Here is a 69,322-nt window from a genome sequence, read left to right as displayed (position 1 = left end):
AAAAAGTTTGGGTATAGCTGACATTTTAGCTATCCCCCTATAGTTCTCAACAGATGATCTAACTCCACTTTTATGCAAAGGTAATATAAAAGAGTTTTTCCACATTGACGGAAAAATACCTTGTTTAAGAGATAGGTTAAAAAGCTTAGTTAAGGGCAGATAGATATATTTTGCGCAATTTTTAAGAAAGCTTGAGGGAATCATATCAGGGCCATATTTAAACGAATTTTTTAACGTAACTAAATAATTTAAGACATCTGTTTCAGAAATAATTGGTGTATTAATTACAGTACTCGGACATAACACTTGATGATATGGCACATTCATAGGGTAGTTTGAACAATAATTGGATTTGAAGAATTCTGCAAACATATTAGAAATAATATAATTGTCACATGATATTGTTGATTTATATTTCATCGCGGACGGAAAATTTGAAATCCTGCGTTTGGAGTTAACGAAACCATAAAACAATTTCGGATTACGAATAATATTATTTTTTACTTTGATTATGTAGCTTTTATAACATTTATTGTTAAGTTCCTCAAACTGACGACGCAATTTAGAATATTTTAAATAGTCAACAAGAGCTCCAGTTCTTTTATAAAGTGTAAAAGCACGAGCTTTTTTATTTTTTAATTTACATAGCTCATTCGAATACCACAAATTTGAACTTTTTCTTTTGATAATAAAACATTTCGGAACAAATCTTTCAAAAATATTATAAATTGTTTCATTAAAATGTGATACATTTAATTCAATATTACCACTATAATCAGGCCAAGTCAATTTAGAAAGTTCACAATTAATCTTTTTGAAGTTAGCTTTCGCAAAGTTCAACCGAGAACAAAGGTCCTGTTTGTTGCATACAAGTAATTCGTCTATGATTTCGATATTAATTTCCAAGGCAGGGTGATAAGAGTCCTCTGGCAAAACTAAAGGATCAGATCGGACCACAGAAACTGTTGAAGTATTATCAACATAGACCAAATCTAAGAATTTACCAAACTTGTTCGGAATTAAGTTAATTTGGTTAAGACCCATCCCAGACATTTCTTCCAAAAACTCATTAAAGCTTAAACGAGTGCAAAAAGGGGTAATGCAATCGTCAACAGATTTCCAAGATACACACGGTAAATTGAAATCGCCTAGAACAATTATGTAATCAGTATTCTTAGCAATTGAAAAAACATTATCGCATTATCGCATTTAAAGATTTGAAATTCACTATTTAATATTTCGTTATCAAAGATATGAGGTTTAAGCCAAGTTTCAGTAAAAGCGATGACTTTAAAATTACAATTAGTGCTGTTCAAATACAATTCTTTTCATTTTGTATTTAAACCCCTTACATTTTGTGCTATTTTGAGAGGTGTTCTACGCGAAAAAAACTTTGGACACCCCAGTTTTGGCTCGACCAGGGTTATTTTTTTAAAGCGCGGCCGAAGGCCGCCAGTGCAGAAAGGAGTTCTACACTTCGGACATCCCTCGAAAGATTTTTATATACATCCTTGATGCAGAAGAGAGTTCTACAACAAAGAACTATGATATGCTAATACATAAATAAAACACAGTCATTAAAAAATATATCATCTATGGCTTCTAAGGTTTTCTGGAGACCCTCCTCTTTCACCCCATACCCCATTACCGATCGGAGTTGTCAAACCCCGACCGCCAAAGTAATCGGAATCGTGCCGAATTTCATAATTGCCCTAATGAGTGCATATATCGAAAATCATCTGTGTGAGCAATTAGTGTTCTCAAGTTTTAGTATCCGTACGGATTTATATGGTAAATATTAGCATTGACTGTCATTCACTTGGGAGTGGCCAGGAACGATTCTTTTGCATGTGAGTTGTCAAGCAGCTCACGACTTCCGGTCTTAGACCAAGTATCCTCTGGGTAGCCAACAGACATCCGTTTGGAGGCGAACTACAGTGAGAAGGCGAATCCCGCTTATGCGTTTGTGCGTAGGATTTGAATAAGAAGCAACAGCCTCGGATGAGACACCCCCCTTTTGACGACGACCACAGCAAACGTATAAAGGGCATCCACCTGGAATGTCCGGACCCTTAATTGGGAAGGTGCCTCTGCCCAGCTGGTTGATGTCTTCATACAACTAAAGGCTGACATCACTGCCATCCAAGAAGTGCGATGGACGGAAGAAGAGGGGTTCTTGTGACATCTACTACAGCGGCCATATAAAGGAGCGCAAATTCGGTGTGGGATTCGTGGTGCGAGATAGACTCCGTCGTCGAGTCCTGGCATTCACTCCGGTGGATGAAGGTCTAGCTACAATCCGCATCAAAGCGAGGTTCTTCAAAATCGTGCTTGACGATTTCAACGCTAGGGTGGGTAAAGAAGGTGTCTTTGGCACAGCAGTCGGAAAATTCAGCCTCCATGACGAAACATCGCCAAACGGTCTGAGGCTGATCGACTTCGCCGGGGCCCGAAATATGGTCGTCTGTAGCACTAGATTCCAGCATAAGAAAATTCATCAAGCTACTTGGCTGACCCCGAATCGAATCACTCGCAACCAGATCGATCATGTCGATGGACGACATACCTCCAGTGTTATTGATGTGCGTACGCTTCGTGGTCCCGACATCGACTCGGACCACTATCCTGTAGCAGCTAAAATACGCACCCCCTCTGTGTAGAAAAGCGCACACGTCAACAAACACAACGAAGGTTCGACATCGAGAAGCTGCAACCACAACCTACAGCCGAACGATTTTCTACTCGACTTGCACTCCTTCTCTCTGAGAGCACTCATCAGCAGGCATGGGCAAAGTCTTAGCAGGTGCTAAAAGAGCGTAAGTGATCGTATACGTACACACACCGATTGTCACTAACACGCACAAGCGAAGAGCGTAAAACGAGCACCTACGATGGGACAATACGATAAATAAACGACGATAAAATCAGTCTGCAATCAGCAGTTGACTGTGCAGGTCGATGCGGACGAAGTTGTATATTTTACGTATGAAATGAAAACAATTTTTACATTATAAAATAGCACTAAATTACTTTTTTAAATTATTATATTACCCAATTTTACTATAATTTATATTAAATATAAATTATTATTAATTTTTACATTCATTAGCAAGTGCACATATTCGCATTGTGCAACCGTGCGGCATAGACCTGCTCGCTCAACCTATGCAAGCAGACTGAATATTTTTGATTGCTGATTCGTTTGGTACCACAGTAAGCACACTAACACAATCTCATTTTGTGATGCTCGTTTGATTGTGGTGGTGCCCATCCCTGCTCATCAGCATCTCGGTATAAGGGAACTGTGGGATGGCATATCAAACTCCTTACGTACAGCAGCAACCGAAACCATTGGCTTTCGGAAAAGTCGAAAAAAATAGCTGGTATGTTCAGGATTGTTGTCTCGCAGTGGAGAGAAAACAGACTGCCTACCTCGCAATATTGCGATCGACCGTAACACGAGCGGGATGGGAAAGGTACCGAGAGCTGAAGAGGGAAGCGAGACGCATTTGCAGACAAAAAATGAAAGAGGTCGAAATGCGTGAGTATGAAGAGCTGGACAAGCTGGTCGACAGGGGTAAAAAAGTACGAAAAGATCCGGCGACTAACTTAAGGTTTCCAGATCGGAGCACACTTCTGTAGGACCCCCAGAGGTGATCTAGTTGTTGATGACCAGAGTATACTGTGTTTGTGGAGGGAACACTTCTCCAGCCTGCTGAATGGCAGTGAAAGTACAACCCCAGGAGATGGCGAACCCGATTCTCCAATCGACGACGATGGAGCAGATGTTCCATTGCCAGACCGTGCAGAAATTCGAACAGCAATTATCCGCTTGAAGAACAACAAGGCGGCGGGGGCCGATGGATTACCGGCCGAGCTATTCAAATACGGCGGCGAAGAGCTGATAAGTTGCATTCATCAGCTTCTTTGCGGAATATGGTCGGAAGAAAGCATGCCGGACGATTGGAATCTCAGTGTACTCTGCCCAATCCACAAAAAGAGAGACCCCACAATCTGCGCCAACTATCGTGGGATAAGCCTCCTTAACATCGCTTATAAGGTTCTATCGAACGTACTGTGTGAAAGACTAAAGCCCACCGTCAACGAACTGATTAGACCTTATCAGTGTGGCTTTAGACCTGGAAAATTAACAAATGACCAGATATTCACCATGCGCCAAATTTTGGAGAAGACCCGTTAAAAGAGGATCGACACACACCATCTATTTGTCGACTTTAAAGCTGCTTTCGACAGCACGGAGAGGAGCTGCCTTTATGCCGCGAGGTCTGAATTTGGTATCCCCGCAAAACTAATACCGCTGTGTAAGCTGATGTTGAGCAACACCAAAAGCTCCGTCAGGATCGGGAAGGACCTCTCCGAGCCGTGTGATACCAAACGAGGTTTCAGACAAGGTGACTCGCTATCGTGTGACTTCTTTAACCTGATGCTGGAAAAAATAGTTCGAGCCGCAGAGCTAAACAGAGAAGGTACAATTTTTTATAAGAGTGTACAGCTACTGGCGTACACCGATGATATCGATAGGGAAGCGAAGCGAATGGGTCTGGTGGTGAACGAGGACAAGACGACATGTCTCCTGTCATCAAACAAACAGTCAGCGCATTCTCGTCTTGGCTCCCACGTCACTGTTGACAACGTCCGGTGGGATTAACCACCTTGGTGGGGTTCGAGGCCTATCTAAAACCTCTGCCGTACTTTGGGTCCGGCACCCGGTTGCAATGCAACTCCACATTGAGTGACAAATATCACTCTCCCCGCATTCGGGTATTAAACCACAACCACCACGATACTCCCCGAGGGGCCAGTCCGCACGAGTAGGTTGGAGCGAACTCCAAGGCCTCCTACTCCCCGTGGTACCAGAATTAAGTCTCCGTCAGACCTCGTAGCCGAAACTACTACCAGTTGAGCTTCCATACAGCTCTGGACTGGTGACCAGGGATTGAATCCCATTCTCTCATCCAATTCATACACCTTTCATACCAGAAGCTATGGCTTTCGCCGCCTGAACAACACGCGCGCAAATCTTTCAAACGACCCTAACTGTTCGGCATTCCGACTAGTGGAGATCACATCACTAACATCTAACCGTCCATCAGTCCAACTAATCCCCATACCCCCAAGGTCCCTAATGTCTGAGTACATCGGGCATTCCGCTATAACATGCACCCAATCCTCAACACACGCCCCACACATACACTCTGGACTATCTGCAAGGTGCCTCTTATGCAAGAATGCATTAAGAGGCCCATGCCCCGTAAGCAGGAAACCCAGACTTAGACAGAATCTGAAGTCTGGGTTTCCTTCTACATACCTAACGTCCCGGATGTACTCATAAGTCACCCGACCATTGAGACTACTGTCCCAACGGTCTTGCCACCTACACCTGACCCTATCATCTAGAAGCCTCTTGCTCCCTAGATATCCCTCCCTCTCCACATCATCATCGGAAATCAAATCATTCCGCAGCAATGACACACTCAGACCCCTTCTTAACCTGAATGATACAGCACGCTGTATGACAACCAGGTCAAGAGGGGGCGCACCTAGTAACACCTGCAACGCATCCGTAGAAACGGTGCGACATACAGGCAGACAGGCGAGCATCATGCAACGCTGGACGGAGAGGAGCTGTCGGCGACCGAAGACCGTCGTGGCCGTTCGCCACCATACAGCAGCCCCATAAGTGGCACAAGCCACAAATAAGCCGCGATATATGGCGCGAACAGCACGACGTCCGAGGCCCCAATCACTCCGTAAAACGCGCATAACCTTACCTACGACTGCCTGCAGTCGCATCTTCACACTCACCAAGTGTGGAGTAAAACACATTCTTTCACTCATGGTCAACCCCAGGTACTTGACTTGCGTCACATACCTGATGCCGACCCCATTCACTCGGACAACCGGTGGACGCCCCGGTGACAGTCTGCCTTTTAAAAGCATTGTCACCGTTTTGTCCATCGAGATGTCTACACCCACACTTATCCCCCAGTTGTGGACAATTTCTAAAAATTGTCCTCCCACCCGATCCAACTCACGCCTTGAACGACCTTCAACAAGGAGAAGAAGGTCGTCCGCATACGCACAACACTTACAAAGTGGTTCGAGCTGCCCAAGCAGAGAGTCCATCATGAGGTTCCATATATATGGACCACAGATGGATCCTTGTGGACAGCCACGAGCCACTCCAATCTCCACACTCCCATTCATTCCAACGATAGAGGCTTCTCTGTCCGAAAAGTAGCTTCGCCAGAGACTAATTTCCGGACAGCCAAGTTCCTCTAACCGTTCTATCACTCGATCCCAGATCAGATAATCGAATGCCCCCTTGAAGTCAACAAATATGCCTAGGACATACTTGTTGACATTCTCCCTAACAACATTCTGCACATACATCCACGCATCTTCCACACTGCGTCCTTTCCTGAACCCATACTGCCTATCCGACCACATACCCCGTGTTAGCTCCTGAAGTAGTTCCACCATAGTCACTGTTGACAGTCATAACTTTAAAAAAAAAGTCATAACTTTTAATAAAAAGACAGCGGCTACGCTAGCTAGGTCATGTTGTTCGAATGGACAAAAGTGCCCCAGCTCTGAAAGTTTTCGATGCAGTACCCGCTGGTGGAAGCCGATGATGAGGGAGACCTCCACTCCGATGGAAGGACCAGGTGGAGAAGGACCTGTCTTCACTTGGTATTACCAATTGACGCCAAACTGCCAAAAGGAGAGATGGGTGGCGCGCTGTTGTGTACTCGGCTATAACCGCGTAAGCGGTGTCTACGCCAGTCAAGAAGAAGAAAAGCATTTGTTTGATTCCATAGTATGGGGATGTAGTTTGTTGAGTTCTTTATCATATTCAAAATAATTTTTATGTTCCCGAATTTGAAATGTACATTTTAGCTAACATTTTCGAATTCTCATTCATATACTTTCTCTATTTGAGCTTTTCCATCTTAATATCATATATCAAATTGTGTAAATGGTAAAAGATGTCGGCAATGTCCGACAGAGGTCACATGTTGAACATCTTTCAGCTACCAGGGGTCATCTAGTTGTATATTGTTTAAATTCAGAAGACGTTGAATACGTGACGAGAACGAAAACGTCGATTATACATCAGAGAACTGCAACGAGTAATAAATGTTTGTGTATACTTAAGTACTGTTACGTTACTCTGTCTGAAGTGCTGAACACATAGACGACGACAAGCGACGAGCGACATCTGTCAAATTGTCTTTCTGACATATTTACAACAAGCCGTTTTTCTACCAACTACGCAATGTAGCGTCGCGCAGCCGGACATCAATTTTTCGACACATCGAGCTTTACAGAGTCCAGTGTGGTTATTAGCCACATATTCTATATTCTACATTCTCTGCTTTTGGTTGAAATACTCTGCGTTGGCCGATGAAAAGGTTAGACTTCACAGCATCATTTCTGTAGACAGTGTTTATTTACTAATTAATTCGTCTTCTATATAATATTGACTTATTTGTAGTATTAGTACACAGTGAATAGTGATTCAAATGATTCAAACAAACACTAAAACAAGTAAGGAAGGGCTAAGTTCGGGTGTAACCGAATATTTTATACTCTCGCAATTTATATATTTAACTTTATTTATATTATATAATACACAATTTGACCCACATATTCGTCATATATATTGTATAAAGTCCATTAAAAGTTGGAAACCATAATATTAGGTTAGAAGCACCGAGGTCCTCGTGTTCGAGATATGGGGCCTTAAAAACCTATGGTTCGATTTCGGCGATTTTTAGAATGGGGCTACCACACTATTAACATAGTATTTGTGCAAAGTGTTGCAGCGATATCTTCACTAGTACTTACTTTATATATTAAGATTCAGATTGTCTTCAAAGTTCTGGTATATAGGAAGTAGGCGTGATTGTGAAGCGATTTGGCCTATTTTCACAATATATCATTGGGATGTAAGGAAACTATTAAACCAAGTTTCATTGATATCGATCGAGTAGTTCCTGAGATATGGTTTTTGACCCATAAGTGGGCGACGCCACGCCCATTTTCCATTTTGTAAAAAAAATCTAAGTGCAGCTTTCATCTGCCATTTCTTATGTGAAATTTAGTGTTTCTGACGTTTTTCTTTAATGAGTTAACCCACTTTTAGTAATTTTCAACCTAACTTTTGTATGGGAGGTGGGCGTGGTTATGATCCGATTTCTGTCATTTTTGGACTGCATTAGGAAGTGGCTAAACAAAATGACTGCAGAAAGTTTGGTTTATATAGCTCTATTGGTTTGCGAGATATGTAAAAAAAACTGTGTAGGTGGCGGGACCACGCCCACTTCCCCAAAAAAATTACATCCAAATATGCCCCTTCATAGTGCGATCCTTCATACCAAATTTTATTTCCATAGCTTTATTTATGGCTTAGTTATGGCACTTTATGTGTTTTCGGTTTTCGCCATTTTGTGGGCGTGGCAGTGGTCCGATTTTGCTCATTTTCGAAAGCAACCTTCCTATGGGGCCAAGAAATAAGTGTGCCAAGTTTCATCAAGATATCTTAATTTTTACTCAAGTTACAGCTTGCACAGACGGACGGACGGACGGACAGACAGACATTCGGATTTGAACTCCACTCTTCACCCTGATCACTTTGGTATATATATCCCTATATCTAACTCGTTTAGTTTTGGGTGTTACAAACAACCGTTATGTGAACAAAACTATAATACTCTCTTTAGCAACATTTGTTGCGAGAGTATAATAAGTGACAGTGATAATACATTATGTGATGGTAAGTTTCTCTTAAATATTTCAATTGTCCGTAAAAGATGCACCTTGTGCATTAAACTTGTGCTCTTGAAACTAATATCAATTGGATTGGCAAAATCTTTAATGGTTTGATTATAAATTGATTTTACAGCGGAAAAAGACAGTGCAGCCCGTGTTTCAAGAGAAGGGAAAAGAGCACAACATTATCGTGAATTCCGAGCACGAAAGAAAGCAGAGCTGCAAAAGGAGAAATTGGAAATGATAGCTGGCAGTCAATCGGGGAAGTGGAAAACAACTGCGGAATATCAGAGAGAGTACCGAGCGCTTAACAAATATTCAACGTCTGCTGTTCCGTCAATCTCTGCAGGAGCATCTATAACTACTATCGTCAATTCACCGATAACTGCTGGGCCTTCAACGCATGTTCATCGATTAATGACGGCTGGACCTCCGATCGATGTTGATTCATCAATGATTGGTGGACCTTCTACGTGCATTGATCCATCAACGATTGCTGGACCTTATTCGTGTGTTGATCCATCAATTACAGGACCCTCTACAAGTAGTGGTATACATTCAACATTGAAAAGCTCCACAAAGCTTATAATGCTTTCATGCCTTTCTATAAACCTTGTTTCACAAAGGCGAACAAGTCGTCTTTTTTTGCTTTCTGGTGCGTGCTTCTGTATAACGTCCTGGAAAGTTGTGTTTGCATTTGAATGGTTTCTAAATAAATTTGCTATTTCATTGACAATACCAAGGCAGTTCCGTATAGAAGGTAATGACATAGTATTAGAAAGCGCAAGGTTCAATCGGTGACTAGCGCAATGAACATATCGTGCTTTTGGATACAGTTGTCTTATCCTGGTTTGCACTCCACTTAAATGCCCTGACATGTTTGCTGCTGCGTCATATCCCTGTCCAACCAACTTCGCCATATCAAGATGGAGATCTGTACAACGCTTAAGTATGACTTTTGATAAGTTTTCAGAAGACTGATCGGTAATTGGAATAAAGCTCACAAAATCGTCACGTAGTGCTGGATATTTGGATGAGAAGTCTACATACCGTAGACATAACGAAAGTTGCTCTTTACCTGCAACATCCATTGTTTCATCACCAAGAATGCTAAAACACTTTGCGCTATTCACTTTATTAATTATTTTGTTTGTCACAATATTAGCGCCAGTCTCGAGAATCTCATTTTGAATATCTGGGCCTAAATATTTGGCATTCTTAGCACTATTTGCGATTTGAGCTCTCAAATTTTCATCATCTGCATCCAATCGGAAGCGTAATAGGGCTCTAAATTTTCCATCCTTCTGTTCAGGCCGAGTTAATGACAGCGCGCCGCTATCATGGTCGCCTCTTAAAGAAAGTTTTTGCTCTGCGCAAAAAAGGATTGTTTCAATAATAGGTTTGAGAGCATTTCTATTTTCTTCTACTTCCTTTGCGCGCTGCATATCCAATCGAGACCTTATCTCTTGTTTGCTAGATAGCACATTTAAGAATCAAGTGGCCTTTTGAACACATTCTAAATGGTATATGTTTTGCTTGTGTTTATTAAAATTCTCTTTTGCATTCTTCCATTTTCGATAGCCAGTCATAAAATGTCCAGGATTTTGATGCCCACCTTTTCCCACACCTTCGTGAAAAAATAACCAACAAGGCTTACAAAAAACGCTGTCTCCTCTTTTTTTGCCAAATATCAAGACTCTCTTCAGATTGGAATGCATCAACCATGTCTATTTCAGGAGTTTGATTTAAACTGTCATGCTGATCTAGATATGTATTAACAAAAAAATTTGAAAATCTTTAATTTATTATTTTGTTTGCATTCTTTTTTACCTTTCTCAGTGACATCAACTAAAGAACTTGAACTACACACATTTGTACTGCTTGGAATTTTCCAAAACAACATCTATGAATATTTTAACAAATATACAAAAAACAACATAGGAGAAAAACATAAAACATAATCACAACAAACACATGTATGAACTTAAACAGCGTAATTTGATTTACTACAAAAACTAGTTAAATTTGTCAACCCTTTTCTTAAGAATTTATGCACATACATTTATTATTATTTCTTATTGTTGTTATTATTATTTGTTATTTATATACATAAATAACATACTGGTAGTTTGTTTAAATCCAGTGACTTGGATTATGTTAGATTAACATAATCAATAATTTCTGCTGAAATCAACCATAATCACTCTTAATATGCATTGCCAAATTTAACTGGGTTTTTAGGAAGTAGATTTATATTATGTTCCCACAGACGCTAATCACCGAGGTTTAGGCTGTTGAGACGTTTAACTCACTAAACCGCTGGATTTAACAAGATTTCGCCATACAAAAATGACACTTCAGTGGTCCGATTTTGCTCATTTTCGAAAGCAACCTTCCTATGGGGCCAAGAAATAAGTGTGCCAAGTTTCATCAAGATATCTTAATTTTTACTCAAGTTACAGCTTGCACAGACGGACGGACGGACGGACATACAGACATTCGGATTTGAACTCCACTCTTCACCCTGATCACTTTGGTATATATAACCCTATATCTAACTCGTTTAGTTTTGGGTGTTACAAACAACCGTTATGTGAACAAAACTATAATACTCTCTTTAGCAACATTTGTTGCGAGAGTATAATAAGTGACAGTGATAATACATTATGTGATGGTAAGTTTCTCTTAAATATTTCAATTGTCCGTAAAAGATGCACCTTGTGCATTAAACTTGTGCTCTTGAAACTAATATCAATTGGATTGGCAAAATCTTTAATGGTTTGATTATAAATTGATTTTACAGCGGAAAAAGACAGTGCAGCCCGTGTTTCAAGAGAAGGGAAAAGAGCACAACATTATCGTGAATTCCGAGCACGAAAGAAAGCAGAGCTGCAAAAGGAGAAATTGGAAATGATAGCTGGCAGTCAATCGGGGAAGTGGAAAACAACTGCGGAATATCAGAGAGAGTACCGAGCGCTTAACAAATATTCAACGTCTGCTGTTCCGTCAATCTCTGCAGGAGCATCTATAACTACTATCGTCAATTCACCGATAACTGCTGGGCCTTCAACGCATGTTCATCGATTAATGACGGCTGGACCTCCGATCAATGTTGATTCATCAATGATTGGTGGACCTTCTACGTGCATTGATCCATCAACGATTGCTGGAGCTTATTCGTGTGTTGATCCATCAACGTTTACAGGACCCTCTACAAGTAGTGGTATACATTCAACATTAGAATATCAGCGAGAGTGTAGAGCACGGAAAAAAGCTCAGCGAAAATTAGCAAGGGTCGCACCATCACGGCAAAGAAACGAGAGTACAACCGAGGATACAGAGCAAAACACCAATAATTCCATCACTAAGAAGTATAACTTCATCCGCGCGTAGGGACTCCACGCTCTCTTTTTTCTTTTCTTCTTGTTTGCCATATCATTAATTACTTCATCTGGATCTATTTTAATATCCCAATGCACTGCAATAACAGCAAGTGCACTCAGCCGCAATACTTTGCATCGCAATGTTGAGTAATTTCAAGACTTCTATGGTTGGATCTATTGTTGATAAGCTGGCACACCACAATCGATACTCTGGTTTTAATGCTGTCATTGATATTTGCTCCTCGAAGTAAATAGTTAAATTTTTTAATTCTTCGGCATTATCAATTGCAGCAAAACGTGGGAGTAGAATTTGAAATGACGAGAGTATATCCTCATTCACTAATAAACGTTCTGTCATGTTTTGAATCAGAGCATCAACGCATGGAATAAATATTGTAACTCTGAAGTGGCTTTCAGGGGTTGTGCAAGGTGGATTAGCACGAGTAGTTTGACGCAAAGTCACTCTAGGCACTACAAGATCTGTGTCAAAAAGATCTTTAGACATTTGTGATGCTGTTTGGAAAATATCGTTGAAAAAACCATCCGCTGTTTCTCTTATCTGGTGCAGAGTTCTTATTAATTCTTTGACTCGGTTCATTGCTGATACAAAATCCATAGATTTTTCTTGGAGTTGCACAGACAGTGGCAGCGTTAAGCTGAACAATTGCTCACGAATAGGCTAAGCAAAAAATCGCTTTTCTCTACCGCTGCTAAGAAGGCTGATGCTTTAGACGAAATGGACCATGTCTTACTCGAAATTATTTCCAAACTTAGTACAATGAATTTGAAAAGCTCCACAAAGCTTATAATGCTTTCATGCCTTTCTATAAACCTTGTTTCACAAAGGCGAACAAGTCGTCTTTTTTTGCTTTCTGGTGCGTGCTTCTGTATAACGTCCTGGAAAGTTGTGTTTGCATTTGAATGGTTTCTAAATAAATTTGCTATTTCATTGACAATACCAAGGCAGTTCCGTATAGAAGGTAATGACATAGTATTAGAAAGCACAAGGTTCAATCGGTGACTAGCGCAATCCTGGTTTGCACTCCACTTAAATGCCCTGACATGTTTGCTGCTGCGTCATATCCCTGTCCAACCAACTTCGCCATATCAAGATGGAGATCTGTACAACGCTTAAGTATGACTTTTGATAAGTTTTCAGAAGACTGATCGGTAATTGGAATAAAGCTCACAAAATCGTCACGTAGTGCTGGATATTTGGATGAGAAGTCTACATACCGTAGACATAACGAAAGTTGCTCTTTACCTGCAACATCCATTGTTTCATCACCAAGAATGCTAAAACACTTTGCGCTATTCACTTTATTAATTATTTTGTTTGTCACAATATTAGCGCCAGTCTCGAGAATCTCATTTTGAATATCTGGGCCTAAATATTTGGCATTCTTAGCACTATTTGCGATTTGAGCTCTCAAATTTTCATCATCTGCATCCAATCTGAAGCGTAATAGGGCTCTAAATTTTACATCCTTCTGTTCAGGCCGAGTTAATGACAGCGCGCCGCTATCATGGTCGCCTCTTAAAGAAAGTTCTTGCTCTGCGCAAAAAAGGATTGTTTCAATAATAGGTTTGAGAGCATTTCTATTTTCTTCTACTTCCTTTGCGCGCTGCATATCCAATCGAGACCTTATCTCTTGTTTGCTAGATAGCACATTTAAGAATGAAGTGGCCTTTTGAACACATTCTAAATGGTATATGTTTTGCTTGTGTTTATTAAAATTCTCTTTTGCATTCTTCCATTTTCGATAGCCAGTCATAAAATGTCCAGGATTTTGATGCCCACCTTTTCCCACACCTTCGTGAAAAAATAACCAACAAGGCTTACAAAAAACGCTGTCTCCACTTTTAGAGTAGGCAAGCCAAGCGAAATCTCCATCTGTTATCCATTTCTTTTGAAAACATCTTTTTTTTGTTTCTGTAGCTGGAAATTCAAATGGTTCTTTTGGAAGCAATGTCGATGTGAGAATATTTTTTTTTGTTGTGTCGTCTAAAGACTTGCTATTTGCCTTAGCAATGTCAAACTGATCCGCTTGCCAAATATCAAGACTCTCTTCAGATTGGAATGCATCAACCATGTCTATTTCAGGAGTTTGATTTAAACTGTCATGCTGATCTAGATATGTATTAACAAAAAAATTTGAAAATCTTTAATTTATTATTTTGTTTGCATTCTTTTTTACCTTTCTCAGTGACATCAACTAAAAAACTTGAACTACACACATTTGTACTGCTTGGAATTTTCCAAAACAACATCTATAAATATTTTAACAAATAGACAAAAAACAACATAGAAGAAAAACATAAACCATAATCACAACAAACACATGTATGAACTTAAACAGCGTAATTTGATTTACTACAAAAACTAGTTAAATTTGTCAACACTTTTCTTAAGAATTTATGCACATACATTTATTATTATTTCTTATTGTTGTTATTATTATTTGTTATTTATATACATAAATAACATACTGGTAGTGACTTGGATTATGTTAGATTAACATAATCAATAATTTCTGCTGAAATCAACCATAATCACTCTTAATATGCATTGCCAAATTTAACTGGGTTTTTAGGAAGTAGATTTATATTATGTTCCCACAGACGCTAATCACCGAGGTTTAGGCTGTTGAGACTTTTAACTCACTAAACCGCTGGATTTAACAAGATTTCGCCATACAAAAATGACACTTCATAATCACTTTACCGAAGCGATTTGGAGCTGAACTACTCTAAATCACCCTATGCGACTCTGATTTTGCGCCATCTGTTGGTCACATTTGTTTAATCGCAGATGATTTTGACACTACAAACTGTCAAAGTGAAAAAAATAAACACACAATTTTAAAATAAGAGAAAGTAACAGACAAAACTTCAAAAAGTGCAAATAAATATAAATAAAATTATAAAATAAAACAAAATAATGGCAACATGCATAACAAGTAAGGAAGGGCTACGTTCGGGTGTAACCGAACATTTTATACTCTCGCAATTTATTTATTTAACTTTATTTATATTATATAATACACAATTTGACCCACATATTCGTCATATATATTGTATAAAGTCCATTGAAACCATAATATTAGGTTAGAAGCACCGAGGTCCTCGTGTTCGATATATGGGGCCTTAAAAACCTATGGTCCGATTTCGGCGATTTTTAGAATGGGGCTGCCACACTATTAACATAATATTTGTGCAAAGTTTTGCATCGATATCTTCACTAGTACTTACTTTATATGTATATTGTAAAGTAAACGATTCAGATTGTCTTCAAAGTTCTGGTATATAGGAAGTAGGCGTGGTTGTGAAGCGATTTGGCCTATTTTCACAACATATCATTGGGATGTAAGGAAACTATTACAAACCAAGTTTCATTGAAATCGGTCAAGTAGTTCCTGAGATATGGTTTTTGACCCATAAGTGGGCGACGCCACGCCCATTTTCCATTTTGTAAAAAAATCTGAGTGCAGCTTTCATCTGCCATTTCTTATGTGAAATTTGGTGTTTCTGACGTTTTTCGTTAGTGGGTTAACCCACTTTTAGTAATTTTCAACCTAACTTTTGTATGGGAGGTGGGCGTGGTTATGATCTGATTTCTTTCGTTTTTGGACTGTATTAGGAAGTGGCTAAAAAAAAACGACTGCAGAAAGTTTGGTTAATATAGCTCTATTGGTTTGCGAGATATGTACAAAAAAATTTAGTAGGGGGCGGGGCCACGCCCACTTTTCTAAAAAAATTACATCCAAATGTGCCCCTCCCTAATGGGATCCTATTTTCCAAATTTCATTTTTAATACCTTTATTTATGGCTTAGTTATGACACTGTATAGGTTTTCGGTTTCCACCATTTTGTGGGCGTGGCAGTGGACCGATTTTGCCCATTTTCGAAAGCAACCTCCTCAGGTTGCCAAGGAACATGTGTTCCAAGTTTCATTAAGATATCTTAATTTTTACTCAAGTTATCGCTTGCACGGACAGACGGACAGACGGACGGACAGACATCCGGATTTCAAATCCACTCGTCGTCCTGATCATTTATGTATATATAACCCCATATCTAACTCTTATATTTCTTGGTGACGCAAACAACCGTTATGTGAACAAAACTATGATACTCTGTGCAACAGGTTGCGAGAGTATAAAAAAGAAACGTGTGGAGTGAGGCTGCCGAGGCCGATTTAATTCAGCTGTGGCAAGAAAAAATGCCACAGCTTCGTTCTGCAAGGAAGAACAGCCACACATATGAGGAGATGTCCTGTGCCATGGTATATGTTGGCCATATATATACCGCGCAGGAAATAAAAATAAAATTACATAATTTTACAAACAAATACAGGTAGGTAATAAATTATGCAGTAAACGTATGTACATCATTGAGTATTATTTTTAATAATTTTAGGCAAGAGAAACAAAAAATTGGACCATCGGGTGGCTCCCCGAGTACATGGAAATTGTACGAATCGGTACACCAAGCGGTAGGCGGCTACAAGAGCTTTTGTTCCGCCGAGCTTGTGGAGGGCAGCATCGAGGGTAAGTTTTAAATGTATTGGAGGTTCCATAATTCGAAATGAAAAACGTTTATGGAATGTTTTTTATGCTTTTATTTGTTTGCAGAAAGTTTATAATATGTATGCATATTTTCAGGTGATATGGAGGCGATTTACCTGGAGGAAGAAGGGGAGTCGCCGCTCCCGAGCCCTGACGTTGGCCCTTCTACATCGGGTAGCTCGACTCGGTCATCGTCAAATGAGGCTAGTAGGAAGAAAAAAACGGCTGTGATGGTAATGGAGGAGATGCGGGACGATTTTCTAAAGGCGACTGAGGCGATGAAGGAAGCCGATGAAAAGCGTCTGGACATGTTACAAATATACCTACATATGTGAACGATGTCAGAGAAATGAAGGACGCTTTCATCGACTTCCTTCGTCGCCAAAATTAGATTTAAGTAGAAATTAAGTTTTAGTTTTAAGATATGTAAATAAAAAATGTAAATGAATTTAAAAAATTAATATAAATTTAAGTTTTAGTTTTAAGATATATAAATAAAAATGTAAATGAATTTAAAAAATTAATATAAATTTAAGTTTTAGTTTTAAGATATATAAATAAAAATGTAAATGAATTTAAAAAAATTAATATAAATTTAAGTTTTAGTTTTAAGATATGTAAATAAAAATGTAAATGAATTTAAAAATTAATATAAATTTAAGTTTTAGTTTTAAGATATGTAAATGAATTTAAAAAATGAAGATAAATTTAAGTTTTAGTTTTAAGATACATACATATGTAAATAAATGAAAATGAATTGAATAAATGAATATAATAAAAAGAATGTATGAATTGGAAAATATTAATATAAATAAACTTAAAAAATTTATATATTATATATATGTATATAAAATTTAGAAATATTGGTTTTTTGTAGTGAAATAAATAAATAAATAATTTCAAATAATTACTGACCGAAATATGAAACAAACGTTTGTCATATTTACTCTGCTCTTGGGTTAACATTTCCACAAACGTAAGAGACGTTTTCTGGCAACTGTCGAGTTTCGTTTTCGATTTGTTATGCTGCAATCCACTTTTCATTAATTTCATCAATTTCGTCATTTAAAAAGTTATGCAAAACGCAGCACGCTTTGATAACAGCTCTCGTGTTGACCATGTGGTTATCCAAGCCTTTGCCAACGCGTCTAAACCTTGCCTTTAAAAGACCGAAAGCATTCTCCACCACTCTTCGACATTTCGAGAGAACATAGTTAAATTTTTTTTTATCCGAAGGTTGGTTTACACAAAAAGGGTAGGGTTTCATCAAATGTTCATCTAGTTTGAACGCAGAGTCGCCCAATAAAACTACTGGAACATTAATTGACGAAATTTGTCTACTCATGTTTTTAAATAAACTAGATTGTGCCAACTGGCTTTTTAAAGATGAACTCTCAAATATTGAAGAGTCATTACAACGGCCTGGACTACCAACGTTGATGTATATAAAGCGGCATCTATAACATTAAAGAAATACATTAGGTGTTAAAAGAGCTTCATGAAAAAACTTACCTTGCATCTACCAAAGCCAAAAGAACTGTGGAATACCAGCCTTTGTAATTGTAGTAGTCAACAGCATCTTCTGCTGCTGGGCGAACTTCTATATGACAACCATCTAAAACTTAAAAATATATAAAAAGTCCATCGGTAAAAATTTAACCTATTACCTATAGCTCCTAACACTTGAGGGAAACCCAATGACTCAAAACCATTTATATACTCCCGCACTTGAAATTCGTTCATTGGGAATTTCTTCAAATACAATGGCCACAAACATCGCCAGACTTCATGGCAGCACTCAATTAGAATGGAGCAGACTGTGATTTTACCAATTCCGAACATATTTCCAATTGTTCCGTATTCTGCAGAAGAGCCAAGAGCATATAAAGCAATAGCAATGCGTTTTTCTAATTGAATTGTTTTCCAGTAGTTAGTGGTTTTCTTCTCCAAGCCTTTCAACATAATGCACAATTTATTGAATGATTTGCGCTTCATTCGGAAGTTGCTTTTAAAGAATGCATCTGAATTCACCTGGCAATCGACTTCCCAAAACATTTGGCCACGAGTCTGAATTATATACACATTATAATTAAACGAATTACATTATAATATGCACATATAATACCAATATTTATATACACATGTATGTACCTTCATCCAAATAGACCTTGCTGAATTTGCTCCATGTAGACTACCCATTTTGAGTATTATGTGTGCATGCAACAAACGTTTCATTGCTAGGCGGTTCAAATCAAACAATTCCTCAATTATTTCCATTGAGTGGAGAAAATTTATAAAAAAAAGACAATTTTTATAACAAAGTACGACATTATAGTACGAGAGCTAGCAACGTCAAAAAAAACAAGAATTTCAGGTAGGCCAGTTTTTAGATATGCTATCTCTCTCACTCTCCCGGACATCATACAGGCTGGCGATAGCGGTTGCGTTCATCAGTGTGCATCGTACCTATACAGGTAAAATATTATAATTTCAAATCATTTTAAGAAGTTTTGTTTTTATTTTAATATTTTTATTAAACAATTCTCAACAAAAACTTATTATTGCCAGATATTTTTGATGTTGTTAAAACGGTGCCAAACGCCTAGGTTAGGTTGAAAATTACTAAAAGTGGGTTAACTAACTAACGAAAAACGTCAGAAATACTAAATTTTGCAGAAGAAATAGCAGAAGGGAGCTGTACTCAGATTTTTTTACAAAATGGAAAATGAGCGTGGCCTCGCCCACTTATGGGTCAAAAACCATATCTCAGGAACTACTCGACCGATTCGAATGAAATTCGGTATATAATACTTTCTTGACACCCTGATAACACGGACAAAAAATGGGCGCAATCGGTTCACAACCACTACTACTTTCCTTATAACTCAATTTTGAATTCCATCTTATTCCTTAACTTTATAATGTAAACATAAGGAACCAATGAAGATAACGGAATAAAACTTTACACAAATAGTGCATATTATCTTTGGCTTCACTTGTGAAAAAAATGTCGAAAACGGACCATAACTTTTCAAGGCCCCAGATATCGAACATGTTGAACTCAGCGCCTAAGGATAAATTTTAACCGAAAATATGGGTAAATCTCTCAGATATCTCAATTTAATTCAGAGGAAATTGTTTGCTTCTAATAGTGTGTCTCTGTTCCAAAAATTATTAAAATCGGGTCATAACATTTCCATATACCTCATTGTAGGTTTTTCAAAAATACGGTGAGCTTTATTCCGCATATATGTATGTATTGGTTAAATTTCTTCAATAAATTGCGAGAGTATAAAATGTTCGGTTGCACCCGAACTTAGCCTTTCCTTACTTGTTTGAAATAATTTTTATTGACTACAAGCAGCTGTTGTCGTTTAATAAAAAATAGGCGTTTGGCACCGTTTAAACAACATCAAAAATATCTGGCAATAATAAGTTTTTGTTGAGAATTGTTTAATAAAAATATAAAAAAAAACTTCTTAAAATGATATTAAAACGATGCGCACTGATGAACGCAACCGCTACCGCCAGCCAGATAGCCTGTATGATGTCCGGGGGAGTAAGAGAGATAGCATATCTAAAAACTGGCCTACCTGAAACTCTTGCTCAAAAACGTTGCTAGCTCTTAGACTATTACAATATTTTCCTTTAATAAATATTTGGTGTTTATGCCTGAATATCAAAAACAGCTGATTCGTAAATCTCCAACGGCAGTGAGAACAGGGTAGTTTTGTTAAGCGTTAAAATGTAATCTAATTACTTCAATTTTTCTCTGGGAACATAATATAAATTATCCTATGCGACTCTGATTTTGCGCCATCTGTTGGTCACATTCGTTTAATCGCAGCTGATTTTGACACTACAAACTGTCAAAGTAAAAAAATAAACACGCAATTTGAAAATAACAGACAAAAGTTCAAATCAAAAAACAAAAAAGTGCAAATAAATATAAATAAAATTATAAAATAAAACTAAATAATGTCACAATGCATGAAAAAGAAACGTGTGGTTTGGAGTGAGGCTGCCGAGGCCGATTTAATTCAGCTGTGGCAAGAAAAAATGCCACAGCTTCGTTCTGCTAGGAAGAACAGCCACATATATGAAGAGATGTCCAGTGCCATGGTATATGTTGGCCATATGGGCATTTCCGCCAGAAGGTCTACCACAGACAAAATATTAAACATTATTAGAATTACAAAGTTTTTGCATATTTTCATAGGAAAATATTTAAATTTATTTATATTAAATTATTTTTAAATTAATTCATAACCAATTACGAGATATACCAAAGCCAAGTCGAACAGGAGCTACTTTTCTCATTTCGATTTTTCTACTACATTTGTTTTTTCGTCAAAATTGTTAAAGAAACCTATCATGTATTAATTTTTGCTTTGTGTAAAACCTTTATAAGGGTACAAAGAGCAAAATAAAATGCATTAGAAAGCATGCGATTGCAAATAACTGTAAGTTTTTGCTCTCTTATTATCCTATATTTTAATGTCCCGTGCGACATCAAAAAACAACACTTGTTCCCACTGCAAAGCAAATAAAAGCAGCAAGCTCGCCAAATTTTGGGTATAAACAATAAATTTGTATACAATAAAATAAAAAAAAACCTTTTTCAAAAACCAGAAGATTTGTGATTTTGGTAACTACTTAAAATTGGTCCCGTGCGACATCGTAGGTGTGGAATTTAAAAATTGGAAATTATTTTTTGTCTTATAAAGTTGACTTAAGTATGTTAATAGATACATTTACATTAATTATTTACATATGCGCACTTTAAATTCCACTGAAATAGCTATTCAATATATAGATTTTGGCGAAAATTATAGGCTTACAAATCAAAATAAGAGTGCTCATTTTAACAAGGTTGTCAGTAGAAAATCGTTTGCTTTTAAAAGTGACAAGTAAACGCCTGAAATATTATTTTCTTGATAAATCTCTTAACCAAAATTAAGAAATCCTTTAGTTGCTTTTCTAAAATATTTATATTTTTTTAAGGTAACTGCTCTCAGTTTAAAATCAAATTTATATTATCAAATCTGGTTGATTTTATAAAATAATTAACTCTTCATTAGTATATAATTTTTTTGCAAGGAACCGATGGACTGAGAGCAGTTATCAAAAGGAAAGTCTAGCAAATAACGAAATCCAAAAATGTTTATTCCCAAGGGCAGCATTTTCTGAAAAAATTGTATTTCACATTCATAATACTATTTTCATTCCATACTATGGAATTTTTGTTGTGTTTCTCTTTGGATGTTGGTTAAAATAAATAAATAAATACATTTACTACTTTTTTAAGCCATTTTATTGGACTTGTTGTTAAATAATTCCGTATTATAACAACAAAATCAACATAAATATTATGATGGAAAAAAATGTCCCGTGCGACATGTCCCGTGCGAATGTGGTTAATAATTAATTAAAAAAAATCTATAAATTATTTTTGGATGAAATTCATACCATTTGAATATTGCCTCACAATTCGCTGAAATCGCCGTTTGAATCGTTGTCCCCAAAAACGACTTCCATTTTTTGTCCCGTGCGAATGCCTTGGTTTTTTGCAATTATCTTGAAAATGAAAACCGTTCCAAAATCAACCTTAAATGTAGAGCTAATGAAGGGCTATTAAAAAATCCTACTGTCAAAATTTAGTTCATATTTTTTTTTAGTTGAAAGGCGTACGATTGTCCCGTTCGACATGGCGGAAATGCCCATATATATACCGCACAGGAAATAAAAATAAAACAAGTAAGGAAGAGCTAAGTTCGGGTGTAACCGAACATTTTATAATCTCGCAATTTATTTATTTAACTTTATTTATATTATATAATATACAATTTGACCCACATATTCATCATATATATTGTATAAAGTCCATTGAAAGTTGGAAACCATAATATTAGGTTAGAAGCACCGAGGTCCTCATATTCGATTAATGGGGCTTTGAAAACCTATGGTCCGATTTCGGCGATTTTTAGAATGGGGCTTCCACACTATAAACATAGTATTTGTGCAAAGCTCTGCACCGATATCTTCACTAGTGCTTACTTTATATATTGTAAAGTAAACTATTCAGATCGTCTTCAAAGTTCTGGTATATAGGAAGTAGGCGTGGTTGTGAAGCGATTTTTCCAATTTTCACAACATATCATTGGGATGTAAGAAACCTCTTACAAACCAAGTTTCATTGAAATCGGTCGAGTAGTTCCTGAGATATGGTTTTTGACCCATAAGTGGGGGATGCCACGCCCATTTTCCATTTTGTAAAAAAATCTGAGTGCAGCTTTCATCTGCCATTTCTTATGTGAAATTTAGTGTTTCTGACGATTTTCGTTAATGAGTTAACCCACTTTTAGTAATTTTCAACCTAACTTTTGTATGGGAGGTGGGCGTGGTTATGATCCGATTTCTGTCATTTTTGGACTGAATTAGGAAGTGGCTAAACAAAACGACTGCAGAAAGTTTGGTTTATATAGCTCTATTGGTTTGCGAGATATATACAAATAACCGATAAATTGGGGCGGGGCCACGCCCACTTTACCAACAAAATTACTTCCAAATATGCCCCTTCCTAGTGCGATCCTCTGCTTCAAATTTTACTTTTATAACTTTATTTATGGCTTAGTTATGACACTTTTTCTGTTTTCGGTTTTCGCCATTTTGTGGGCGTGGCAGTGGTCCGATTTTGCCCATTTTCGAAAGCAACCCTCTCACGGTCCCAAGGAACGTGTGTTCCAAGTTTCATCAAGATATCTCAATTTTTACTCAAGTTATCCGTTGCACGGACGGACGGACGGACGGACAGACGGACAGACAGACATTCGGATTTTGACTCGTCTCGTCACCCTGATCATTTTGATATATATAACTCTAACTCGTTTAGTTTTATGACTTACAAACAACCGTTGTGTGAACAAAACTATAATACTCTCTTAGCAACTTTTGTTGCGAGAGTATAATTACATAATTTTACAAACAAATACAGGTAGGTAATAAATTATGCAGTAAACGTATGTACATCATTGAGTATTATTTTTTATAATTTCATGCAAGAGAAACAAAAAATTGGACCATCGGGTGGCTCCCCGAGTACATGGAAATTGTACGAAGCGGTACACCAAGCGGTAGGCGGCTACAAGAGCTTTTGTTCCGCCGAGCTTGTGGAGGACAGCATCGAGGGTAAGTTTTAAGTGTATTGGAGGTTCCATAATTCGAAATGAAAAACGTTTATGGAATGTTTTTTATGCTTTTATTTGTTTGTAGAAAGTTTTTAATATGTATGCATATTTTCAGGTGATATGGAGGCGATTTACCTGGAGGAAGAAATAGAAGGGGAGTCGCCGCTCCCGAGCCCTGACGTTGGCCCTTCTACATCGGGTAGCTCGACTCGGTCATCGTCAAATGATGCTGGTAAGAAGAAAAAAACGGCTGTGATGGTAATGGAGGAGATGCGGGACGATTTTTTAAAGGCGACTGAGGCGATGAAGGAAGCCGATGAAAAGCGTCTGGACATGTTACAAATGTATGTGAACGATGTCAGACAAATGAAGGACGCTTCCATCGACTTCCTTCGTCGCAAAAACTAGATTTAAGTAGAAATTAAGTTTTAGTTTTAAGATATGTAAATAAAAAATGTAAATGAATTTAAAAAATTAAGATAAATTTAAGTTTTAGTTTTAAGATACATATGTAAATAAATGAAAATGAATTGTCAATGAATAAATGAATATAATAAAAAGAATGTATGAATGGGAAAATATTAATATAAATAAACTTAAAAATTCTATATATTATATATATATATAAAATACAGAAATATTGTTTTTTTGTAGTGGAATAAATAAATAAATAATTTCAAATAATTACTGACCGAAATATGAAACAAACGCTTGTCTTATTTCCTCTGCTCTTGGGTTAACATATCCACAAACGTAAGAGACGTTTTCTGGCAACTATCGAGTATCGTTTTCGATTTGTTGTGCTGCAATCCACTTTTCATTAATTTCATCATTTTCCTCATATAATAAGTTATGCAAAACGCAGCACGCTTTGATAACAGCTCTCGTGTTGACCATGTGGTTATCCAAGCCTTTGCCAACGCGTCTAAACCTTGCCTTTAAAAGACCGAAAGCATTCTCCACCACTCTTCGACATTTCGAGAGAACATAGTTACATTTTTTTTTATCCGAAGGTTGGTTTACACAAAAAGGGTAGGGTTTCATCAAATGTTCATCTAGTTTGAACGCAGAGTCGCCCAATAAAACTACTGGAACATTAATTGACGAAATTTGTCTACTCATGTTTTTAAATAAACTAGATTGTGCCAACTGTCTTTTTAAAGATGAACTCTCAAATATTGAAGAGTCATTACAACGGCCTGGACTACCAACGTTGATGTATATAAAGCGGCATCTATAACATTAAAGAAATACATTAGGTGTTAAAAGAGCTTCATGAAAAAACTTACCTTGCATCTACCAAAGCCAAAAGAACTGTGGAATACCAGCCTTTGTAATTGTAGTAGTCAACAGCATCTTCTGCTGCTGGGCGATCTTCTATATGACAACCATCTAAAACTTAAAAATATATAAAAAGTCCATCGGTAAAAATTTAACCTATTACCTATAGCTCCTAACACTTGAGGGAAACCCAATGACTCAAAACCATTTATATACTCCCGCACTTGAAATTCGTTCATTGGGAATTTCTTCAAATACAATGGCCACAAACATCGCCAGACTTCATGGCAGAACTCAATTAGAATGGAGCAGACTGTGATTTTACCAATTCCGAACATATTTCCAATTGTTCCGTATTCTGCAGAAGAGCCAAGAGCATATAAAGCAATAGCAATGCCTTTTTCTAATTGAATTGTTTTCCGGTAGTTAGTGGTTTTCTTCTCCAAGCCTTTCAACATAATGCACAATTTATTGAATGATTTGCGCTTCATTCGGAAGTTGCTTTTAAAGAATGCATCTGAATTCACCTGGCAATCGACTTCCCAAAACATTTGGCCACAAGTCTGAATTATACACACATTATAATTAAACGAATTACATTATAATATGCACATATAATACCAATATTTATATACACATGTATGTACCTTCATCCAAATAGACCTTGCTGAATTTGCTCCATGTAGACTACCCATTTTGAGTATTATGTGTGCATGCAACAAACGTTTCATTGCTAGGCGGTTCAAATCAAACAATTCCTCAATTATTTCCATTGAGTGGAGAAAATTTATAAAAAAAAGACAATTTTTATAACAAAGTACGACATTATAGTACGAGAGCTAGCAACGTCAAAAAAAACAAGAATTTCAGGTAGGCCAGTTTTTAGATATGCTATCTCTCTCACTCTCCCGGACATCATACAGGCTGGCGATAGCGGTTGCGTTCATCAGTGTGCATCGTACCTATACAGGTAAAATATTATAATTTCAAATCATTTTAAGAAGTTTTGTTTTTATTTTAATATTTTTATTAAACAATTCTCAACAAAAACTTATTATTGCCAGATATTTTTGATGTTGTTAAAACGGTGCCAAACGCCTAGGTTAGGTTGAAAATTACTAAAAGTGGGTTAACTAACTAACGAAAAACGTCAGAAATACTAAATTTTGCAGAAGAAATAGCAGAAGGGAGCTGTACTCAGATTTTTTTACAAAATGGAAAATGGGCGTGGTATCGCCCACTTATGGGTCAAAAACCATATCTCAGGAACTACTCGACCGATTCGAATGAAATTCGGTATATAATATTTTCTTGACACCCTGATAACACGGACAAAAAATGGGCGCAATCGGTTCACAACCACTACTACTTTCCTTATAACTCAATTTTGAATTCCATCTTATTCCTTAACTTTATAATGTAAACATAAGGAACCAATGAAGATAACGGAATAAAACTTTACACAAATAGTGCATATTATCTTTGGCTTCACTTGTGAAAAAATTGTCGAAAACGGACCATAACTTTTCAAGGCCCCAGATATCGAACATGTTGAACTCAGCGCCTAAGGATAAATTTTAACCGAAAATATGGGTAAATCTCTCAGATATCTCAATTTAATTCAGAGGAAATTGTTTTCTTCTAATAGTGTGTCTCTGTTCAAAAATTATTAAAATCGGGTCATAACATTTCCATATACCTCATTGTAGGTTTTTCAAAAATACGGTGAGCTTTATTCCGCATATATGTATGTATTGGTTAAATTTCTTCAATAAATTGCGAGAGTATAAAATGTTCGGTTGCACCCGAACTTAGCCTTTCCTTACTTGTTTGAAATAATTTTTATTGACTACAAGCAGCTGTTGTCGTTTAATAAAAAATAGGCGTTTGGCACCGTTTAAACAACATCAAAAATATCTGGCAATAATAAGTTTTTGTTGAGAATTGTTTAATAAAAATATAAAAAAAAACTTCTTAAAATGATATTAAAACGATGCGCACTGATGAACGCAACCGCTACCGCCAGCCGGATAGCCTGTATGATGTCCGGGGGAGTGAGAGAGATAGCATATCTAAAAACTGGCCTACCTGAAATTCTTGCTCAAAAACGTTGCTAGCTCTTAGACTATTACAATATTTTCCTTTAATAAATATTTGGTGTTTATGCCTGAATATCAAAAACAGCTGATTCGTAAATCTCCAACGGCAGTGAGAACAGGGTAGTTTTGTTAAGCGTTTAAATGTAATCTAATTACTTCAATTTTTCTCTGGGAACATAATATAAATCATCCTATGCGACTTTGATTTTGCGCCATCTGTTGGTCACATTCGTTTAATCGCAGCTGATTTTGACACTACAAACTGTCAAAGTAAAAAAATAAACACTCAATTTGAAAATAACAGACAAAAGTTCAAATCAAAAAACAAAAAAGTGCAAATAAATATAAATAAAATTATAAAATAAAACAAAATAATGTCACAATGCATGAAAAAGAAACGTGTGGTTTGGAGTGAGGCTGCCGAGGCCGATTTAATTCAGCTGTGGCAAGAAAAAATGCCACAGCTTCGTTCTGCTAGGAAGAACAGCCACATATATGAAGAGATGTCCAGTGCCATGGTATATGTTGGCTATATGGGCATTTCCGCCAGAAGGTCTACCACAGACAAAATATTAAACATTATTAGAATTACAAAGTTTTTGCATATTTTCATAGGAAAATATTTAAATTTATTTATATTAAATTATTTTTAAATTAATTCATAACCAATTACGAGATATACCAAAGCCAAGTCGAACAGGAGCTACTTTTCTCATTTCGATTTTTCTACTACATTTGTTTTTTCGTCAAAATTGTTAAAGAAACCTATCATGTATTAATTTTTGCTTTGTGTAAAACCTTTATAAGGGTACAAAGAGCAAAATAAAATGCATTAGAAAGCATGCGATTGCAAATAACTGTAAGTTTTTGCTCTCTTATTATCCTATATTTTAATGTCCCGTGCGACATCAAAAAACAACACTTGTTCCCACTGCATCGCAAATAAAAGCAGCAAGCTCGCCAAATTTTGGGTATAAACAATAAATTTGTATACAATTAAAATAAAAAAAAACCTTTTTCAAAAATCAGAAGATTTGTGGTTTTGGTAACTACTTAAAATTGGTCCCGTGCGACATCGTAGGTGTGGAATTTAAAAATTGGAAATTATTTTTTGTCTTATAAAGTTGACTTAAGTATGTTAATAGATACATTTACATTAATTATTTACATATGCGCACTTTAAACTCCACTGAAATAGCTATTCAATATATAGATTTTGGCGAAAATTATAGGCTTACAAATCAAAATAAGAGTGCTCATTTTAACAAGGTTGTCAGTAGAAAATCGTTTGCTTTTAAAAGTGACAAGTAAACGCCTGAAATATTATTTTCTTGATAAATCTCTTAACCAAAATTAAGAAATCCTTTAGTTGCTTTTCTAAAATATTTATATTTTTTTAAGGTAACTGCTCTCAGTTTAAAATCAAATTTATATTATCAAACCTGGTTGATTTTATAAAATAATTAACTCTTCATTAGTATATAATTTTTTTGCAAGGAACCGATGGACTGAGAGCAGTTATCAAAAGGAAAGTCTAGCAAATAACGAAATCCAAAAATGTTTATTCCCAAAGGCAGCATTTTCTGAAAAAATTGTATTTCATATTCATAATACTATTTTCATTCCATACTATGGAGTTTTTGTTGTGTTTCTCTTTGGATGTTGGTTAAAATAAATAAATAAATACATTTACTACTTTTTTAAGCCATTTTATTGGACTTGTTGTTAAATAATTCCGTATTATAACAACAAAATCAACATAAATATTATGATGGAAAAAATGTCCCGTGCGACATGTCCCGTGCGAATGTGGTTAATAATTAATTTAAAAAAATCTATAAATTATTTTTGGATGAAATTCATACCATCTTTAAAGGTCATCAATGCGCAACATTTTACAATCAAAAACATTTGAATATTGCCTCACAATTCGCTGAAATCGCCGTTTGAATCGTTGTCCCCAAAAACGACTTCCATTTTTTGTCCCGTGCGAATGCCTTGGTTTTTTGCAATTATCTTGAAAATGAAAACCGTTCCAAAATCAACCTTAAATGTAGAGCTAATGAAGGGCTATTAAAAAATCCTACTGTCAAAATTTAGTTCATATTTTTTTTTAGTTGAAAGGCGTACGATTGTCCCGTTCGACATGGCGGAAATGCCCATATATATACCGCACAGGAAATAAAAATAAAACAAGTAAGGAAGAGCTAAGTTCGGGTGTAACCGAACATTTTATAATCTCGCAATTTATTTATTTAACTTTATTTATATTATATAATATACAATTTGACCCACATATTCATCATATATATTGTATAAAGTCCATTGAAAGTTGGAAACCATAATATTAGGTTAGAAGCACCGAGGTCCTCATGTTCGATTAATGGGGCCTTGAAAACCTATGGTCCGATTTCGGCGATTTTTAGAATGGGGCTTCCACACTATAAACATAGTATTTGTGCAAAGCTCTGCACCGATATCTTCACTAGTGCTTACTTTATATATTGTAAAGTAAACTATTCAGATCGTCTTCAAAGTTCTGGTATATAGGAAGTAGGCGTGGTTGTGAAGCGATTTGGCCAATTTTCACAACATATCATTGGGATGTAAGAAACCTCTTACAAACCAAGTTTCATTGAAATCGGTCGAGTAGTTCCTGAGATATGGTTTTTGACCCATAAGTGGGCGATGCCACGCCCATTTTCCATTTTGTAAAAAAATCTGAGTGCAGCTTTCATCTGCCATTTCTTATGTGAAATTTAGTGTTTCTGACGATTTTCGTTAATGAGTTAACCCACTTTTAGTAATTTTCAACCTAACTTTTGTATGGGAGGTGGGCGTGGTTATGATCCGATTTCTGTCATTTTTGGACTGAATTAGGAAGTGGCTAAACAAAACGACTGCAGAAAGTTTGGTTTATATAGCTCTATTGGTTTGCGAGATATATACAAATAACCGATAAATTGGGGCGGGGCCACGCCCACTTTACCAACAAAATTACTTCCAAATATGCCCCTTCCTAGTGCGATCCTCTGTTTCAAATTTTACTTTTATAACTTTATTTATGGCTTAGTTATGACACTTTTTCTGTTTTCGGTTTTCGCCATTTTGTGAGCGTGGCAGTGGTCCGATTTTGCCCATTTTCGAAAGCAACCCTCTCACGGTCCCAAGGAACGTGTGTTCCAAGTTTCATCAAGATATCTCAATTTTTACTCAAGTTATCCGTTGCACGGACGGACGGACGGACGGACAGACGGACAGACAGACATTCGGATTTTGACTCGTCTCGTCACCCTGATCATTTTGATATATATAACCCTATATCTAACTCGTTTAGTTTTATGACTTACAAACAACCGTTGTGTGAACAAAACTATAATACTCTCTTAGCAACTTTTGTTGCGAGAGTATAATTACATAATTTTACAAACAAAAACAGATAGGTAATAAATTATGCAGTAAACGTATGTACATCATTGAGTATTATTTTTTATAATTTCATGCAAGAGAAACAAAAAATTGGACCATCGGGTGGCTCCCCGAGTACATGGAAATTGTACGAAGCGGTACACCAAGCGGTAGGCGGCTACAAGAGCTTTTGTTCCGCCGAGCTTGTGGAGGACAGCATCGAGGGTAAGTTTTAAGTGTATTGGAGGTTCCATAATTCGAAATGAAAAACGTTTATGGAATGTTTTTTATGCTTTTATTTGTTTGTAGAAAGTTTTTAATATGTATGCATATTTTCAGGTGATATGGAGGCGATTTACCTGGAGGAAGAAATAGAAGGGGAGTCGCCGCTCCCGAGCCCTGACGTTGGCCCTTCTACATCGGGTAGCTCGACTCGGTCATCGTCAAATGATGCTGGTAAGAAGAAAAAAACGGCTGTGATGGTAATGGAGGAGATGCGGGACGATTTTTTAAAGGCGACTGAGGCGATGAAGGAAGCCGATGAAAAGCGTCTGGACATGTTACAAATGTATGTGAACGATGTCAGACAAATGAAGGACGCTTCCATCGACTTCCTTCGTCGCAAAAACTAGATTTAAGTAGAAATTAAGTTTTAGTTTTAAGATATGTAAATAAAAAATGTAAATGAATTTAAAAAATTAAGATAAATTTAAGTTTTAGTTTTAAGATACATATGTAAATAAATGAAAATGAATTGTCAATGAATAAATGAATATAATAAAAAGAATGTATGAATGGGAAAATATTAATATAAATAAACTTAAAAAATGTATATATTATATATATATATATAAAATACAGAAATATTGTTTTTTTGTAGTGGAATAAATAATTTCAAATAATTACTGACCGAAATATGAAACAAACGCTTGTTTTATTTCCTCTGCTCTTGGGTTAACATATCCACAAACGTAAGAGACGTTTTCTGGCAACTACCGAGTTTCGTTTTCGATTTGTTGTGCTGCAATCCACTTTTCATTAATTTCATCATTTTCCTCATATAATAAGTTATGCAAAACGCAGCACGCTTTGATAACAGCTCTCGTGTTGACCATGTGGTTATCCAAGCCTTTGCCAACGCGTCTAAACCTTGCCTTTAAAAGACCGAAAGCATTCTCCACCACTCTTCGACATTTCGAGAGAACATAGTTAAATTTTTTTTTATCCGAAGGTTGGTTTACACAAAAAGGGTAGGGTTTCATCAAATGTTCATCTAGTTTGAACGCAGAGTCGCCCAATAAAACTACTGGAACATTAATTGACGAAATTTGTCTACTCATGTTTATAAATAAACTAGATTGTGCCAACTGGCTTTTTAAAGATGAACTCTCAAATATTGAAGAGTCATTACAACGGCCTGGACTACCAACGTTGATGTATATAAAGCGGCATCTATAACATTAAAGAAATACATTAGGTGTTAAAAGAGCTTCATGAAAAAACTTACCTTGCATCTACCAAAGCCAAAAGAACTGTGAAATACCAGCCTTTGTAATTGTAGTAGTCAACAGCATCTTCTGCTGCTGGGCGAACTTCTATATGACAACCATCTAAAACTTAAAAATATATAAAAAGTCCATCGGTAAAAATTTAAACTATTACCTATAGCTCCTAACACTTGAGGGAAACCCAATGACTCAAAACCATTTATATACTCCCGCACTTGAAATTCGTTCATTGGGAATTTCTTCAAATACAATGGCCACAAACATCGCCAGACTAGGCAGAACTCAATTAGAATGGAGCAGACTGTGATTTTACCAATTCGAACATATTTCCAATTGTTCCGTATTCTGCAGAAGAGCCAAGAGCATATAAAGCAATAGCAATGCGTTTTTCTAATTGAATTGTTTTCCGGTAGTTAGTGGTTTTCTTCTCCAAGCCTTTCAACATAATGCACAATTTATTGAATGATTTGCGCTTCATTCGGAAGTTGCTTTTAAAGAATGCATCTGAATTCACCTGGCAATCGACTTCCCAAAACATTTGGCCACGAGTCTGAATTATATACACATTATAATTAAACGAATTACATTATAATATGCACATATAATACCAATATTTATATACACATGTATGTACCTTCATCCAAATAGACCTTGCTGAATTTGCTCCATGTAGACTACCCATTTTGAGTATTATGTGTGCATGCAACAAACGTTTCATTGCTAGGCGGTTCAAATCAAACAATTCCTCAATTATTTCCATTGAGTGGAGAAAATTTATAAAAAAAAGACAATTTTTATAACAAAGTACGACATTATAGTACGAGAGCTAGCAACGTCAAAAAAACAAGAATTACAGGTAGGTCAGTTTTTAGATCTCTATCTCTCTCACTCCCCCGGACATCATACAGGCTGGCGATGGCGGTTGCGTTCATCAGTGCGCATCGTACCTATACAGGTAAAATATTATAATTTCAAATCATTTTAAGAAGTTTTGTTTTTTTTTTTTAATATTTTTATTAAACAATTCTCAACAAAAACTTATTATTGCCAGATATTTTTGATGTTGTTAAAACGGTGCCAAACGCCTAGGTTAGGTTGAAAATTACTAAAAGTGGGTTAACTAACTAACGAAAAACGTCAGAAATACTAAATTTTGCAGAAGAAATAGCAGAAGGGAGCTGTACTCAGATTTTTTACAAAATGGAAAATGGGCGTGGCATCGCCCACTTATGGGTCAAAAACCATATCTCAGGAACTACTCGACCGATTCGAATGAAATTCGGTATATAATACTTTCTTGACACCCTGATAGCACGGACAAAAAATGGGCGCAATCGGTTCACAACCACTACTACTTTCCTTATAACTCAATTTTGAATTCCATCTTATTCCTTAACTTTATAATGTAAACAAAAGGAACCAATGAAGATAACGGAATAAAACTTTACACAAATAGTGCATATTATCTTTGGCTTCACTTGTGAAAAAATTGTCGAAAACGGACCATAACTTTTCAAGGCCCCAGATATCGAACATGTTGAACTCAGCGCCTAAGGATAAATTTTAACCGAAAATATGGGTAAATCTCTCAGATATCTCAATTTAATTCAGAGGAAATTGTTTTCTTCTAATAGTGTGTCTCTGTTCCAAAAATTATTAAAATCGGGTCATAACATTTCCATATACCTCATTGTAGGTTTTTCAAAAATACGGTGAGCTTTATTCCGCATATATGTATGTATTGGTTAAATTTCTTCAATAAATTGCGAGAGTATGAAATGTTCGGTTGCACCCGAACTTAGCCTTTCCTTACTTGTTTGAAATAATTTTTATTGACTACAAGCAGCTGTTGTCGTTTAATAAAAAATAGGCGTTTGGCACCGTTTAAACAACATCAAAAATATATGGCAATAATAAGTTTTTGTTGAGAATTGTTTAATAAAAATATAAAAAAAAACTTCTTAAAATGATATTAAAACGATGCGCACTGATGAACGCAACCGCTACCGCCAGCCAGATAGCCTGTATGATGTCCGGGGGAGTGAGAGAGATAGCATATCTAAAAACTGGCCTACCTGAAATCGTTGCTAGCTCTTAGACTATTACAATATTTTCCTTTAATAAATATTTGGTGTTTATGCCTGAATATCAAAAACAGCTGATTCGTAAATCTCCAACGGCAGTGAGAACAGGGTAGTTTTGTTAAGCGTTTAAATGTAATCTAATTACTTCAATTTTTCTCTGGGAACATAATATAAATCACCCTATGCGACTCTGATTTTGCGCCATCTGTTGGTCACATTTGTTTAATCGCAGCTGATTTTGACACTACAAACTGTCAAAGTAAAAAAATAAACACACAATTTGATCTCTCTCACTCCCCCGGACATCATACAGGCTGGCGATGGCGGTTGCGTTCATCAGTGCGCATCGTACCTATACAGGTAAAATATTATAATTTCAAATCATTTTAAGAAGTTTTGTTTTTTTTTTTTAATATTTTTATTAAACAATTCTCAACAAAAACTTATTATTGCCAGATATTTTTGATGTTGTTAAAACGGTGCCAAACGCCTAGGTTAGGTTGAAAATTACTAAAAGTGGGTTAACTAACTAACGAAAAACGTCAGAAATACTAAATTTTGCAGAAGAAATAGCAGAAGGGAGCTGTACTCAGATTTTTTACAAAATGGAAAATGGGCGTGGCATCGCCCACTTATGGGTCAAAAACCATATCTCAGGAACTACTCGACCGATTCGAATGAAATTCGGTATATAATACTTTCTTGACACCCTGATAGCACGGACAAAAAATGGGCGCAATCGGTTCACAACCACTACTACTTTCCTTATAACTCAATTTTGAATTCCATCTTATTCCTTAACTTTATAATGTAAACAAAAGGAACCAATGAAGATAACGGAATAAAACTTTACACAAATAGTGCATATTATCTTTGGCTTCACTTGTGAAAAAATTGTCGAAAACGGACCATAACTTTTCAAGGCCCCAGATATCGAACATGTTGAACTCAGCGCCTAAGGATAAATTTTAACCGAAAATATGGGTAAATCTCTCAGATATCTCAATTTAATTCAGAGGAAATTGTTTTCTTCTAATAGTGTGTCTCTGTTCCAAAAATTATTAAAGTCGGGTCATAACATTTCCATATACCTCATTGTAGGTTTTTCAAAAATACGGTGAGCTTTATTCCGCATATATGTATGTATTGGTTAAATTTCTTCAATAAATTGCGAGAGTATGAAATGTTCGGTTGCACCCGAACTTAGCCTTTCCTTACTTGTTTGAAATAATTTTTATTGACTACAAGCAGCTGTTGTCGTTTAATAAAAAATAGGCGTTTGGCACCGTTTAAACAACATCAAAAATATCTGGCAATAATAAGTTTTTGTTGAGAATTGTTTAATAAAAATATAAAAAAAAACTTCTTAAAATGATATTAAAACGATGCGCACTGATGAACGCAACCGCTACCGCCAGCCAGATAGCCTGTATGATGTCCGGGGGAGTGAGAGAGATAGCATATCTAAAAACTGGCCTACCTGAAATCGTTGCTAGCTCTTAGACTATTACAATATTTTCCTTTAATAAATATTTGGTGTTTATGCCTGAATATCAAAAACAGCTGATTCGTAAATCTCCAACGGCAGTGAGAACAGGGTAGTTTTGTTAAGCGTTTAAATGTAATCTAATTACTTCAATTTTTCTCTGGGAACATAATATAAATCACCCTATGCGACTCTGATTTTGCGCCATCTGTTGGTCACATTCGTTTAATCGCAGCTGATTTTGACACTACAAACTGTCAAAGTAAAAAAATAAACACACAATTTGAAAATAACAGACAAAAGTTCAAATCAAAAAACAAAAAAGTGCAAATAAATATAAATAAAATTATAAAATAAAACAAAATAATGTCACAATGCATGAAAAAGAAACGTGTGGTTTGGAGTGAGGCTGCCGAGGCCGATTTAATTCAGCTGTGGCAAGAAAAAATGCCACAGCTTCGTTCTGCTAGGAAGAACAGCCACATATATGAAGAGATGTCCAGTGCCATGGTATATGTTGGCCATATGGGCATTTCCGCCAGAAGGTCTACCACAGACAAAATATTAAACATTATTAGAATTACAAAGTTTTTGCATATTTTCATAGGAAAATATTTAAATTTATTTATATTAAATTATTTTTAAATTAATTCATAACCAATTACGAGATATACCAAAGCCAAGTCGAACAGGAGCTACTTTTCTCATTTCGATTTTTCTACTACATTTGTTTTTTCGTCAAAATTGTTAAAGAAACCTATCATGTATTAATTTTTGCTTTGTGTAAAACCTTTATAAGGGTACAAAGAGCAAAATAAAATGCATTAGAAAGCATGCGATTGCAAATAACTGTAAGTTTTTGCTCTCTTATTATCCTATATTTTAATGTCCCGTGCGACATCAAAAAACAACACTTGTTCCCACTGCATCGCAAATAAAAGCAGCAAGCTCGCCAAATTTTGGGTATAAACAATAAATTTGTATACAATTAAAATAAAAAAAACCTTTTTCAAAAATCAGAAGATTTGTGGTTTTGGTAACTACTTAAAATTGGTCCCGTGCGACATCGTAGGTGTGGAATTTAAAAATTGGAAATTATTTTTTGTCTTATAAAGTTGACTTAAGTATGTTAATAGATACATTTACATTAATTATTTACATATGCGCACTTTAAATTCCACTGAAATAGCTATTCAATATATAGATTTTGGCGAAAATTATAGGCTTACAAATCAAAATAAGAGTGCTCATTTTAACAAGGTTGTCAGTAGAAAATCGTTTGCTTTTAAAAGTGACAAGTAAACGCCTGAAATATTATTTTCTTGATAAATCTCTTAACCAAAATTAAGAAATCCTTTAGTTGCTTTTCTAAAATATTTATATTTTTTTAAGGTAACTGCTCTCAGTTTAAAATCAAATTTATATTATCAAACCTGGTTGATTTTATAAAATAATTAACTCTTCATTAGTATATAATTTTTTTGCAAGGAACCGATGGACTGAGAGCAGTTATCAAAAGGAAAGTCTAGCAAATAACGAAATCCAAAAATGTTTATTCCCAAGGGCAGCATTTTCTGAAAAAATTGTATTTCACATTCATAATACTATTTTCATTCCATACTATGGAATTTTTGTTGTGTTTCTCTTTGGATGTTGGTTAAAATAAATAAATAAATACATTTACTACTTTTTTAAGCCATTTTATTGGACTTGTTGTTAAATAATTCCGTATTATAACAACAAAATCAACATAAATATTATGATGGAAAAAATGTCCCGTGCGACATGTCCCGTGCGAATGTGGTTAATAATTAATTTAAAAAAATCTATAAATTATTTTTGGATGAAATTCATACCATCTTTAAAGGTCATCAATGCGCAACATTTTACAATCAAAAACATTTGAATATTGCCTCACAATTCGCTGAAATCGCCGTTTGAATCGTTGTCCCCAAAAACGACTTCCATTTTTTGTCCCGTGCGAATGCCTTGGTTTTTTGCAATTATCTTGAAAATGAAAACCGTTCCAAAATCAACCTTAAATGTAGAGCTAATGAAGGGCTATTAAAAAATCCTACTGTCAAAATTTAGTTCATATTTTTTTTTAGTTGAAAGGCGTACGATTGTCCCGTTCGACATGGCGGAAATGCCCATATATATACCGCACAGGAAATAAAAATAAAACAAGTAAGGAAGAGCTAAGTTCGGGTGTAACCGAACATTTTATAATCTCGTAATTTATTTATTTAACTTTATTTATATTATATAATATACAATTTGACCCACATATTCATCATATATATTGTATAAAGTCCATTGAAAGTTGGAAACCATAATATTAGGTTAGAAGCACCGAGGTCCTCATGTTCGATTAATGGGGCCTTCCACACTATAAACATAGTATTTGTGCAAAGCTCTGCACCGATATCTTCACTAGTGCTTACTTTATATATTGTAAAGTAAACTATTCAGATCGTCTTCAAAGTTCTGGTATATAGGAAGTAGGCGTGGTTGTGAAGCGATTTGGCCAATTTTCACAACATATCATTGGGATGTAAGAAACCTCTTACAAACCAAGTTTCATTGAAATCGGTCGAGTAGTTCCTGAGATATGGTTTTTGACCCATAAGTGGGCGATGCCACGCCCATTTTCCATTTTTTTTTTTTTTTTTTTTTTTTTAACCCAAACGATTACCCTCCTCCCGCCCAACCGACGCGTGGGCCGCAGTCCGCATACGAGCGGAATTTGCCGAGTCTAGAAAGGCAAGAGATTTTTAAGCGTCCGGTTCTCAAACTGCTCAGCTACAGAAAGAAACATTTCAACAGCTGAGATTTAAAAATTTATAAAAACAAAAAGTTAAAAATTTCTGAATATTATTTATTAAGAGAAGACAAAATAGTTTTTTTGGTGCTAAATATTGAGTCAGATGGATCAAATGTGCTGGAATGCGAATTAAAATCATGACATATTCGGCAGAATGGTTCATTTAACTCAAAATTTGTTCTAGAAGATTTTAGAAATAATGGTCTAAACTGCCTGGATGAACGCAATGGGACATTAAACTTAATATCAGACAAAAGGAATGAACTACAAACTAAACCATTCAGAAGTTTTACTAGAAAAATTATACCTAGCATTTCTCTGCGACTAGTGAGTGTGGGAAGATTTATAAGTTTTAAACGACTAGTATACGGGGGAAGATTCAATCTTGAATCCCAATGTAAGTGGCCTAAAGCAAAAAGTAAAAATTGTTTTTGAACGGACTCAAGCTTATCAGAATGGGATTGATAGCTAGGATTCCATACCACAGAACCATACTCCAATATAGGCCTTACCAATGTTGTAAAAAGAATTTTAGTAATATACGGATCACTAAATTCTTTAGACCAACGTTTAACAAAGCTAAGAGCACCTTTAGCTTTTAAGACAATTGAATTTACATGAGAATTAAAATTTAGTTTAGGGTCCATATTAACTCCTAAATCAACAAAGCTAAAAACTTGCTCTAAACTGAAGTTATTTATTACATGGGGGGAAAGATCAACAGTTCTACGGGAAAAGCACATCGTTTTACATTTTTTAAGATTCAGTGGCATATCATTTTTGTGACACCAAGTAACTAAATTATTTAAATCCGATTGCAACTCAGTCCTTTCGTTATGAGAAGTATATGATTTAAAAAGTTTTACATCATCCGCATATAATAAAATTTATGAAAACTTAATTACTGAAGGTATATCATTGATGAACAACAAGAACAGAATCGGGCCGAGATGACTACCCTGTGGAACCCCTGAAGTGACACTAATTGAATCGGATAATGTATTATTAAATAAAACTTGTTGTTTTCTGTTAGTAAGATATGAGGATACCCATTCAAGAAGTCTTGGTTGAAAACCAAGAAGATTCAGTTTTTGCAAAAGAATTGAGTGGTTTACTCTATCGAATGCTTTACTAAAGTCTGTATATATAACATCAGTATTCTTATTATCCCTAAAACCCATTGACACATGGTTTACAAATTCAAGCAAGTTAGTTACTGTAGATTTCCCTTTACAAAATCCATGCTGAGAGAATGAAATTAAAGGAGAGATTAAGAAAGTTATTTGGTCAGTGACAATAGCTTCAAAAAGTTTGGGTATAGCTGACATTTTAGCTATCCCCCTATAGTTCTCAACAGATGATCTAACTCCACTTTTATGCAAAGGTAATATAAAAGAGTTTTTCCACATTGACGGAAAAATACCTTGTTTAAGAGATAGGTTAAAAAGCTTAGTTAAGGGCAGATAGATATATTTTGCGCAATTTTTAAGAAAGCTTGAGGGAATCATATCAGGGCCATATTTAAACGAATCTTTTAACGTAACTAAATAATTTAAGACATCTGTTTCAGAAATAATTGGTGTATTAATTACAGTACTCGGACATAACACTTGATGATATGGCACATTCATAGGGTAGTTTGAACAATAATTGGATTTGAAGAATTCTGCAAACATATTAGAAATAATATAATTGTCACATGACATTGTTGATTTATATTTCATCGCGGACGGAAAATTTGAAATCCTGCGTTTGGAGTTAACGAAACCATAAAACAATTTCGGATTACGAATAATATTATTTTTTACTTTGATTATGTAGTTTTTATAACATTTTTTGTTAAGTTCCTCAAACTGACGACGCAATTTAGAATATTTTAAATAGTCAACAAGAGCTCCAGTTCTTTTATAAAGTTTAAAAGCACGAGCTTTTTTATTTTTTAATTTACATAGCTCATTCGAATACCACAAATTTGAACTTTTTCTTTTGATAATAAAACATTTCGGAACAAATCTTTCAAAAATATTAAAAATTGTTTCATTAAAATGTGATACATTTAATTCAATATTACCACTATAATCAGGCCAAGTCAATTTAGAAAGTTCACAATTAATCTTTTTGAAGTTAGCTTTCGCAAAGTTGAACCGAGAACAAAGGTCCTGTTTGTTGCATACAAGTAATTCGTCTATGATTTCGATATTAATTTCCAAGGCAGGGTGATAAGAGTCCTCTGGCAAAACTAAAGGATCAGATCGGACCACAGAAACTGTTGAAGTATTATCAACATAGACCAAATCTAAGAATTTACCAAACTTGTTCGGAATTAAGTTAATTTGGTTAAGACCCATCCCAGACATTTCTTCCAAAAACTCATTAAAGCTTAAACGAGTGCAAAAAGGGGTAATGCAATCGTCAACAGATTTCCAAGATACACACGGTAAATTGAAATCGCCTAGAACAATTATGTAATCAGTATTCTTAGCAATTGAAAAAACATTATTTATTAAAGAAACATGCTGCGTATATACAGATAAGTCCGATTGAGGCGGAATATAAGATAAAGTTAGATAAATAGAACATTTATTAATACAAATTCGTATGCACTTAAATTCAATAAAGTCCGCATGAGGAACTTCTACTTCTTCAGATGGAATTGAAGAATGCACAGCAAATAGTACACCCCCCCCCCCCCCCCCCCGACTCTGTTCAGTCGATCGCATCTAAAGATTTGAAATTCACTATTTAATATTTCGTTATCAAAGATATGAGGTTTAAGCCAAGTTTCAGTAAAAGCGATGACTTTAAAATTACAATTAGTGCTGTTCAAATACAATTCTTTTAATTTTGTATTTAAACCCCTTACATTTTGATAGTGAATTTGTAATGAATTTTTTATAATTAGTTTTTTGAATCCGCGGCATTTTTTGGAATATGAGCAATTACAGTTTGTTTTTGTTGCTTTTGCTCGAATTCGCGCACGAAAGCACCAGGTGGCCAAAATGATTCATCAAGTAGCAATTGAAAATTAACAGCTGAAACGCCAATCTTGAAAGAAGATATGTTTCTTTCGTATTTAAAGTTAAATTTTCTCACATCAATATCAATATCGTTAATTTTTAATTTCGACGAGATGTAAAACTTTATATCTTCGATTGTGGTATCCGAAGCGAATCTCGAAACGAAAATAGATTTTCGTTGAGGTATTACTACCAAATTTTTTGCCACAAACTCAGAGTTAATAGGAGGCGGATCCTGAATAGTTTTCCGCTTAAGGTTATCGTTAATTGTTTTCGGAGGATTAAGCACTTTTGAAGAGGAAGGCTTCTCGACCGATTTCTTTAAAATTATTGCGCGCCTGTTTAAAAACTTTAAATAATTCAATATCTGTCGGTCTACACTTTAAGCACGACCAGCGCAGACCCTTTCCATCGAGAATAGAATCTAAGATTCTACCTGTCAATCCAGCACATTTAAGATGGGCAAGCCCGTCACAAAGCCAACAAGAAACAAAACGATCAGAATCGCCTTTAATAGTACAATTCGGAAAATTGCAAGTCATTATGAAAAAAAAAAAATTTAAATTGAAGGAAAAAACAGAATAGTAAATAATAATAAAAATTAAAATATGATATAATAGTAAATAGAAAAACAATAATAGTTATACTGAATTAGCCGAGATCACAACCAATATAATAGTGAGCAGTTTGAGAAGCACTGAGCCACTTAAAAATAACACGCAAACAGCTGTGAGCAAAAATGAAAGAAAAAAAGACGAATCAAAAGAAAAAGAGCAAATTAAAACAAAAACAATATGCAATCGCACAAACAATTGCAAAGTAGGAAATAAAATTGATAATTGATAACAACAACAAATGATTTAAAAGACTCGGCACCAGAATTTAAGAAAATAGTTAAAATACAATTAAAATTTAAATATAACACAAAAGCAAATTAGCACAAATACTTAGCTTTAGATTACACTTATTAAAAGTAAACTTTCTTTAATTATATTAATAAATTTAAGCACAAATTCAAGAACCGAGAAAAAACTAAACTTCACAGTTTGACGTGTTGCCAGATCATTTTGTAAAAAAATCTGAGTGCAGCTTTCATCTGCCATTTCTTATGTGAAATTTAGTGTTTCTGACGATTTTCGTTAATGAGTTAACCCACTTTTAGTAATTTTCAACCTAACTTTTGTATGGGAGGTGGGCGTGGTTATGATCCGATTTCTGTCATTTTTGGACTGAATTATATATATATATATTTGGCGTAGGAACCGCTTTAAGCGATTATAGCCGAATCCACCAGAGCGCGCCACTCATTCCTCCTTTTTGCTTTTTGGCGCCAACTGGAAACACCAAGTGAAGCCAGGTCACTTTGCACTTGGTCTTTCCACCGGAGTGGAGGTCGTCCTCTTCCGCGGCTTCCTCCAGCGGGTACTGCATCGAATACTTTCAGAGCTGGAGTGTTTTCTTCTATCCGTACAACATGACCTAGCCAGCGTAGCCGCTGTCTTTTTATTCGCTGAACTATGTCAATGTCGTCGTATAAATCGTACAGCTCATCGTTCCATCGTCTGCGGTATTCGCCGTTGCCAATGTTTAGAGGACCATAAATCTTGCGCAAAACCTTTCTCTCGAAAACCCCAAGAGTCGTCTCATCGGATGTTGTCATCGTCCACGCTTCAGCGCCATACATCAGGACGGGAATAATGAGCGACTTATAGAGTTTGATTTTGGTTCGTCGAGAGAGGACTTTACTTTTCAATTGCCTACTCAGTCCAAAGTAGCACCTGTTGGCAAGAGTGATTCTGCGTTGGATTTCAAGGCTGACATTATTGGTGTTGTTAATGCTGGTTCCCAGATAAACGAAATTATCTACAACTTCAAAGTTATGACTGTCAACAGTGACGTGGGAGCCAAGATGAATTAGGAAGTGGCTAAACAAAACGACTGCAGAAAGTTTGGTTTATATAGCTCTATTGGTTTGCGAGATATATACAAATAACCGATAAATTGGGGCGGGGCCACGCCCACTTTACCAACAAAATTACTTCCAAATATGCCCCTTCCTAGTGCGATCCTCTGTTTCAAATTTTACTTTATAACTTTATTTATGGCTTAGTTATGACACTTTTTCTGTTTTCGGTTTTCGCCATTTTGTGGGCGTGGCAGTGGTCCGATTTTGCCCATTTTCGAAAGCAACCCTCTCACGGTCCCAAGGAACGTGTGTTCCAAGTTTCATCAAGATATCTCAATTTTTACTCAAGTTATCCGTTGCACGGACGGACGGACGGACGGACAGACGGACAGACAGACATTCGGATTTTGACTCGTCTCGTCACCCTGATCATTTTGATATATATAACCCTATATCTAACTCGTTTAGTTTTATGACTTACAAACAACCGTTGTGTGAACAAAACTATAATACTCTCTTAGCAACTTTTGTTGCGAGAGTATAATTACATAATTTTACAAACAAATACAGGTAGGTAATAAATTATGCAGTAAACGTATGTACATCATTGAGTATTATTTTTTATAATTTCATGCAAGAGAAACAAAAAATTGGACCATCGGGTGGCTCCCCGAGTACATGGAAATTGTACGAAGCGGTACACCAAGCGGTAGGCGGCTACAAGAGCTTTTGTTCCGCCGAGCTTGTGGAGGACAGCATCGAGGGTAAGTTTTAAGTGTATTGGAGGTTCCATAATTCGAAATGAAAAACGTTTATGGAATGTTTTTTATGCTTTTATTTGTTTGTAGAAAGTTTTTAATATGTATGAATATTTTCAGGTGATATGGAGGTGATTTATCTGGAGGAAGAAATAGAAGGGGAGTCGCCGCTCCCGAGCCCTGACGTTGGCCCTTCTACATCGGGTAGCTCGACTCGGTCATCGTCAAATGAGGCTGGTAAGAAGAAAAAAACGACTGTGATGGTAATGGAGGAGATGCGAGACGATTTTTTAAAGGCGACTGAGGCGATGAAGGAAGCCGATGAAAAGCGTCTGGACATGTTACAAATGTATGTGAACGATGTCAGACAAATGAAGGACGCTTCCATCGACTTCCTTCGTCGCAAAAACTAGATTTAAGTAGAAATTAAGTTTTAGTTTTAAGATATGTAAATAAAAAATGTAAATGAATTTAAAAAATTAAGATAAATTTAAGTTTTAGTTTTAAGATACATATGTAAATAAATGAAAATGAATTGTCAATGAATAAATGAATATAATAAAAAGAATGTATGAATGGGAAAATATTAATATAAATAAACTTAAAAAATGTATATATTATATATATATATATAATACAGAAATATTGTTTTTTTGTAGTGGAATAAATAAATAAATAATTTCAAATAATTACTGACCGAAATATGAAACAAACGCTTGTTTTATTTCCTCTGCTCTTGGGTTAACATATCCACAAACGTAAGAGACGTTTTCTGGCAACTATCGAGTTTCGTTTTCGATTTGTTGTGCTGCAATCCACTTTTCATTAATTTCATCATTTTCCTCATATAATAAGTTATGCAAAATGCAGCACGCTTTGATAACAGCTCTCGTGTTGACCATGTGGTTATCCAAGCCTTTGCCAACGCGTCTAAACCTTGCCTTTAAAAGACCGAAAGCATTCTCCACCACTCTTCGACATTTCGAGAGAACATAGTTAAATTTTTTTTTATCCGAAGGTTGGTTTACACAAAAAGGGTAGGGTTTCATCAAATGTTCATCTAGTTTGAACGCAGAGTCCCCCAATAAAACTACTGGAATATTAATTGACGAAATTTGTCTACTCATGTTTTTAAATAAACTAGATTGTGCCAACTGGCTTTTTAAAGATGAACTCTCAAATATTGAAGAGTCATTACAACGGCCTGGACTACCAACGTTGATGTATATAAAGCGGCATCTATAACATTAAAGAAATACATTAGGTGTTAAAAGAGCTTCATGAAAAAACTTACCTTGCATCTACCAAAGCCAAAAGAACTGTGGAATACCAGCCTTTGTAATTGTAGTAGTCAACAGCATCTTCTGCTGCTGGGCGAACTTCTATATGACAACCATCTAAAACTTAAAAATATATAAAAAGTCCATCGGTAAAAATTTAACCTATTACCTATAGCTCCTAACACTTGAGGGAAACCCAATGACTCAAAACCATTTATATACTCCCGCACTTGAAATTCGTTCATTGGGAATTTCTTCAAATACAATGGCCACAAACATCGCCAGACTTCATGGCAGAACTCAATTAGAATGGAGCAGACAGTGATTTTAAAGAATGCATCTGAATTCACCTGGCAATCGACTTCCCAAAACATTTGGCCACGAGTCTGAATTATATGTATGTATGTGATTGGCGTTGCAACCGTTTAGCCGGTTATAGCCGAATCGACGATAGTGCGCCACCTGTCTCTCTCCTTCGCAGTTCGGCGCCAGTTGGAGATCCCAAGTGTAACCAGGTCGCTCTCCACCTGGTCCCTCCAACGGAGTGGAGGCCTTCCCCTTCCTCGGCTTCCTCCGGCGGGTACTGCATCGAACACTTTCAGGGCTGGAGTGTTTTCGTCCATTCGGACAACATGACCTAGCCAGCGTAGCCGCTGTCTTTTTATTCGCTGAACTATGTCAATGTCGTCGTATAACTCGTACAGCTCATCGTTCCATCGTCTGCGGTATTCGCCGTTGCCAATGTTCTGAGGACCATAAATCTTGCGCAAAATTTTCCTCTCGAAAACTCCTAGTGTCGTCTCATCTGATGTTGACATCGTCCAAGCTTCTGCACCGTAAAGCAGGACGGGAATGATAAGCGACTTGTAGAGCTTGATTTTGGTTCGTCGAGAGAGGACTTTACTGTTCAATTGCCTACTCAGTCCAAAGTAGCACCTGTTGGCAAGAGTTATTCTGCGCTGGATTTCGAGGCTGACATTGTTCGTGTTGTTGATGCTGGTTCCCAGGTATACGAAATTATCTACGACCTCGAAGTTATGACTGTCAACAGTGACGTGGGAGCCAAGACGCGAATGCGCCGACTGTTTGTTTGATGACAGGAGATATTTCGTCTTGTCCTCATTCACCTCCAGACCCATACACAGATATATACACATTATAATTAAACGAATTACATTATAATATGCACATATAATAGCAATATTTATATATATATTTATTTTCCTTTAATAAATATTTGGTGTTTATGCCTGAATGTCAAAAACAGCTGATTCGTAAATCTCCAACGGCAGTGAGAACAGGGTAGTTTTGTTAAGCGTTTAAATATAATCTAATTACTTCAATTTTTCTGTGGGAACATAATATTAGAGTTAAATTTTAGCACTGACCACTTTGCTTTGGTTTTTTAAAAAAAGATGAAATAGTTTTTTTGATTTTTTGATCGCTTCATCTTTTTGGTTTAGTTTTTATTTATTTTTTAATATTATTTTTCGACACTTCTTTACACTTGCATTAAACTTTCAATAATGAACCAGCCAAACAAGTGAGATACCTACACATAACATGTATATGCTCAAAATAACGGTATTTTGTAGTATTACGCCGAATTGCATAGTATGACACTCCAGATTTTGTTGTTGCTTTTTTGTATACAAGTAAAGTTCAACATGGGAGACTGTGTGAGCCGGTCGACCGACGCGGCAAATAATTACACAAGTTATGTTCTGCAAATATACTTTATTAGCCCGGGACTTGTGTCTTGGCTTAGGATCAACTTAAATCTGAGCTAGCCCAAAACCTAACTTAACCACTAAACCCTAATAACGCATGTCCAGTAGTCGACGCTGCCGGCTTTGACATCTGCGTCGTGCTGCTCTGCTTCATAAAATTGATGATAGTGCAAGCAACGATCGCTGGTCAATTGTTTATGCAATCGGCTATTGACACTGTTTATGCTGTTTATGTAATCTGATATTTGCTTTAGTGGCGGTCGTTGCCCACACACAATCTGCTGATGAGGCAAGATGTTGTGTTGGCCTCACCACATTCGTACCCAACTGGAAATTGGGCATTATGTGTTAACTACTCCCCCCTTCGAAACACGATCGTCCTCGTTCGTTGCCATATCTTTCACTACCAGGTTAATCTCGTGTAATGCTCGTGTTTTCTTCTTGTACTGCCAGAGGAAAGCGAGGCCACTGATCAACGCAGCTATTCCCAGACCCAGGATGAAAGCAAGTGTCCGGCTCGTGACGGTCGTTAGTTCTTCCTTAATTTCGTCAATGGTTTGTAGATTTTGATTGTTGAGGCGGTGAAGGTAAGGCAAACTCAAAATGGTCTCATGGCCAGTGATGTTCAGCAGGGGTGAAGCAGCAATACCTGGAGCCTTTTCCAGCCTGCTCATTCTGTTAACGTACTTAGTGCCGTTCAGGAACACATGGTCCTCGAAAGTGACAAGATACGTGCCACTTACATTTTTCTCAGGTGTTTCATTAATGGCGATTCTGGTTGGGCTGTCGTTAATGATTATGACTCCATCGTCAACTATGGTGCTAGCGTTAAGGTGACTCGGTTGCGTGTTACAATGTGCTGTGCCACCGGTGTGAAGTTGCAGAGCGCATGTTGTGTTTGTAGTTAATCTGCAGAACGTGGAAGTTGTTGTTGCTTCACAGTTGTTGACCGCCAAAATTCCGCTCTTGCACTCGACCCCTGTGTTTTCGTTGATTTGCAGCACGACGCCGTTGTGTACCACCGGAAAAATCAAAACTTTCCTACACAAAAACTTAACTCTAGGATATTTGATTATAAAATTAATTACATCATTGTGCTGAATAACTTTAACGGTTGACACTTCCATTAGTTCAGTGATTGCTATATCTGTGATTGGCCCAACCAATATGGATTTCAAACCCTCGTCATCAATGATTACTGGATTTACTACCTTTATTTTCGCAAGGGTTATTGCGAGCATTATATTCTGAATTTCCGTGATCATAATCCTATTTCGAGTGAGTAAAATTTCAAAAAGGTGCGCCGTGATAAATTTAAGGGCTGAACCCAGAAAGTCTAGGCTTCTTGCCATTCTATGGTGTTCGCTTATAGCGGCTAGTAATGATCTAACATGTCTATTGTCAATCTCTAGCAACTTTCGCATGTGCGATTGCGGGAACAGGTCCGTTATGTTGGCAGTTTCGTCTGTCATGCGCATAAACTCGGTCAAATTAGTTGAGTGCCTCAGGTAATTGTATTCGTTCCATACCAGTGCGTCGCCGTCCACTACCGGTATGTAATGCGAGTGTGAGTAATCCGTTAACTTGGCTGCCGCTATCCCGAAAGTGAGAAGTATTGTGATTGAAAACCTAAAGAAGCAATATAAGGTGATTAGGAATTAATTCGTCATTTTTTAAGGCTAAGTACTTTATCTAAGGTTGTCCTTATGGACTATCCTTCCATTTATTAGGACTGTTGTCCCTAGATCTGCCTCTACTCTCCTCTCCTCACACAGGGGGGTTAACTTGTTCCCTAACCTTCTATTAGTTTTTACCATTACTTTTTCCCCCACTTCAAAGACCCTATTCTGCCTTGACGGGTTATTTCTATCGAGCTGAGCCTGTTGTGCTTGTTCAATTTTACCTTTCACTTCCTTTCGGAATTCTTCGGTTGAGGCGTATATTACCTCAATAGGCTCTTTATTTGTGACCGAGTGTATTGTTCGGTATTATATTGGTAGCTTGAGTGATCAGGTCCATTGTATCGCTTATTCTTCTTTCAAGTTTAAGGCACCTAGCAATTTCTACCAAGGTACTGTGAAACTTCTCTACCTGTCCGTTGGAAGAACTGTGGAGAGGGGGAGCGTTTACGATATCAATCCCATATTGGTTCTTCAACAGAGTCACAATGGTGTCCGAGTTGAAGGACGCCTCATTATCACAATAAATAGTTTTTGTTCCTGGGAAGAAATTAATCAACTGAAGGATGGGTATTTTTACATCCGTTATTGTCCGCGACGGTATCGGTTGAACTACTGCAAATTTAGAGAATTTATCAACACAAGTTAAAAAATGCTTCTTGTCTGTGGAGAAAATATCTATGTGCAGCATTTCACCTGCGTACGATGGAATCGTACTTGGCTTTCGTGCATATTTTGCAGTTTGTGACAATTTCGTTTGCCAATTTGGACATTTTCGGAAAATAATAGTCACAGAGAATCTGTTTCACATTTTCCTGCGCAGCTCTATGAGCACGATTGTGTTCAGTAGTGACTATTTCCCTTTGTTCATCCTTGTTCGTAATATCCGACACCATGTTTTTGCAGTACCAGAATTTGGTAGATGGGAAGCATCTTACCAATTCGTGTTGTATGCTGGCTAGCGCCGGTAGCTCGCAGTGAATCGCGTTCACCACGAGGGGGTTAATAACCTCCTTTACTTCGTCAATGAGGCTGTTTCTATCTATGAAGTGAATAACGTGGCGGGTTTAAAATTTCGTTTCAGAGGGAAACGCGACTCCTCCAAAACTATTTGATTCCTGAAGCAGTTTATGGGTTTTTGTGTTGCTTCGACCGTGTAGGTCAGTGACAATTCACTGTGAATTGTCGCTGCGTCAGATTTGAATTCGCTCTCCAACGCATTTATGTTCTGCCGTGAGAGAGCATCTGCGACAGAGTTTTCCTTACCAGGTTTATAATGAATTTTAGCGTTATGCTCGTCTATGAATGCCTTCCACCGTTTTATTTTTGCATTCGGATTCTTATCAGAAACCGCAAACGTTAGAGGCTGGTGGTCTGTATAGATGTTGATGTCCCTAGTTCCGTAGAGATAATTTTGAAGTTTCCCTAAAGCCCATACTATGGCCAGCAATTCTCTTTCATTTGTTGCATAATGTATTTCCCTATCTTTCAGCGTTCTCGAAATCATTGTAATTGGTTTACCATTCTGCGAGAGGACTGCGCCAATACCGTTAGCGGAGGTGTCTGTCGTTAGGTCAAATGGTTTTTTAAAATCTGGATACATTAAGATTACATCCTCAGATGCTAGGATGTTTCTTAATCTTTCGAAGGCATTGCGTTGCGCCTCACTAAAATCAATGGGTACCCTTCTAGACTTGTGTTTACTTACTAAGCCATTTTCACCTTTTAGGATCTCAGTTAAATGGAGGCGAAATCTTTTATGAAACACCTGTAATAGCTTGCTAGCCCTAGAAAGGATCTAAGGCTGAACAAATCCTTAGGTTCAGGATATTCCTGAACGGCCTTGACCTTTGCGGGGTCAGTTTTTGCCCCACCTCTTGTTATTATGAAACCGAGATATTCCACACTTGTTTTAAAAAAATGTGTTTTTTCTCGTGACACTTTCATGTTGGCCTCACATAGTTTTTCCAAAACCCAATTCATTTTCGGAAAAAATTATGACGTCATCGACGTAAACATAGCATGATTTGCCAATTTGTTCGCGTAAGACGTCGTCGATCGCCCTCTGGAAGATGCTTCCAGCATTCTTCAAACCGAATGGCAATCGACAAAACTCATATTTCCCACCGTTAACGGAAAAAGACGTTTTCTCGCGATCCTGCTCGGCGAGGATAATCTGGTGGTAACCTGATTTTAAATCTAAAGTCGTAAAGTACTTAGCTTTCCCTAAATTTGCCAGAATCATTGAAATATTCGGCATTGGGTACTTATCGGCAATAGTGCGCTCGTTGAGCTTCCTAAAATCAATAACCAGACGTTTGTTTTTGTTGCCTAACTCGTCGTAACCCTTTTTATCCACGACCCAGGTTGGGTTGTTGTAAGGGGACCTTGACGGTCTAATGATTTTATTGCGTAGCAATTCTTTTATTTCCTTTTCGACAAAATCTGCCACTCCCATTGGGTGAGGATACAACTTCGAATAAACAGGCTCGTTATCTTTGGTTCGGATCGTGGCCACAATCGAAGTGTTAAATGGCAACAGCTCGTTAGAGTCTGCGAATGCCTTAATCCTTTTCAGGATCATTTTTTTAAATTCTGCCTTCACTGAACTTGGTACCTGTATGTCGTTGACATTTGTAAAGTTAACGTTGCTGCACTTATGATATTGCAGATCTTCTGACATGGTACCATAATTTATTTTGCCTCCGTCTAGGTCAATAGCCGCGCCCACCTGCGTTAGCAGGTCAAGGCCTATGATTCCGTCGAACAGTGTTAGATTATCCAACACAAAGAATGGGGATGTTACCCCGAAAATATTTATCAGGCATTTCTCTTTGATTTTATTGGACCCATGGATAGAGTTCACATTAAACGGGGAGTCTACCGGCTTTACGCCTTTAAGCTCCTTTACGGGCCTGACATAATTTTTTGCCGCCCCCGTCAATTAAGAACCTTAGTGTTTTCCCAGCCAACGTCCGCTCAAGGAACGGTAGCCGGGAGTGGCCTCTAAAAATTTAATAGAGTCACTTTCGTAGTCAACCTCATTTTCATTGTCTATCTCTGCTACTGCAGCTGCGGCAGCAACCTCATACGCTTGAAAATCCTGATCAACATCCGAATGATTCAAATTGTTGATCCTTTGACGTCTAAAATCTGTCATACGCTCTGAATTATTCTGTCTCTTATTTCCCTGAACGGGAGCATTGTGAATACCGGCAACTTGTGCCTGTTGGATTCCGTTGGGTGCCTAAATTTAAACGAACTAGATCGACGTCCATAGGTTCGGGGCCTCTACCACGAAAATCCCTATCATTTTCGCGTTGCCTAAATGATGAAGCCTTTCCTGCATTATTTCTGCCCTGACTCTTGAAGTAATGTGGATTTTTTGCGTGATTGGCATCGCTGCCACTATTCTGTGCATAATTATTTTGTCGCCGAGTTTGGGGTTTTTGACTCCCTGACTTTTGAGCTCTCTCTTCGGCATTTTTAGCGTAAGTTGCCGCGAACTTGTATCTATCGTGACTCGACTCGGCCTCGCGAGCTAGTGCCAAAGCACTTGGTAAATCCTTTGGTCTAGCTGGGAATACAGCCTGGTATAGAGGTCTTTTTAAACCCGATACGAACGTGTTTAGGGCATCACATCTAAATTTTTCATTTAGGACAGCTGCAGCAGCTGTATCATATGTCATAAGCGTTTTATTTATTATGAGGGTCAGTTTCTTTTCTATCTCATCGTAGTATTGTGACAAGCTCAAATCGCCCTGACGCAAGGTATCTAACTCTTATTGGAGAATGCGCACTGGAGTTTTGTCAGCGTAGGTGAAATCCAATCGTGCCACAATGACCTTAAAATTTAACACTGTGTTAAATGAGACCAGTATATTATTCGCTGAACCCCTAATCTTATTCCGAATAATACCCACTGCCTCGTAATGCTTTACGCTGCCTTCATAAGGTTCGAATAATTCATAGGCGGCCATCGCTGCTTGCCTCCACGAGATATATTCCTCTTGTTTACCATCAAACTCTGGCAATGACTTGACGAGGTCTAACGTCTGACTACACGATTTTCCCTGCACTATCGCAATTTTCTGGTAGCTTTCTACTTCAGGGGTCGTGATCTTCAATGCACTCATCTGGTTCCTAACTTCACTAATTTTTCCATCAATAACCTGTTTCCATTGAGCGGCCTGTGCCGCCAATGCGGCTTCTAACACCGCTTGTACCTGTCTTGCCTCCATACCGGTCTCTGTTTCCACAACGTCTGCCACACGTAACCTGCTAGTATGGTTTATCAATTCCTGCACTGAGTTATCGTAAAGCTCTTTATCGTAAGGGGGGTGGCTCATTAGACCGTGAACAAACTAACACACACAAGTATTTTTTCACTCAAACGCGGCGCAATTCTTAACGGCCACCAAAAACAACAATAAAAAAAGATCACTTCACTCTTTATATAATGCTGCTTTTATTAATTTAACAAATGATGACGATTGGCTGTGCCATTCACTTACATGATTTTTCAATAAATAATTCCGTTGCTCTGTGGCTGGTTTGTTGATTGTTGATCGCTAATTTTCCTCTTCGAGCCCCACGTTGGGCGCCAGTAAAGCTCAACAGGGGAGACTGTGTGAGCCGGTCGACCGACGCGGCAAATAATTACACAAGTTATGTTCTGCAAATATACTTTATTAGCCCGGGACTTGTGTCTCGGCTTAGGATCAACTTAAATCTGAGCTAGCCCAAAACCTAACTTAACCACTAAACCCTAATAACGCATGTCCAGTAGTCGACGCTGCCGGCTTTGACATCTGCGTCGTGCTGCTCTGCTTCATAAAATTGATGATAGTGCAAGCAACGATCGCTGGTCAATTGTTTATGCAATCGGCTATTGACACTGTTTATGCTGTTTATGTAATCTGATATTTGCTTTAGTGGTGGTCGTTGCCCACACACAATCTGCTGATGAGGCAAGATGTTGTGTTGGCCTCACCACATTCGTACCCAACTGGAAATTGGGCATTATGTGTTAACTACTCCCCCCTTCGAAACACGATCGTCCTCGTTCGTTGCCATATCTTTCACTACCAGGTTAATCTCGTGTAATGCTCGTGTTTTCTTCTTGTACTGCCAGAGGAAAGCGAGGCCACTGATCAACGCAGCTATTCCCAGACCCAGGATGAAAGCAAGTGTCCGGCTCGTGACGGTCGTTAGTTCTTCCTTAATTTCGTCAATGGTTTGTAGATTTTGATTGTTGAGGCGGTGAAGGTAAGGCAAACTCAAAATGGTCTCATGGCCAGTGATGTTCAGCAGGGGTGAAGCAGCAATACCTGGAGCCTTTTCCAGCCTGCTCATTCTGTTAACGTACTTAGTGCCGTTCAGGAACACATGGTCCTCGAAAGTGACAAGATACGTGCCACTTACATTTTTCTCAGGTGTTTCATTAATGGCGATTCTGGTTGGGCTGTCGTTAATGATTATGACTCCATCGTCAACTATGGTGCTAGCGTTAAGGTGACTCGGTTGCGTGTTACAATGTGCTGTGCCACCGGTGTGAAGTTGCAGAGCGCATGTTGTGTTTGTAGTTAATCTGCAGAACGTGGAAGTTGTTGTTGCTTCACAGTTGTTGACCGCCAAAATTCCGCTCTTGCACTCGACCACTGTGTTTTCGTTGATTTGCAGCACGACGCCGTTGTGTACCACCGGAAAAATCAAAACTTTCCTACACAAAAACTTAACTCTAGGATATTTGATTATAAAATTAATTACATCATTGTGCTGAATAACTTTAACGGTTGACACTTCCATTAGTTCAGTGATTGCTATATCTGTGATTGGCCCAACCAATATGGATTTCAAACCCTCGTCATCAATGATTACTGGATTTACTACCTTTATTTTCGCAAGGGTTATTGCGAGCATTATATTCTGAATTTCCGTGATCATAATCCTATTTCGAGTGAGTAAAATTTCAAAAAGGTGCGCCGTGGTAAATTTAAGGGCTGAACCCAGAAAGTCTAGGCTTCTTGCCATTCTATGGTGTTCGCTTATAGCGGCTAGTAATGATCTAACATGTCTATTGTCAATCTCTAGCAACTTTCGCATGTGCGATTGCGGGAACAGGTCCGTTATGTTGGCAGTTTCGTCTGTCATGCGCATAAACTCGGTCAAATTAGTTGAGTGCCTCAGGTAATTGTATTCGTTCCATACCAGTGCGTCGCCGTCCACTACCGGTATGTAATGCGAGTGTGAGTAATCCGTTAACTTGGCTGCCGCTATCCCGAAAGTGAGAAGTATTGTGATTGAAAACCTAAAGAAGCAATATAAGGTGATTAGAAATTAATTCGTCATTTTTTAAGGCTAAGTACTTTATCTAAGGTTGTCCTTATGGACTATCCTTCCATTTATTAGAACTGTTGTCCCTAGATCTGCCTCTACTCTCCTCTCCTCACACAGGGGGGTTAACTTGTTCCCTAACCTTCTATTAGTTTTTACCATTACTTTTTCCCCCACTTCAAAGACCCTATTCTGCCTTGACGGGTTATTTCTATCGAGCTGAGCCTGTTGTGCTTGTTCAATTTTACCTTTCACTTCCTTTCGGAATTCTTCGGTTGAGGCGTATATTACCTCAATAGGCTCTTTATTTGTGACCGAGTGTATTGTTCGGTATTATATTGGTAGCTTGAGTGATCAGGTCCATTGTATCGCTTATTCTTCTTTCAAGTTTAAGGCACCTAGCAATTTCTACCAAGGTACTGTGAAACTTCTCTACCTGTCCGTTGGAAGAACTGTGGAGAGGGGGAGCGTTTACGATATCAATCCCATATTGGTTCTTCAACAGAGTCACAATGGTGTCCGAGTTGAAGGACGCCTCATTATCACAATAAATAGTTTTTGTTCCTGGGAAGAAATTAATCAACTGAAGGATGGGTATTTTTACATCCGTTATTGTCCGCGACGGTATCGGTTGAACTACTGCAAATTTAGAGAATTTATCAACACAAGTTAAAAAATGCTTCTTGTCTGTGGAGAAAATATCTATGTGCAGCATTTCACCTGCGTACGATGGAATCGTACTTGGCTTTCGTGCATATTTTGCAGTTTGTGACAATTTCGTTTGCCAATTTGGACATTTTCGGAAAATAATAGTCACAGAGAATCTGTTTCACATTTTCCTGCGCAGCTCTATGAGCACGATTGTGTTCAGTAGTGACTATTTCCCTTTGTTCATCCTTGTTCGTAATATCCGACACCATGTTTTTGCAGTACCAGAATTTGGTAGATGGGAAGCATCTTACCAATTCGTGTTGTATGCTGGCTAGCGCCGGTAGCTCGCAGTGAATCGCGTTCACCACGAGGGGGTTAATAACCTCCTTTACTTCGTCAATGAGGCTGTTTCTATCTATGAAGTGAATAACGTGGCGAGTTTAAAATTTCGTTTCAGAGGGAAACGCGACTCCTCCAAAACTATTTGATTCCTGAAGCAGTTTATGGGTTTTTGTGTTGCTTCGACCGTGTAGGTCAGTGACAATTCACTGTGAATTGTCGCTGCGTCAGATTTGAATTCGCTCTCCAACGCATTTATGTTCTGCCGTGAGAGAGCATCTGCGACAGAGTTTTCCTTACCAGGTTTATAATGAATTTTAGCGTTATGCTCGTCTATGAATGCCTTCCACCGTTTTATTTTTGCATTCGGATTCTTATCAGAAACCGCAAACGTTAGAGGCTGGTGGTCTGTATAGATGTTGATGTCCCTAGTTCCGTAGAGATAATTTTGAAGTTTCCCTAAAGCCCATACTATGGCCAGCAATTCTCTTTCATTTGTTGCATAATGTATTTCCCTATCTTTCAGCGTTCTCGAAATCATTGTAATTGGTTTACCATTCTGCGAGAGGACTGCGCCAATACCGTTAGCGGAGGTGTCTGTCGTTAGGTCAAATGGTTTTTTAAAATCTGGATACATTAAGATTACATCCTCAGATGCTAGGATGTTTCTTAATCTTTCGAAGGCATTGCGTTGCGCCTCACTAAAATCAATGGGTACCCTTCTAGACTTGTGTTTACTTACTAAGCCATTTTCACCTTTTAGGATCTCAGTTAAATGGAGGCGAAATCTTTTATGAAACACCTGTAATAGCTTGCTAGCCCTAGAAAGGATCTAAGGCTGAACAAATCCTTAGGTTCAGGATATTCCTGAACGGCCTTGACCTTTGCGGGATCAGTTTTTGCCCCACCTCTTGTTATTATGAAACCGAGATATTCCACACTTGTTTTAAAAAAATGTGTTTTTTCTCGTGACACTTTCATGTTGGCCTCACATAGTTTTTCCAAAACCCAATTCATTTTCGGAAAAAATTATGACGTCATCGACGTAAACATAGCATGATTTGCCAATTTGTTCGCGTAAGACGTCGTCGATCGCCCTCTGGAAGATGCTTCCAGCATTCTTCAAACCGAATGGCAATCGACAAAACTCATATTTCCCACCGTTAACGGAAAAAGACGTTTTCTCGCGATCCTGCTCGGCGAGGATAATCTGGTGGTAACCTGATTTTAAATCTAAAGTCGTAAAGTACTTAGCTTTCCCTAAATTTGCCAGAATCATTGAAATATTCGGCATTGGGTACTTATCGGCAATAGTGCGCTCGTTGAGCTTCCTAAAATCAATAACCAGACGTTTGTTTTTGTTGCCTAACTCGTCGTAACCCTTTTTATCCACGACCCAGGTTGGGTTGTTGTAAGGGGACCTTGACGGTCTAATGATTTTATTGCGTAGCAATTCTTTTATTTCCTTTTCGACAAAATCTGCCACTCCCATTGGGTGAGGATACAACTTCGAATAAACAGGCTCGTTATCTTTGGTTCGGATCGTGGCCACAATCGAAGTGTTAAATGGCAACAGCTCGTTAGAGTCTGCGAATGCCTTAATCCTTTTCAGGATCATTTTTTTAAATTCTGCCTTCACTGAACTTGGTACCTGTATGTCGTTGACATTTGTAAAGTTAACGTTGCTGCACTTATGATATTGCAGATCTTCTGACATGGTACCATAATTTATTTTGCCTCCGTCTAGGTCAATAGCCGCGCCCACCTGCGTTAGCAGGTCAAGGCCTATGATTCCGTCGAACAGTGTTAGATTATCCAACACAAAGAATGGGGATGTTACCCCGAAAATATTTATCAGGCATTTCTCTTTGATTTTATTGGACCCATGGATAGAGTTCACATTAAACGGGGAGTCTACCGGCTTTACGCCTTTAAGCTCCTTTACGGGCCTGACATAATTTTTTGCCGCCCCCGTCAATTAAGAACCTTAGTGTTTTCCCAGCCAACGTCCGCTCAAGGAACGGTAGCCGGGAGTGGCCTCTAAAAATTTAATAGAGTCACTTTCGTAGTCAACCTCATTTTCATTGTCTATCTCTGCTACTGCAGCTGCGGCAGCAACCTCATACGCTTGAAAATCCTGATCAACATCCGAATGATTCAAATTGTTGATCCTTTGACGTCTAAAATCTGTCATACGCTCTGAATTATTCTGTCTCTTATTTCCCTGAACGGGAGCATTGTGAATACCGGCAACTTGTGCCTGTTGGATTCCGTTGGGTGCCTAAATTTAAACGAACTAGATCGACGTCCATAGGTTCGGGGCCTCTACCACGAAAATCCCTATCATTTTCGCGTTGCCTAAATGATGAAGCCTTTCCTGCATTATTTCTGCCCTGACTCTTGAAGTAATGTGGATTTTTTGCGTGATTGGCATCGCTGCCACTATTCTGTGCATAATTATTTTGTCGCCGAGTTTGGGGTTTTTGACTCCCTGACTTTTGAGCTCTCTCTTCGGCATTTTTAGCGTAAGTTGCCGCGAACTTGTATCTATCGTGACTCGACTCGGCCTCGCGAGCTAGTGCCAAAGCACTTGGTAAATCCTTTGGTCTAGCTGGGAATACAGCCTGGTATAGAGGTCTTTTTAAACCCGATACGAACGTGTTTAGGGCATCACATCTAAATTTTTCATTTAGGACAGCTGCAGCAGCTGTATCATATGTCATAAGCGTTTTATTTATTATGAGGGTCAGTTTCTTTTCTATCTCATCGTAGTATTGTGACAAGCTCAAATCGCCCTGACGCAAGGTATCTAACTCTTATTGGAGAATGCGCACTGGAGTTTTGTCAGCGTAGGTGAAATCCAATCGTGCCACAATGACCTTAAAATTTAACACTGTGTTAAATGAGACCAGTATATTATTCGCTGAACCCCTAATCTTATTCCGAATAATACCCACTGCCTCGTAATGCTTTACGCTGCCTTCATAAGGTTCGAATAATTCATAGGCGGCCATCGCTGCTTGCCTCCACGAGATATATTCCTCTTGTTTACCATCAAACTCTGGCAATGACTTGACGAGGTCTAACGTCTGACTACACGATTTTCCCTGCACTATCGCAATTTTCTGGTAGCTTTCTACTTCAGGGGTCGTGATCTTCAATGCACTCATCTGGTTCCTAACTTCACTAATTTTTCCATCAATAACCTGTTTCCATTGAGCGGCCTGTGCCGCCAATGCGGCTTCTAACACCGCTTGTACCTGTCTTGCCTCCATACCGGTCTCTGTTTCCACAACGTCTGCCACACGTAACCTGCTAGTATGGTTTATCAATTCCTGCACTGAGTTATCGTAAAGCTCTTTATCGTAAGGGGGGTGGCTCATTAGACCGTGAACAAACTAACACACACAAGTATTTTTTCACTCAAACGCGGCGCAATTCTTAACGGCCACCAAAAACAACAATAAAAAAAGATCACTTCACTCTTTATATAATGCTGCTTTTATTAATTTAACAAATGATGACGATTGGCTGTGCCATTCACTTACATGATTTTTCAATAAATAATTCCGTTGCTCTGTGGCTGGTTTGTTGATTGTTGATCGCTAATTTTCCTCTTCGAGCCCCACGTTGGGCGCCAGTAAAGCTCAACAGGGGAGACTGTGTGAGCCGGTCGACCGACGCGGCAAATAATTACACAAGTTATGTTCTGCAAATATACTTTATTAGCCCGGGACTTGTGTCTCGGCTTAGGATCAACTTAAATCTGAGCTAGCCCAAAACCTAACTTAACCACTAAACCCTAATAACGCATGTCCAGTAGTCGACGCTGCCGGCTTTGACATCTGCGTCGTGCTGCTCTGCTTCATAAAATTGATGATAGTGCAAGCAACGATCGCTGGTCAATTGTTTATGCAATCGGCTATTGACACTGTTTATGCTGTTTATGTAATCTGATATTTGCTTTAGTGGCGGTCGTTGCCCACACACAATCTGCTGATGAGGCAAGATGTTGTGTTGGCCTCACCACATTCGTACCCAACTGGAAATTGGGCATTATGTGTTAGCTTACATATGTATGCCAATGATCTAAACCAGTGTCGGCCAAAATGCGTTTTTCCTAAGCCCGGGGCATAGGCTAGCTGCTGCGACGTCAAACATGTATACTCACACGTATACTCTTCTGCCAGCTTCAGAAAAAACGAAAGAGCCAATAAACTGCTCGTATAACATACGAATGGCTTGGTTCGGCAACAGCGTATGGCGAAGCTAATTATTTCAGTTGCGTTTCAGAATTCTGTGAGCTAGCACGTATGCGCAAGTTTAAATTTTTACACTGCCAGAAAATACCCCCTTGCGTAATGTATAAAAATTTTTAAAATTGAATGGGAGACAAATTTTTTTTTGTGGAAAATATGGAGGGAGAAGCCCATTGCCTCATTTGTAATAAAGTGATTGCACATCTTAGACGTTATGCATTATGTAGACATTATGAATCCTCCCACAATCAGTATGATTTAATTTTAGGTACCGAACGATCAAGTCTGTTTTTACAAAAAAAAGCAGAATACTATTTAAATTATTTCGACTCATAATAATCCCTTATATTGCACCCTTCATAACCAAGACCCTGAGGTTCAAGAAAAATTACTAAAGATGCGGAGTGATTTATCATTGGCTATTGAATCAGGGATTAATTTTTGGAAGAAAATAGATGAAACAAAAGATTATAACATAAAAACACAAATTTTTAGATTATATTCCATGTTTGAATCCACATATAGCTGTGAAGTTTCATTTTCAACACTTAAATTGGCCCAAAATAAGTATAGAAACAATCTTTCGGATCAACATATAGCTGACCTCATTCGAATTAAGGAGTATAATTCTGAGATAAATGTGGGCAAAGTAATGGAAAACGCACTGATCAACATTTGTACAAATTGAACTTAAATCATTTTCATCAACATTATAAAAAAAATTGCTCATTATTTATTCAGTGTACTTTTCTGCCAACACAGTTTGCAGCAACGCTTTACGCACACAAGTGAAAGCTACATACTATTGCATTGGACAACACTGATCTAAACAGTCGTGTGCAAGCCTCAATACTACTACATTTTACGTTTGCGCTGAACAAATACTACTACACGTTTTCGCTGCCAAGTACGCTGAACAAATTTGTATGTTTGTTGTAGAACAACAGCAACAAACGCCGATTCTTTGTCTAGACCTAGCGTACGTGTTCAGTCGCTTTCGTGTTTGTGTAATATTTTTCGCAGTAGCAGAATTATCGCTCAAACACTAGTGTTTGGTATTTTATTGCGTCTTTCGCAATTGAGCATCACTGATCTAAAATACTCACTACATAAATTGAATGTAAATGTTTTATTTGGCGCGTGCCATATTTTTTTGTATTTCGCATAGATCTTAACGCTGACGAAACGGCGACAGACAGTCACCGTCTAGTGTAGTTGCGTACGGCTGTTATAGGTTTGAGCTGAGTTGTGTATAAGAGTTTCAAAAGATTCAGTCAGTGATAAATCTTTTTTATTTGCGATTTATTTAAAAAAAATCCTTATTTGGGGGGAGGGGGGGGCTTATTATTTAGTAATTATTGACTTTGTACTAATTGTGCGGCTAATAACCGCAATATTTGTTTCTATCCAATTTTATAATACAAAAATGGAAGTATTATTGCCAATCAGCTGCTATGGGAGTTTATAACTCGCTTTACTGCCGTCTGCCACCTACATATTTGAAACTGATTAAAAGCGCAGTTAATCCGAATTAACTTTGACGTCTGTCTAGGCTATAAGTTTCATCAGCTGATTAATAATTTTAGCAGCGACATCTACCGTAGCTTTTTCATAAAAAAATTTAGCCAATCGCAGACAAAGAACGTATATCGTACGTCTTTGTCGCAGAGTTGCATTTGATTACTTGCATTTTGCAAGTCGATTAAAATTTTATTTTTTTTTATACATATTTCTTTATTTATTGAATCTGCTTTGTTTAAAGTAATAAAATCTTAAATCTATTTACAACTAAAAAAAAAGCTCAGGAATGTGGTTGAGCTGTTTTGGTAGAACGGTGCTCTCTAATAGGCTGGTAGATCTCTCTTTTTTAAACGTGTTTGATTGCAGGAATGTACCAAAGCATTAGCCAAAGGGTTTGGATGTTCACGAAGTTTAGAAATATATTTCTTTCTACTGTCCTCTATCTCCTTCTTTACCATAGGAATATCAAGATCTTTATGGATATTTTAGATTGGAATCTCTGAATTATATCAATGTTGGTTGCACAGGTCGTACCCCACAGTTGAATACCATACATCCAAATGGGTTTTATGATTGCATTGTATAACAGGACTTTGTTGTCTAGGCTAAGTTTAGAATTTTTGTTTAAAAGCCAATTTAAATTGGCTGCTCTTAACTTCATGCATGTTATTTTACTCGCTATATGTTTCCGCCACGTGGGCCTTCGATCCAGGTGAATCCCAAGATAAGTTACTTCATTCGCTTGGGGTACTAGCACATTGTTTATTTTAACTGTCCGGCATGTTTCCGATCTTAGCGAGAATGTAACATGCTTGCATTTTTGCTCATTAATATTTATACGCCAGTTGGCTAGCCATTCTTCAACACAAGTTAAGTGCTCCTCTAATACTCTTGATGCTCTTATGGGGCATTTGTTACGGCTTATTAGGGCTGTGTCAGCCACAAAAGTTGATGTCGGTACGTTATTAGCTATTGGAATGTCTGCTGTATGTATTATGTACAGAGTAGGGCCTAATACACTGCCCTGAGGTACACCGGCCCTTATTGCTCGTTCCTCTGATATGAAATCTGCTACTTTAACTGTAAATTTCCTATTTTTCGATTTTCCATAAAAGGCCTTCATGCCAGACCTTATCGAACGCCTGAGCTACATCGAGAAAAATAGCTGAACAGTACTCTCTGTGCTCGAATGCCTTCCGGATTTCGTTTGTAATTCTATTCACTTGCTCTACTGTGCCATGTTTAGCACGAAACCCGAATTGGTGGGTTGGTATTATATTATTTTCGTGGAGGAAAGGAGACATTTTTGATAGTAAAACTTTTTCGAATATTTTGGAAAGACAGGGTAAGAGACTTATTGGTCTGTAGGAAGACGGTTGTGTTAAGTCTTTTCCAGGTTTATCTATCATGATGATCTGCGACTTTTTCCACGAAATTGGATAGTACCCGAAACCAAGAATTGCATTAAAGAGCAAAGAGAGCACTGATATAGATATATTTGGCAACTCAATTAACATTTTTGGAGTAATATTATCGTGTCCTGAAGACTTTTTCGGATTTAGCTTTTTTAGGATCTTGGTAATTTCATAAGTAGACGTCCTAATAGACACGCTTGACTCGTTTGCGATTTTGGGCAAAGATGGCAACTTAAAATTGTTTTTTGGACCATTTGGTTGAAATACCTTTTCTAAGTGATTTGCAAAGCAATTTGCCTTTTCCTCATTACTACGCGCCCAATTACCATTCAAATGTCTTATAGGCATGTTGGAATCTACTGGTGGCTTAAAAGACTTTTGGGCTTTCCAAAGAGAGTTTTTCTTGCTTGAATTTGGACTCAGGTGCTTTATATAATTTTCAGTATTGTATTCTTCATCGCGTTTGAGAACTTTTTTTAACTTACGTACAGCCGATTTCAGTTGACGCAGAGTTGAAGGGGAACGACTTAACTGCCATTCACGTCTCGCTTGCCTTTTCTCATTTACAAGCTTTTCTATTTCAATATTAGAGATATTTCTAAAAACCTTAACGTTTCTTTTAGGTGTTGCCAAGACAGCTGCATTAGTTATTACATCATTTAATTCCATTATGCTTTCACCAATATCTCTTCCTGTACTTATTTTTAAATCGATGTTAATGTGGCAACTGATATATTTTCTATATTTCAACCAGTTAGTTTTAAAAGATGTTAGAGATACTTTTGGCTCAAATATCATGGGCTGTTCGCATAACTTTATAAGTACAGGAGAATGATCAGAACATAAGTCAATACATGTATCTACTGTTATTAGCGATCTATCTATGTTTTTGACTACAGCAAAATCTATTAAGTCTGGTATTTTGTTTCTATCACTGGGCCAGTATGTCGGCTTACCAGGAGATATTATATCAAGGTTATTGTGCTTATTTATAATAGTGTAGTACAGCTGTCGTCCTTTCGGATTAATAAGACGTGAGCCCCAGTACATGTGCTTTGCATTGTAATCACCACCTGCTAGAAATCTTGGACCTAGCATTCCAAAAAAATCTTTAAATTCGCAGTCTGTAATTTTAAAACGAGGTGGACAGTATATAGCCGTCAGATTGAGGTCACAACCTCGATTTTTCAGTGATATTGTTGTAGCTTGTAACTGCGCTGTAGCATGCGGTTCTAAAGCATGGTGGTTTACCCGATTTCTAACCAATACTGCTGTTCCACCGTGCGCCTTTCCATCTGGATGATTTTTAACATAAAGTCTATATCCCGGTATAAAGAAATTGTTTTTATTTGTTAAATGAGTTTCTGACAGTAGCATAACATCTATGTTTTTTTCAGTCAGAAATCGTCACTCCAGTTAGTGTTGGTTTACACCGTTGGCATTCCATATGCAAATATTTAGCATACTCATTTTTTAGATAATAACTTTTGTAACATTTGGTTTTGAGATTTGATCAAATCTTGGATCATGTTTTGCATGGTAGACATAAATTGTGTCATACATTGTGTAAGATTTAGAATCATATTTTCAATACCTCCATTCGGTGGACTTTGCTGTTGTTGCATTTGCACAGTGTTGCCTTTTACCACATTTGCATAGCTTCCCTGGACAAGGATATTCTTAGAATTACCAGGTTTCGAACTCTGGTCTGCAATTTCTACATTTTCATTACGAGGAATATTAATCATTTGGTTACGACGAGCTTGAATTCCCAGTGACAATTTTTATTTCAAGTCTTTATATACAGGGCAGCCCCTGTAGTTAGCAGTGTGATTTCCTCCACAGTTACTGCATTTTTTATTTGTATCCTCTTTTTTAAGAGCACATTTTGATGTTGGGTGTAAATCACCACATACCACACAAACACTGCGTAGAGTGCAATAAGATTTGGTATGCCCATACTCTTGGCAGTTAGTGTATTGTACCGGACCATTTCTTTTATGAGGTTCTTCAACGGTAATTCGACGATGGAGTAAATATTTTAAGTTATATATTGGGTGTGTTTCATTCATTTTTAATGGATTAGAGTTTGGCAACAATTCGATTTTAAACATTTGTTGTGGTACTTTATTTCTATTGAAGATATTTACCACATTTTTAATTCCAAAGCCGCATTCTTCAAAGGCTTCTTTGATATCGTTTGATTCTACCGAAGACTCAATGCCTTTTACAACAACAACTAGGCCTTTAGAGCTCTTCAGTTGATAAGAATAATAATTCTTGTTGTTATTTGATAAAAATCTCACTATATCCATAAAACTTTTCTCAGTGTAGGACTGTATTTTAGATTCATCTATATTGCCTTTTTTCAAAGGCACTATATGAAAATTATTAGTACCTACAACTTCACTTAATTTAGCAACAAGTGCATTCGAGCTGCGCTCACGCAAATATATTGGCGGCGGTTTGGCATTCACGACTGTGGTTGTACCCTTCGCATCGTCTTCCAATCCATTGCTTAGTATGGCAAATCTGTTGCCATTTAAATTTCCAGGCTTATTTGTATTAAGCGAGGCGAGTTGAACTTTTTTGGAATTTACCGCTGTCTTGATAGGACTTAATTTTCTTTTTATGATGACGTAGCGGTCAATTCCAATCTGGACAGATGGTCCTTTTCTTTGTAGTACATGCTCACCTCGCTTTGTGTTTTCAAGGAAGGCATTCAAAGAATTTAATGTTATTTGTTTTATTTTAGATAAATCAAATAAATCACGGAGCGCATTAAAACACGTCCGCACACTTTCAAGCTTCACATGAAGTGAACATTAAAATTCAATTAAAAATAAATAGATTTTTTTTGTTTGGTAAATCGATTTTAATTAGCATTTAATCGAGCAGAAGCGGGTTAATTGATCAATTAGCTCCTGTGTGAAAAGGCTAGTAGTCTAGTTTCTGCTGGAAAAGCGTTTATTTACTCAAAAAACTAGCAGAAGTCAGCGTCAGCTGATCGCTTAAGAGTGTGCTGGTTTCTGCTAGTGGAATTTTCGCAGCTAGCCGCTAGCAGATATAGAAACAGCTGTTGAATTTGTGTGTAAATCAGGAATGCTTTGGGCATTTACTTTGATTTTGTACTCTTAATAATTTTTGTTTATTAAAATTAAAATTAAATATTCATTAAAATAGTGATGAAAACTCAAATTGTGAGTATTTGAACTAGTTATGTGCACATATTAATTAATTGATTGTTTTTTTATTATAAAAATTAAATCATTTTTTGTGCCATTCATTTGCTTTAGTTTAAAAGGTCTTGTATAAAATTTTTTCAATATTATATTAATTAATTTGTAAGATGTAATACGACGTAATTGCCAAAAACAGCTCTCAGATGTCTATCTGCTTAATTTCTGTTAGTTTTCCTTTCATTCGCTAGAAGTGTGAGAGTAACCTACACCTTTTGTGCACTCTTTCTCTTCCTTATAGCCAGCAGTAAAATACACAACTTTTTATGAAGACCAAAAATCAAAAATGTATAACAGCTGATTGTTTATAGAGTAGCCGGCATTGCGTAGAGCAAAAAACGTCTAAAAACGCTATTAATGGCTAAACAAACTCCCAAAGCTTATATATTAAGGCGATGTCGTTTCGACTAACATTGTTTCTTTTTGCTCTCGCATTTTTTTTCTTTTTATCTATCGTCCTTTCATTTAATATTGTGACACTTCATTCAATTGCAAAGCTCCTTCCGATGAACACAGTCACGTTGTGTGGATTAGCTGAAGGGTATGTATGTGTTTGTAAAAGTAAGGTAGTCGTTACGACTAACATTGGGTTTAGTGCAACTTTTTTTAGCGAGTAATATGGCTGCACATAGAATAATATTATACCCATTGTATATGCCTACAAGTAGCAAAAGAATCAGCTGGATAACGGGAAATTTTTCACAGCTGAGATCACCTGTTCGATTTACTACGTATTTCGACACATAGTTTTAAATAAACGTACTGAAAATGGAAATGTTTTAATGAAAAATTTCATTCGTAACAATAATTAATTGCGTATGTATTACTCTTCCTCACCACCTCTGAGGTTGCAATAAAGGCGCGTTACCAATTTTTTTAGTATACATATATATAGTTCAAGAAATAACGATCTAAAAAATCGACTATGCAATAACAATACATATAAAAGTCACCCACAGCGAAATCTTAACTAAAAAACCCTATCAAAAGAATAGTGGTGGAGAAAAGTGTTCTAAAACTGGTACACGAAACGGTTTAAAAGCACAAAAAAACAATAATAAGTGTACAAACTAATTCTAACAAAAAAAAGTCGTCCTTTCAAAATATCAAATGAAATGAAAATTACATTCAATTATGAACAATAATTCAAAAAAAAAGACAAAACCACAGACTCATATTATATTCCGACCCATATAGACAGTTAGTCAATCGGACCCAGATTTAATTCCAACTAATATCGACAAACAAAAAAATTACTAATAATTTACTAAAAGTAATAAATATTGTAGTATAACACGGCAACTCGACATTGTAGATTTGGGTCTTTTTTAGTACCACGAAACACGCGCGAAGTGTCCATTGCCTTGAGTTGTTGTTGTTCATAGTACCAAAATCTGCACGACAACCCGCGCCAAGTGTCGATTTAGTAGTATTTATCGACGTAAGTCCTCGCGAAATGTCTTGCGTTTTCCTTCATTCTATTGCATTCGTATCGCAAATTCTTTATATGTATTTCAGATTATCTACTTGTAGGTTTATACAATGATTATACCTTTTTCAACAAACATTTTACGAGGGAAGAATAAACACAAATGGACGACAATCAAAGGAAGACGTGGAACATATTATGTAGTGGATGCAATGCCTTATTTAGGAAAGGGTACCAACTGTAGTAATATTCCTCTTGGTGAGTATTGCTTAAAAGAAATTACGAAAACTGTTCACGGCTCCAATCGAAATATTACGATGGACAATTGGTTCACGTCAGTTCCGCTCGCAAAGTCGCTGTTACAAGAGCCGTACAAGCTCGCATTAGTTGGTACATTGCGTGCAAACAAAGCAGAAATTCCGCAGAAAAAGAAACTGCAACAAGTAAGGAAGGGCTAAGTTCGGGTGTAACCGAACATTTTATACTCTCGCAATTTATTTATTTAACTTAATTAATATTATATAATATACAATTTGACCCACGAATATGTGTGTATATGTATATTGTATAAAGTCCATTAAAAGTTGGAACCTCTAATATTAGGTTAGAAGCACCGAGGTCCTCATGTTCGATATATGGGGCCGTGAAAACCTATGGTCCGCTGTTGGCGATCTTTAGAATGGGGCTGCCACACTATAAACGTAGTATTTGTGCAGAGTTCTGCACCGATATCTTCACTAGTGCTTACTTTATATATTGTAAAGTAAACGATTCAGATCGTCTTCAAAGTTCTGGTATATAGGAAGTAGGCGTGGTTGTGAAGCGATTTGGCCAATTTTCACAACATTTTATTGTGAGGTAAGAAAACTAGTACAAACCGAGTTTCATTGAAATCGGACGAGTAGTTCCTGAGATATGGTTTCATACCCCAAGGTGGGCGTCGCCACTCCCATTTTCCATTTTGTAAAAAAAGTGCAGCTTCTATCTGCCATTTCTTATGCGAAATTTAGTGTTTCTGACGTTTTTGGTTAGTGAGTTAACCCACTTTTAGTAATTTTCAACCTAACCTTTGTATGGGAGGTGGGCGTGGTTATTATCCTATTTCAACTATTTTCATGGTGTGTGGTGGGGTACGTTAG

At 37.1% G+C, this 69,322-nt stretch overlaps 6 protein-coding genes across 8 annotated transcripts; 2 read left to right on the top strand and 4 right to left on the bottom strand.

Moving 5' to 3' along the window:
- Positions 1 to 16,688: 16,688 nt before the first annotated feature.
- LOC128920274 (putative nuclease HARBI1) lies at positions 16,689 to 19,210 on the bottom strand. Of its 2 annotated transcripts, XR_008470376.1 has the most exons (5): positions 18,899 to 19,210; positions 18,415 to 18,814; positions 18,260 to 18,362; positions 17,695 to 18,204; positions 16,689 to 16,951 (listed from the first exon to the last, which is right to left on the bottom strand). XR_008470376.1 is itself a non-coding variant. In XM_054227302.1 (4 exons), exons 1-4 carry the CDS (start codon positions 19,022 to 19,024, stop codon positions 17,769 to 17,771), a joined length of 1,065 nt encoding a protein of 354 aa, XP_054083277.1. In that variant the 5' UTR covers positions 19,025 to 19,210; the 3' UTR covers positions 17,620 to 17,768. The 2 variants fall into 2 exon arrangements, 1 of the variants encoding a protein (XP_054083277.1); XM_054227302.1 differs by lacking the exon at positions 16,689 to 16,951 and having other exon boundaries at positions 17,620 to 18,204.
- Positions 19,211 to 23,802: 4,592 nt separating this feature from the next.
- LOC128920115 (uncharacterized) lies at positions 23,803 to 24,342 on the top strand. Its single transcript, XM_054226612.1, has 2 exons — positions 23,803 to 23,935; positions 24,050 to 24,342. Exons 1-2 carry the CDS (start codon positions 23,803 to 23,805, stop codon positions 24,340 to 24,342), a joined length of 426 nt encoding a protein of 141 aa, XP_054082587.1.
- LOC128920370 (uncharacterized) lies at positions 23,830 to 25,771 on the bottom strand. The gene is made up of 4 exons (XM_054227508.1): positions 25,379 to 25,771; positions 25,224 to 25,326; positions 24,627 to 25,168; positions 23,830 to 24,163 (listed from the first exon to the last, which is right to left on the bottom strand). Exons 1-3 carry the CDS (start codon positions 25,764 to 25,766, stop codon positions 24,709 to 24,711), a joined length of 951 nt encoding a protein of 316 aa, XP_054083483.1. The 5' UTR covers positions 25,767 to 25,771; the 3' UTR covers positions 23,830 to 24,163; positions 24,627 to 24,708.
- A 5,012-nt stretch (positions 25,772 to 30,783) lies between these two features.
- On the top strand, positions 30,784 to 31,354 carry LOC128920114 (uncharacterized). The gene is made up of 2 exons (XM_054226611.1): positions 30,784 to 30,947; positions 31,062 to 31,354. Exons 1-2 carry the CDS (start codon positions 30,815 to 30,817, stop codon positions 31,352 to 31,354), a joined length of 426 nt encoding a protein of 141 aa, XP_054082586.1. The 5' UTR covers positions 30,784 to 30,814.
- LOC128920508 (putative nuclease HARBI1) lies at positions 31,045 to 32,832 on the bottom strand. Its single transcript, XM_054227887.1, has 4 exons — positions 32,385 to 32,832; positions 32,230 to 32,332; positions 31,633 to 32,174; positions 31,045 to 31,175 (listed from the first exon to the last, which is right to left on the bottom strand). Exons 1-3 carry the CDS (start codon positions 32,458 to 32,460, stop codon positions 31,715 to 31,717), a joined length of 639 nt encoding a protein of 212 aa, XP_054083862.1. The 5' UTR covers positions 32,461 to 32,832; the 3' UTR covers positions 31,045 to 31,175; positions 31,633 to 31,714.
- Positions 32,833 to 44,390: 11,558 nt separating this feature from the next.
- Positions 44,391 to 46,722, bottom strand: LOC128920367 (putative nuclease HARBI1). 2 transcript variants are annotated; one of them, XR_008470430.1, is made up of 4 exons: positions 45,755 to 46,721; positions 45,600 to 45,702; positions 45,003 to 45,544; positions 44,391 to 44,539 (listed from the first exon to the last, which is right to left on the bottom strand). XR_008470430.1 is itself a non-coding variant. In XM_054227495.1 (3 exons), the coding sequence occupies exons 1-3, from the start codon at positions 45,957 to 45,959 to the stop codon at positions 45,085 to 45,087; spliced, it is 768 nt and encodes a 255-aa protein (XP_054083470.1). In that variant the 5' UTR covers positions 45,960 to 46,722; the 3' UTR covers positions 44,960 to 45,084. The 2 variants fall into 2 exon arrangements, 1 of the variants encoding a protein (XP_054083470.1); XM_054227495.1 differs by lacking the exon at positions 44,391 to 44,539 and having other exon boundaries at positions 44,960 to 45,544; positions 45,755 to 46,722.
- Between the last annotated feature and the right edge of the window lie 22,600 nt (positions 46,723 to 69,322).

Source organism: Zeugodacus cucurbitae, chromosome 3 (assembly GCF_028554725.1).
Source record: "Zeugodacus cucurbitae isolate PBARC_wt_2022May chromosome 3, idZeuCucr1.2, whole genome shotgun sequence".
Taxonomy (NCBI): Eukaryota; Metazoa; Arthropoda; class Insecta; order Diptera; family Tephritidae; genus Zeugodacus; species Zeugodacus cucurbitae.
Note: the sequence above shows the minus strand (reverse complement) of the source record. Positions and strands in the feature narration are given on the sequence as shown.

Excerpts from the sequence above, each read along its gene's own strand:
- LOC128920274 (XM_054227302.1), bottom strand. The coding sequence starts at position 19,024 with ATGGAAATAATTGAGGAATTGTTTGATTTGAACCGCCTAGCAATGAAA. Across the intron at positions 18,363-18,414 it reads TCAAGTGTTAGGAGCTATAG|ATGGTTGTCATATAGAAGTT; the intron begins GTAATAGGTTAA and ends TTTAAGTTTTAG. Across the intron at positions 18,205-18,259 it reads TTGGCTTTGGTAGATGCAAG|ATGCCGCTTTATATACATCA; the intron begins GTAAGTTTTTTC and ends TTAATGTTATAG.
- LOC128920115 (XM_054226612.1), top strand. The coding sequence starts at position 23,803 with ATGCAAGAGAAACAAAAAATTGGACCATCGGGTGGCTCCCCGAGTACA. Across the intron at positions 23,936-24,049 it reads TGTGGAGGACAGCATCGAGG|GTGATATGGAGGCGATTTAC; the intron begins GTAAGTTTTAAG and ends GCATATTTTCAG.
- LOC128920370 (XM_054227508.1), bottom strand. The coding sequence starts at position 25,766 with ATGTTTTGGGAAGTCGATTGCCAGGTGAATTCAGATGCATTCTTTAAA. Across the intron at positions 25,327-25,378 it reads TCAAGTGTTAGGAGCTATAG|ATGGTTGTCATATAGAAGAT; the intron begins GTAATAGGTTAA and ends TTTAAGTTTTAG. Across the intron at positions 25,169-25,223 it reads TTGGCTTTGGTAGATGCAAG|ATGCCGCTTTATATACATCA; the intron begins GTAAGTTTTTTC and ends TTAATGTTATAG.
- LOC128920114 (XM_054226611.1), top strand. The coding sequence starts at position 30,815 with ATGCAAGAGAAACAAAAAATTGGACCATCGGGTGGCTCCCCGAGTACA. Across the intron at positions 30,948-31,061 it reads TGTGGAGGACAGCATCGAGG|GTGATATGGAGGCGATTTAC; the intron begins GTAAGTTTTAAG and ends GCATATTTTCAG.
- LOC128920508 (XM_054227887.1), bottom strand. The coding sequence starts at position 32,460 with ATGAACGAATTTCAAGTGCGGGAGTATATAAATGGTTTTGAGTCATTG. Across the intron at positions 32,333-32,384 it reads TCAAGTGTTAGGAGCTATAG|ATGGTTGTCATATAGAAGTT; the intron begins GTAATAGTTTAA and ends TTTAAGTTTTAG. Across the intron at positions 32,175-32,229 it reads TTGGCTTTGGTAGATGCAAG|ATGCCGCTTTATATACATCA; the intron begins GTAAGTTTTTTC and ends TTAATGTTATAG.
- LOC128920367 (XM_054227495.1), bottom strand. The coding sequence starts at position 45,959 with ATGTTTTGGGAAGTCGATTGCCAGGTGAATTCAGATGCATTCTTTAAA. Across the intron at positions 45,703-45,754 it reads TCAAGTGTTAGGAGCTATAG|ATGGTTGTCATATAGAAGTT; the intron begins GTAATAGGTTAA and ends TTTAAGTTTTAG. Across the intron at positions 45,545-45,599 it reads TTGGCTTTGGTAGATGCAAG|ATGCCGCTTTATATACATCA; the intron begins GTAAGTTTTTTC and ends TTAATGTTATAG.